General features: G+C 44.9%; 1 protein-coding gene across 1 annotated transcript; it reads left to right on the top strand.

Moving 5' to 3' along the window:
- The first annotated feature begins 36,727 nt into the window (after nucleotides 1–36,727).
- On the top strand, nucleotides 36,728–71,080 carry LOC120991449 (trichoplein keratin filament binding). The gene is made up of 13 exons (XM_040420263.1): nucleotides 36,728–36,852; nucleotides 45,492–45,682; nucleotides 47,467–47,677; nucleotides 47,765–47,821; nucleotides 49,687–49,755; nucleotides 50,267–50,440; nucleotides 57,031–57,143; nucleotides 59,663–59,729; nucleotides 60,867–61,039; nucleotides 64,705–64,786; nucleotides 67,958–68,143; nucleotides 68,584–68,727; nucleotides 70,700–71,080. The coding sequence occupies exons 2-13, from the start codon at nucleotides 45,492–45,494 to the stop codon at nucleotides 70,730–70,732; spliced, it is 1,500 nt and encodes a 499-aa protein (XP_040276197.1). The 5' UTR covers nucleotides 36,728–36,852; the 3' UTR covers nucleotides 70,733–71,080.
- The last annotated feature ends 1,009 nt before the right edge of the window (nucleotides 71,081–72,089 follow it).

Raw genomic sequence — 72,089 nt, 5'->3', positions numbered from 1 at the left:
TACAGCAGTATAGCACTCCACAATATACAGCCCCTACAGTATACAGGCCCCCACAGTATACAGGCCCCCACAGTATATTAGCATAACAGCCCCTGTCACCTTTTTCTGATGTAATCTTCACAAAAAAAGCTCCACAGTTAAGGCAAATTTTTACAGCAACACTCCTGGTAGGACCTTGATGACCTCATAGCCATGTGACCAGTAATATTGCTAGGTTACTGGTTACATGGTGATGATGTCATCTAAGGTCCTAGAGAATCACAGCTCTCACAGTACGCTGCCTGGAGTGCCGGCAGGCATGGCATGGCAGCACCCCCTGTGTAGCTGACAGCCTGACACCTGGGGCAGTGGCTAGCAGGGCTCAAGAGGCAGCTGCCTTGGGCTACCCAGGAGCAACTGGGCCTGGGGCAGCTGCCCCTTTTGCCCCTTGTTAAAGACGGCCCTGCACACATCTCAATCATTGAATTAAAGTGTTTCATTCAGTTCCATTTCATACTATGCCTGATGAAGAGACCTAAGATGTCTTGGAAGCCTGCTATGTGATATCATTGCTTCTATTTTTCTTAGTCGTTAATAGATATACTTGCAAGACTTTTATTTTGTTTCTTTTAAAGGGAACCAAGATCTTGGACAATTAATTACAGTACTCCGTGAATGGTACTGCAGTTAAGGAGTCATTGTCAGTGCTCAAATCTGCAAAGAAGTACTGTTGGGACTGCTGCATGTACGCTAGGGTGTTTCATTTTGTAAAGGAAAAAAATAAAATGTAAAATTTTTGCAGACTTTGCTTACTCCACGAGTCACAAATTTCAAGAAGATTGGATAATATTTAGAGGTTGCACACTTTGATCAGTTTTGTAAAATTAGGCAAAAAAGATTTTTCAATGTTAATTACTTTTATTGGGAAAACTAGAAATCACTAACTTAAAATAATATTAAGACTACACACTAAGATTAATATGTAGTATGATAGGCAAAACATGTATTATATTAATCAACTTTGAACGATGCAATCCCTTCTTTTGTTAGTTTGGTGACGACTTTTCTGTGATGCTCGACTACCCTCAACAAGAATTGTTTTTGTTGAATGTCCCTGACCGATTCGTTAAACTTTTTATCAGAGCAATTCCTCTTTCTGCGGTATCATTGACCACCTTAAGAGCATTCACATGGCTTCTTAGAGAATCACTGCAGTATTCTGTCACGTCGTGGATCCCAAACAATTCAAATGTCTTTGTTTTATTAGTAACGATTTTATTAGAACTCAGGTATTTTCCTTCAAAAACTAACTTTTTACCCTCTAATCATTTCATTTCCTTTTTCTTTGCAGGTTTGGTTTCAATTTTTTTTGTCATATTTTCCTTAAGGGGTTATACCATCTTAGACAATGGGGGCATATTGCTAGGATATGCCTCCATTGTCTGATAGGTGCGGGTCCCACCACTGGGACCCGCACCTACAAGTAGAACGGAGCGGAGAAAGTTAAGGAGGGCTCACTGCGCATGTGCAGCCGCCTTCCATTCATTTCTACGGAGCCGCCGAAAATAGCCGAGCGCTGGCTCGGCTATTTCCGTCGGCCCCATAGAAATGAATGGGAGCGGTGGCCGCGCATGTGCGGTGCGCTCCCATTTACTCCAATGGGAGGGGCGGGGAGCTGCGCCTGGTGGTGGACGAACCCCGGGAAACCCGAGGTCCTCCAGCCACAACTCTCCCCAGCTCAGTTCTCCTTGTAGGTGCGGGTCCCAGAGGTGGGACCCGCACCTATCAGACAATGGCGGCATATCCTAGCGATATGCCCCCATTGTCTAAGATGGGATAACCCCTTTAACAGCCCGAGAAATACGTTCATCCAAAAAAGCCAATCCTATGTTTGTTTCTGACAGATACCAAAGGTGTCTCTTAGCAACTGTGAGAGCACTTTTTTGACGACTGCAACTGGGTAAGTGCTCAGAAGCTGTAGCATATCCAAATCATTCTTTGGAACCAATCGACTTACAACTGCCTCATGCAAAAAGCGAACATATATGAGGCTGACAAAATGTGCAACCCGTTTCATTCCTTTCAATTTTTGTTGAGGAATATTCAACTGTTTAGTGAAGAGGACAATTTTAAGTGCATATATTGCCTTTGCCATCCACCTTGCTTGATACAGGAGCCCCTGGGATCCTGAAACTGAAGTCGTTTTTAGACCAACCTCCTAGGTACAGGAGTGAGAGTAGTAATAAAAGTGATCAATGTGACTTCCGGTTCCGGCGCTGTGATGCAGGGCACGGAGGGTTAGAGCTCCGGACACCGTTCACTGAAATCGAGCCCCTACTCCAACACCAAGGCATTTTTCAGGGGCTGGAATGTGAGAGGTCCAGTCTGCTGTACTCTGGCACACAGTGGTCCATGGACCGATATCTTTTACGGAGTGGGAGCAGAATAACGACCGGAGGCAAAGGCACACGTGAGGTGGCTAACGTGGACAAAATGGAGGATTCCCGCCCGGCCGCACCAGAGACCCTGCCGCACTCACAAGCGGAGGTGCAAACACCTATCTCATCTCAGCCGGATGTCTCAGCAATCGACTACCAGAAGCTGGCAATAGAAGTGGCAAGGTATTTGGCGCCGGACATTAGAGAGACTCTGGCAAAGACTTTAACGCAGTCCCTGCATGAATTCCGGGAGACATTGTCCCAGCATGAGTCCCGCATAGAAGAGGTGGAAAAGAGGTTAGTACAGGTGGAAGAGGCCCTTGAGAGGAATGATGGTGAGGCCCAAGAACTGTTCAGACAGAACATTATTTTAAAAGACCGCCTAGAAGACCTTGAGAATAGGTCTAGACGGAACAATGTTAGACTTCTGGGCCTACCTGAAAGCGTTAAACCTCAGGATCTGATGGCAATATGTGAGCGGGAGTTACCCGAGGCTCTAGGCCTGGTGGGCAAGCATAAAGTGGAAAGAGCTCACCGAATAGGCCCGATGCCAGATAACAACAATAACCACAGGGGAGGCAATAAAGCCAATGCGGATGGCAGGCCGCGACAAGTGATAATGCGGTACTTAGATTACTGTGATAAAGAGGCAATCCTACGTGCCTTTCGCACCCGCAAAAGACCACTTAAAATACGGGGCCAGACAATCCTCTTATTTGCGGATTATTCAGCGGCAGTTGCCCGCCAACGCAGGGATTTCAGCCGAATATGCTCGGAACTTTATAAGCGGGAGATACGCTTCCAATTGCAATACCCAGCCCGCTTGAAGGTGGCTATGCGAGATGGCTCAGTACGTTTCTTCAGGGATCCTCAGGAGGCAGAACAGATGCTATTAAGATCCAGGGAGAGTCGGGACTATCAACGGGAGATGGAATATCCTAGATCTAGATCGCCAAACGCTTCCTCGGGCAGACAGGAAGAAGACCCGTCCCGGGATCAGATCCGGGAGACGCAAGATAGAAGAAGCCCATCAAGGGATCAGAAATCCCAGGGAGGCCGCAAAATGGCGGCGAGCAAAAGCTGATCATGTCAACAAGTGTTACGCATGAGAAGCTATGTGTTGAGATATGTCATACTATCGCCTTGTTTAGAATGATAAGTTAAAATTGAGGGATTTGACAGTACAAAAAAAAAAAAAGGAAAAAAAAAATTTTTTTTTTTTTTTTTTTTTTTTTTTAAGTATACCATTGGGAATGTTATATGTTTGCTATGATTGCTGAGAGCAAAACGGCCTATTAGGGGAATATTGATAATTGAAATTGGATATATAAACATAATCTAAAGCCGAGGTGCTGTCGAGAAGTGGCGGTTGTGTCCCTGCAGCACAGAAAAAAGGGAGTTATAAGTTACTGTGGTAAGGGAAGGAGAAGTGTAGTTTTTAACGGGGACATACTTGTATGCCTAGGGCATTCGGTTACTCGGAAGGTTAGGGAGAGTTCATTATAAGTTTGGTTTAACGGAACAGCCTAGGAGGTGCTCAGTCTGGATTACTCTAATTATTTTATCTTAGTTAGTTAAAATGAAGGTGGTCACTTGGAACGTCAATGGCTTACGTTCACCGCAGAAGCGTTGGAGAATACTTAGACATCTTAAGAAGATCAAACCTGATGTAGCTCTAATTCAAGAGTCGCACTTAGGTCAGGAAGATTTTTTTAGGATGAAGAAATTGTGGGTCATGGAGGTGCTTGGTTCACCAGCTGTTAACAAGAAAGCGGGAGTGTTGATCCTTATCAATGGGCAGTTCAACTGTCAAATCCTGAATTCTGAGTCTGATAATCAGGGCAGATGGGTCCATGTAATGTTGAAGGTTCAGGAGACCCAGTATAGTCTGTACAATATATATGGCCCGAATCATAGCAACACACGATTTTACAGGGAACTAGAAGAACGAATTTTACGTGATAACTGCCCCAACAAGATAATAGGGGGGGACTTCAATACGGTCCTCAACACATTAGAGGACAGGAAGAGCAATGTTGGTGGGAGGATGGGCGTCGGTCATCGAGATGGAGTAATGTCAAAAATGATGCAAAATACTGGGATAGTGGACCCCTGGCGACAACTCCATCCTGATGAGAGATGTTATTCCTTCTACTCACACGCAAAGGATTCATGGTCTCGAATAGATTACATCCTAGTACATGGCTCACTAAGAGGGAAGGTAGAACAGGCAGAGATAGGAGACCTGGTAATAACGGACCATGCGCCTGTAGAACTAGTCTTGAGTGAGGATTATCCTAGGGGCCCGGATTACCTATGGAGATTCCCTTCCCAGCTATTGTCCCGAGAGGATTTTCAAAACAAGTTAGTAGGTTGGTGGGAGGAGTACCAGGAGGCTAATCAGGAACATATGGAAGATCCAGGGCTGTTCTGGCGCGCCTCTAAGGCAGTAATGAGAGGAAGAATAATGAATTATATGTTTGGGATTAAGAAGAAGGTAGCCAGTCAACAGGAGAAGGCTAGCGCAAAAGTAAGATCTTCATACACGTCTTTCTTAGGGAATCCCACTGAAGTAAATAAAAAAAATTGGGTGGAAGCGAGACATGACTTTGACGTGATCACTAGGGAGAGAGAAGCATTACGGTTTGTGGCTTTTGAAGCTATCCTACACAAGTTTGGTAACAAGTCAGGTCGTCTGTTGGCAAACTTGGCAAAGGGCAAGAGGCGCCCACAGTTCATCTCAGCCCTCAAAAATTCTGATAGTAAGGTGATCACTGATCCAGAAGAAATTAGCAAATTAGTAGGGGAATATTACAAGGAGCTATACGTGGACCAGACCAGACCTAACCTGGTTGATACCCTTTTAGATAAGGTACAACTACCATTAGTTACAAAAGAGCAGATAACACAGTTAAATGCTAAAATATCCAAAGAAGAGCTCCAAGCGGTTATTAGAAGTTTGAGTAACTCCAAAGCCCCTGGCCCTGATGGGTATACAGGGGAGTATTATAAAACGTTACTCACTCAAATATCTCCAGTCTTGCTAAGTTTATATAATAGGGTGCTAGAGGGAAAAGAGCTCCCCGATCAAGAAAATATGTCCTATATAAAATTATTACCAAAGGCAGGGAAAGATCCATTACATCCAGGGTCGTATAGGCCCATTTCCCTCATTAATGTGGACACAAAAATACTGTCAAAAGTAATGGCTGATCGTTTAGCGATAATATTGCCTACACTTATCGCCCCTGAACAAGTTGGATTCGTGCAGGGAAGGTCTGCAGTTACAAACCTGCGGACTGTGTTAACAGTATTAGATAAGGTGAATCAGGTTCAGGAAAGGGGAGAAACTCCAGCCATGCTCACTATTGACGCGGAAAAAGCTTTTGATAACGTTAGGTGGGCATGGCTGGAGGCGGTACTTGATAAAATGGGGTTTGTTGGCCATTTTAGGGATTTTATATCCAAATTATATATTAACCCCAAAGCTAGAGTATACACTCAGGGTTTTCTTTCAAATCCCTTCCCTTTACAGAAAGGCACACGCCAGGGCTGCCCCTTATCCCCTCTCCTTTTCAATTTGGCCTTAGAGCCGTTAGCCAGAAGATTGAGTCATTCAGACCTATTTGATGGGATTAGGGTGGGGAAAAAATGTATAAAGGCCGCCCTATTTGCGGACGACATCATTCTTTTCCTAAACAAGCCTAAGGAGCAGGTAATGAAAATTTTTGAGGAACTCAAAAGGTTTGGTACATACTCAGGGTACCGAGTCAACTTTGCAAAATGTGAATTGTTAATGTTATGTCCTGATACAAAGAAAACTCAGCACTGGATAGAAAAACTCCCGGTAACTAGGGCCAAATCACACATTACGTACTTGGGCATCAAGGTGGGAAAGCAGCCTCACTCGCTGTATCAGCTGAACTTTCCGACATTGATTGCTAAGATATTAGCAGATCTAGATAGATGGATCAACCTCCCGCTTTCTTTGATGGGAAGATGTCACCTTATAAAAATGATGGGGATGTCCAGGTTACTTTATCCGCTGCAGACCATTCCTCTTCTACTTAGGCATACAGATGTACAAAGATTGGAAAAGGGATTCACAAGGTTTCTGTGGAGAGGAAAAAGACCACGTATTTCCCTAGACAAATTAAAGCTGAGAAAAGAACACGGGGGACTAAATTTCCCTGATGTAAGGGGCTATAACTTGACCTGCTTGAGCCGCCATTTGCTTGATTGGGCTAACAAAACCTCCTACTATTCTAATCTAAAATTAGAAGAGCAATTGGCCTCACCTTGGGACCTCATGGCTTTGGTACACACGAGTATACCCAAGCTCCCAATATTTATTAAGAGATCACTCATATTAAGGGACACGATCCTTACATGGAAAATTCTGAGGAAACAGTTCCAATTGTGCTATCAATTTTCCAAGCATTTTCCGTTATCTCATAACCCAGGATTTCAGGCAGGGGACGGCAGCAGGTTAATAGATATGTGGATCCGGAAAGGGTTAACCAAGGCAGGGGACCTGTTCAGAGAAGGGGAGAATAGATGGGCCACCTTACAGGAACTAGAGGAGAAATGGGACCTACAGAAGTCAAATTTTCTGCCCTATGTACAGGTTAGGAGGTATAGTGAAAGCCTAGTGAAGGATTTGTCCAGGGAGTGGAATAAGAACGAGTTTGATATATTCCTCAAGACCACAGGCAGGCCCACAATTACTTCATTATATCATTCACTTAGGGACAAATGGAGAGCTAAGGATAGGAAAAAGATATTCGATAAATGGAAAGTTTGGTTAGGGGAGGAGGACATATATCCCCACATATGTGCAGGGTTAGCTGACTTGTATCGCTCGGTCACAAATGAGCATTGGCGTGAGACGCAGTTCAAAATACTTCATCATGCAACGTACGGTTTTAATATACCAGCTAGACAAGGAGATACAGATAGGTTGACAGCCTGCCCCAAATGTAAGCTAGCAGGGTCAGACTTATTTCATGGGCTTTGGACGTGCCCGCTGCTTGAGGATTTCTGGGCGCAGATGAGTAAAATTTTGAATGACATCAGCAGTTTCAAAGGGAAAATTTCTCCAGTGCTGGCCATCACCCACACAATCATTCAATCTAGCTCAACAACAGGGGAGGGCAGAGAGGGTGGGGCTTCACATCTAGCTCCACTAGGCCATAAACTTCTAATGGTGGCAAAACGTTGCATTTTAAAGGTATGGTTGGAACCAAAGATCCCATCAAGGGAAATGGTAGTTTCTCAATTGAAGCATGTATTTCATCTAGAATGGCTTGAAGCATTAAAAAATAAAGAGCTCCTGGGAAGAAAACTCTATCAGGGATGGAGAAAGTTTTTGATGGTTTTCATACCTAGTTCAGAATATATGCGTATTATGTCCCCATTCAAATTAACTACCTGGTATCTGAAGGAGGATCTGAAAGGGGGGTTAGGGCATCTGAAAGTGGACTGATCTAGGCTGAGCATTGAATTGGTTAGGCTTGTTCTATTTAGTTAGAGCTGAGTTATGGGGAGGATGGGAGGGAGGGATGCGTTGTAGGGAGGGCTAGAGGGAGAATGTGGGAGGGTAGGAGAGGGTAAATCTTTAATGACAACTGTTTTCATAACATATGTATGCTTGATATATGCCATTTACTGAGATTGTCAAATATTGATGTAAAATTGACATGAAAGTTGATATGTCAATGATGATATAGTAATGGATGATTTAAAGTAAAAACCAATAAAGAATTGTGAAAAAAAAAAAAAGTGATCAATGTGTGCAATCCCTAAATATTATCCAATCTTCTTGAAATTTGGCATATATATCTTTTACATCACTGAGACTCGGGGCGTAAGCAAAGTGATATGAAAATCGCATCTTTGGAAAAATTAAACACCCTAATGTACGCACAAGAGTCCTCTTCATTATGTTAGTGCAGCTCAGCAGTTCACACTATGTTATTTCCAATGCTAACAGCAGGGGAATGGGGGGCAGTAGGAAAAAAATAAATAAATAGTGCCCTGGACTCCTTATCTGCAGTACTACTCACTGCAGATAATAGTCCAAGATCCAGGTGACAGATTCCCTTTAATGAGAACGGTTAACCATTATTCATTCCCACTGCCAGAGGTATATAAATTCAAGCACCTTGCCATGCAGTCTGATTTTACAAACTTTTATGAAAGAAGGACTTGTTCTAAAGAGCTCACTGAATTCCACCCTGGTACTGTAATAGGATGCCACCATTGCAACAAGTCGGTTTATGAAATTTCTTCCCTCCGAAATATTCCCCAATCAACTGAGTGGTATTATTGAAAAGTGGAAGCACTCAGCCAGGATTTTCACATAGTGTCTGACGTACTGCAGTCATCCCTTCTCCTGTTCTTGATGTCAAGAGAGCAAGTCACATCAGACAAATCAATATCTATAATTTTTTGCAAAAAGTCACTTGTATCTTTCAGACAATTAGGTACTCTCTTGACTATCTCTTGTAAATAATTATCAACAAAAATCGCCAAAGGATGCAACTCAAGTTATTCCCTGAGACAATAGGATGTCTCGAGGGGTTCTCCAAACTCTTGTGCACCTTTGGCAATTAATACAAAATGGGGACTCAAGGGAATTGATTTAGAGACTTCCTTTCAGTTTCACTAATAATGCCACTAGAACATGCATCTAATAATAACAGATCGTTCTTACTTTTAAAGGCCAATGTAGGATCTCCCTTCAACTTACACAATAAACCCTCTGATCAGATAACTGAGAAGCGGCCTCTGCCACATATTGACTCATCCATAATGATGGTGACACTACCTATATTGGCTTTCTTAATTGAAATAGAGTCACCTTGGCTCCTAATCACATCCCTTTCATCCAGTGTAAAATTTTATTTTACCATAGTGACTGCTATGGACATGTGTACGGCAATGGTTGTGGAACCACTGTGCCAAGTAACTGTTTGATGTTGGGCCAAACACCAAGGGTGTTAAGCCTCATTTACACATGTGTTCGGTCAGTGATTTCCATCAGTGATTTTGAGCCAAAACCAGGTGTGGCTCTAAACACAGAACAGGTGCTGATCTTTCCCTTATACAGGGCTTGACAAATTTCCTTGGAATCTAGGAGCCAGCTAAAAAAGTTAGGAGCCAGACGGAGCCGCGTCATAAAGCCCCCAGTAGGTGCCCCCATAGTGCTCCCCCCCCCACTTTTCCATAGAGCCCCCCAATAATGCTGTATACCATGTTACATATACCGCCGCTCTGTCCCCGGACCCTATTGACTATAATGGGGACGGGGTGGAGCTCCGGCGCAGCACGGCAGTTCGCGGTGAGAGCCCGCCGGACTAAAAAGTTGGACATGCAGGACTTTTAGTCCGGCGGCCTTTCACCATGCACTGCCGTGCTGCGCCAGAGCACTGCCCCCATTATAGTCAATGGGGACAGAGCGGTGGTCCGGCGAAACAGCGGAAGGACGTATCCGACAGGGTGAACAGCCTGCCGGATCCGTCCTGCCGCAAGTGTGAAAGTACCCTTAATTATATAGCTACTGAATGAGACAGAAGAAGGGATGCCTTTAACATATATATCTCCTTGAGAAGCCAATTTGATCCTAAAGGGTTAATTCAAACTGTAATCTAAACTGTGTCCTGTCACTTTTATCTCTCTGCTCCTGTCCTTTAATCTTATCACTGCTGCAACAAAAGCATCCACAGCCTCAGTGTAACCTGTTCTAGAGTCTGACTCACAGTTCTTTTAACTCAAAGAATCGAATGAGTCTCTAACCAAGTCGGATCTTTAGATTCTTTTAACCTGAGACTCATTTGATTTTTTCTAGACTCCCTCCTGTACTTGTGTCAGTGACCCAGAGCTGCTAGTGCTTGCATTGCCTCAGCTCTGATTGGTTGGTGGGCGGGGAGGGGCTGGCAGAAGCAGCTTCCACTCTAGGATCAGATTACGCTCCTCCAGAGTCCCTCCCCTCCCTGCTGCCAGCATCTCACTCTGTGTGTGTGCTGTGACGGAGCTGACTCAGACTGAGGAGCCTCCGGACAGAACGGCAGCTCCGCACCCATCGCCCGGGCACCTTTGAAAACGGGCTGACAAATACCCAAGCGCCAGGACTAAATTCCTGGTCGTCATGGCGACCTGGTATTTGTCGAGCCCTGCCTTATACTATATGTCTGTGGAGGCTCCAATCCTGGTTTTAGCTCACAATGACTGATGGAAATCACTGACCAAAACACTTACGTGTGAATGAGGCATAACTCCTGTACTGGGATGTGGACTTCACTGCAGGTTAGCGACCAGCCCGCTAACTCCTGGGATGGCCCCGGTGTGCTTGCGAGCTGACCTAGTGAGGTCAGAGACACTGGTGAAAACACCAGAGATGCGGGCATAACACAATACAGAACCAGGCATAATATAGGCAGATCCAGGGCAAACACACATTACAGGCATGAGACAAAACACGGGGCTCTGGATCATGAACCCAGACATACGGACTTCATTCACACAGAACTTCAGTATCAGACTTCAGGAAATTGGACACTGTTCAGACACCGCAGAACTTGGCAAGAAGGACTTCAGGAACTTGGACATTGTTCAGACACAACAGATACATACAGAAACTAGGCAAGAACTAGGATGGAATCCAGACAACACACGGAACAGACTTTAGCAAATTAACTAAAACAGGATTCAGAATGACACAGATCAGACTATGGCAGGGTATGAGACAGAATTCAGACTGACATAACCAGAACAATCCAGACACAAAGTACAAACTCGGACTATGACTAGGGCACAGACAGACTCCAAACGGAACAAAGCAAGATATGGCAAGACAGACATGAGAAACAAGAAAGTTGCTCAACGAGGGCAGGTAATATCACTCAAGAGACATCCAAAAGTGACGTAGAACTCAGGAACATATATAGCAGACATAACAAACCAATTAGGCTACATGCACTTGACAGTTAAAAATGGCCGTGTGATGGCCGTTTAAGTAACAGTCGCCATTTTTAGCACCAATGAAAGTTTATGGGGCTATTCACATGGCTTTTTTTAACGGCCAAACAGACGACACTGAAATCATTGGGATAGTTTTTAATGGCCGCTTAGACAGGAGTGTACCAGTCTAACGGCTGTTAAAAACGTGCATACTAGGACAATATGGCCTTTTAGGGGTTAAAAAAAAAACATCATCCACTTGCACGCGCACAGCGCCAGTCACTCCTCTCTTGATTGAAAAGGACCTGCCAAAGGACCAGCGCTCAGCATAATGACGTCAACTAGGTCTTATGCTGGAAGCGTGCAGTGACATCATCACGCTGAGTGCAGCTCATTCGGCCTGTCCTTTTCAATCAAGAGAAGGGTGACTGCCGCTGCCCGTGCAAGTGGATGAGGTGAGTAGTTTTTTCTACAGCAAAACATTACAGCTGGGGGCCTTCATGGGGGACATTACAAATTACTGGAGCCACTATGGGAGACAACTATAGGAGACAATATAAATGTTGGGGGCACTATGGGAGACATTACTAATGCTGGGAGCCACTATGGGAGACATTATTACTGCTGAGGCAACTATGGGGGACATTATGTGTACTGAGGGCACTGCAGGGCTTAGCCAATGAAATTCGTCAACGACCAGACGGACAGAAAACGGATGCACAAGTGGCGGAAAAATGGTCATGAAAAACTGACAGTGTGTCCGTTTTTAAATTACTTTACTTTTACTTAAATTACATGTAGCCTTAGTCGAATAGATGCAGACACACACAGCAAGGGAAGGAGTACAAGTACGTTGGCACAATTCACACCACATGTAACCAGGACCAGGATACACGGAGCAGTGGCAACAAGAACAGCCATTGAACACAACAGCACTAATCCAAAACCACAAGCAACAGACGCGTGCATGGACAGCACAATGGTACAAGCGAAAGGCCAATATAACAGCAAAACATCTGATTTTTCCATAACATCATTAGTCACAGATTGATTTGCAATTTTTTTAGCAATCAACATCAGGGTCAAAACGACTATGGGTTTGTGACTTCAGAGGAATGTGAGTTGTATGGTGACATCTATTTACTTATAAGTTGGACTTTGAGTCCAAAGGGGTTAAATGAATGCAATTTTAGTTTAAATATTTTTTATTGAAGGTTTAAAACTCAAAGATCATGTACAGAAGCTATATAATCGAGAGATGTTTTACATTATTCACTTTGACAATAATACTTAATAAGTTCAAGTTACTTTCAAACAGCATTTGATTGTCAGTAGTGAGTATGTAAGAATGGTTTCATTACACTCAGTAAAATCTAAGCACTGCCTGAAGCTGTAAAAAAAAAGAAAAGATAATAATAAGTAGTAAATAATCAAACAACCTCTCTGTCTCAAAAACTGGGATATCCTTAAGCAAACATCCTTTGTAATGTATGTTAGAAGGTGTGGTAAAATAAGTACAATGCAATGCTTGCCAGTTTGTCCTGTGTCTCCATTCATCTACACCAGGGGTGGCCAACCTTACAGACACAAAGAGCCCAAAAAAATAATAATGTATGAATACCAGGAGCCACAAGCTATACATTTACACATAAGTCACCGTATTTTTCGCCCTACAAGATGCACCTAGGTTTTAACAAAGAAAAATAAGAGAGGTCTGATAAAACAATTTTTTTCTTATTTTTCATTAGCATAGAAAAAAAGAAAATATATATTTTTCATCAGACCTTAGATCAGACTCCTAAATCAGATCCCCAATCCTCATCTGTCCTAAAATAAAATCCTCAGACCTCCAAATAAGACCACCAATACTCGGATCAGACAACACAAATCAGACTCCCAGTGTCAGACCCTCAGTGCTCAGATCTCCTCCTCATGCTCAGATCCCCCCCTTCTCAGAAATGCCCCCCCCCATGCTCAAACAAGACCCCCCCATGTTCAGATCTGCCCCATGCTCAAATCTGAACCCCCATGCTCAGATCTCCCCCCCCATGCTCAAATCTGACCCCCATTACCCAGATCAGGACCCCCCATGCTCAGATCTGAACCTCCTATGCTTAGATCAGAGCCACATGCTCAGTTCTATAATTTAAAAAAAATCTCTTCCCTCTCCTGATCAGGCACTGGACTCCTACTCGGGCACCTGCTACTCTGCAGGTCTGACACGCTCTCCACTCTGACCTGATGAGCACAACGTCAGGTCATAGTCCGTGTCTCCACGTACTACATTCTCACACTGTGTGCCTCAGGACGTAGTGGAGAGTGAGCTGGAGCTACAGTGCCCGATCAGGAAAAGAGATCTGAGCATGGGATGGAGATTGAGCCGCCTGACTGCTTCCCGGCTCCACAGCTAGAGCCACACTTGAAGAAGCAACGGCTCGAGAGCCACGGGTTGGCCACCCCTGGCATAGACAATTATCTTAGCACATCGCTTTCTGTTGTAACCACTAAAGCTGTACCTTCCTTTATTTCTGATTTTGCTGATGTATTCTCTGAAAGTGGAGACAAGGAGTTACCCCCACATCGAGAGTATGATTGCCCTATCAACCTTATTCCCGTAGCTAAATTGCCCAAATCTCGGTTGTATAATCTTTCTGAACCCTAAAGAGCAGCCATTCGAGAGTATATCACCGAGCGTTTGGCTAAGGGACATATTAGACCGTCTAAATCCACAGTTGCTGCAGGGTTTTTCTTTGTTAAGAAAAAGGACGGAACTCTTAGGCCATGTCTGGATTTCCGTGAGCTTAATCGCATTACTGTCTGTGATTCCTATCCCCTTCCTTTGATCCCAGATTTGTTCAATCAGATTGTCGGTGCCAAGGTGTTCTCTGAGTTGGATTTGAGGGGGGCATATAATCTGGTAAGGGTCAAGGAGGGGGATGAATGGATGACAGCCTTTCAATACCCCTGAAGGTCATTTTGAAAATGTGGTCATGCCTTTTGGGTTGATTAATGCTCCTGCTGTTTTTCAACATTTCATCAATGACATCTTTCATCATCTGGTAGGCAGCTTTGTGGTGGAGTATCTGGATGATATTTTAATTTATTCCCCTGACATGAAGAAGCATCAGGATCACGTGAGACAGGTCTTACAGATCCTAAGGGAGAATAAATTGTATGCTAAGATGGAGAAGTGTGTATTTGTGGTTCTGGAAGTGTAATTCCTGGGTTACCTACTCTCATCTTCTGTTTTTTCGTATAGATCCGGAAAAAGTCCGTGCTGTGTTGGACTGGGATCGACCCAAAAATCTGAAAGCGCTCATGTGATTTTTGGGGTTCACCAACTACTACCGTAAATTTATCTTGAATTACTCGACTGTTGTTAAACCATTAACAGATATGGCTAAGAAAGGTGTGGATTTCTCAGTCTGGTCTGATGAGGCATTACATGCCTTTTCAGTGGTAAAGGAATGTTTTGCTTCTGCTCCTATACTGGTGCAGCCGGATGTGTCACAGCCATTTATTGTGGAGGTTGACACATCCAATGTAGGGGTAAGAGCAGTCTTGTCGCAGGGTCCTTCACCTAGTAAATGGCGCCCATGTGCTTTCTTCTTTAAGAAGCTCTCGGCTGCTGAAAGAAATTATGACGTAGGCAATAGAGAATTGCTGGCAATTAAGTTGGCTTATGAGGAATGGCGTCATTGGTTGGAAGGAGCGGTTCATCCCATTACGGTAATTTCCGATCACAAAAATCTGCCCTATCTGGAGTCGGCTAAACGTCTAACCTCAAGGAATGCCAGATGGTCGTTGTTTCTTACCAGATTTGATTTCATTGTCACCTATCGCCCTGGGATTAGGAACACCAAGGCGGATGCCTTGTCGCGTAGCTTTCCTGGGGGGAAGGGGGGGGGGGATACAGAAGATTCTGGTCCTATCTTCTCTGAAGGGGTAGTAATATCTGATCTTTATCTTGATCTTGAGGCAGAGGTGTTGGAGGCCCAGGGAGATGCACCGGATTCTTGTCCTCCGGTAAAATTGTTTGTTCCTTCAGAATTACAGCACAAGGTGTTCGAGGAACATCACTGTACAGTTCTTACAGGACACCCTGGGAGCAGATCCGTCGATCTCATCTCTCATAGATTCTGGTGGCCGGGGTTGTATCAGCCTGTAGTACTTGTGCACGTGCTAAGGTGACACATACTCGGCCTTCAGGATCTCTACTTCAGTTGTCCATCCCGTCCAGACCTTGGACTCATTTGTCTATGGACTTTATCACAGATTTGCCGAATTCCTCGGGAAAAAACTGTGTTTCTGGTGGTTGTTGCTTCAGTAAGGTGTCGCACTTTATAGCATTACCAGGGCTACCTAATGCTAAAACTCTTGCACAAGTGTTTGTTGACAACATCGTGAAGCTACATGGTATTCCCTCTGATGTGGTGTCTGATATGGGGACTTAGTTTGTTTCCAGATTCTGGAAGGCGTTTTGCACCTGCTTGGGGGTACAATTGTCCTTCCCTTCGGCCTTTCACACTCAGTCGAACAGACAGACTGAGCACACTACCCAGAATCTGGAGACTTCTGAGAAGTTTTGTCTCAGAAAATCAGGAGGAGTGGTCTTTTTTGTCTTTGGCCAAGTTTGCCATAAATAACCGTAGGCAGGAGTCCAATGATAAGTCGCCATTTTCGGGGGCATATTGTCACGAGGGTGTCAAGAGCCACGTCTGACTCCGTTATACCCGCGGTCAGGAAGTCGCAGCGGGTAGCTACGTGCTCTATGTCTAAAGATTGCGCTGTTTCTTAATGGTAGCTTTCTGTGTTTGCCTTGCAATCCTTTTTGTCTCAGTCAGGGATCCGTAGCTTCTTCTCCTCAGCTGTTTCTTGTCCGTCACTCCCAACCTTCTTATATTCTCCCTCCCACTTCTCTGGTTGCCAGATATAGAGCTTCCTGCCTGGACTTCTATACTGACCCACTGGAGCCGTGTAGCTGTGATTCCTGGTTGTCGTTCCAGAGCGTTACCCTCCGGATCCCTGTTGGGCTTTTGTTGTCCGTTGTTGTCTTCCCTGGTTGGTAGCGCACAATCCAGTGGTGGATTGGCAGGCCAGGGAGATATTGGAGTGGAGTGAGCATTGCAGAGAAAATTGCTTAAATATTGTTTAGTCGCCTCCATAGCTACTCTACCTACATTTGTTTCGGACTTTGAGGACGTTTTCTCTGAAAAGGGTTGTCAGAAGTTACCACCTCACCGTTCTTATGATTGCCCGGTTAACCTGATTCCCGGTGCAAAATTACCCAAGACCAGGTTATATAATCTTTCGGGTCCCGAGAGACAAGCCATGAAAGATTATATCTCCGAGAGTCTGGCTAAGGGACACATCAGACCCTCTTCATCACCCGTGGCTGCAGGGTTTTTCTTTGTTAAAAAGAAAGATGGGGGCCTGCGTCCTTGCCTAGATTTCCGCGAACTAAACCGGATAACCATCCGAGACCCATACCCTCTTCCTCTCATTCCTGACCTGTTTAATCAGATTGCGGGTGCTAAGTGGTTCTCCAAACTTGATCTTAGGGGGGCCTATAATCTGATTCGTATCAAGGAAAGACAGCTTTTAACACCCCTGAGGGGCATTATGAAAATCTAGTCATGCCTTTAGGTCTGACCAATGCTCCTGTTGTCTTCCAACATTTCGTTAATGATATTTTTTGTCATCTTAAGGGCAGGTTTGTGGTGATATACCTAGATGATATTTTAATTTATTCGTCTGATCTGAAAACACATGAGGTACATGTCAGACAGGTACTGCAGGTCCTACGGACGAATAAATTATATGCGAAAATTGAAAAGTGTGTCTTCGCCGTTCAGGAGATACAGTTCCTGGGATATCTTTTATCTGCTTCAGGTTTCCGTATGGATCCTAGGAAGGTCCAGGCAATTTTAGATTGGGATCTTCCTGAGAACCTTAAAGCACTGCAACGGTTCTTGGGTTTCGCAAATTTCTATAGAAAGTTCATTAAAAATTATTCTGTGATTCTCAAACCCCTTACTGACATGACTAGGAAGGGGACTGCTTTTTCTAAATGGTCTGACGCCGCTAAAATTGCATTTTCTTCTCTAAAAGAGAGGTTTACCTCGGCACCTGTACTAATCCAACCTGATGTCTCCCAGCCTTTTATTGTTGAAGTAGATGCGTCAGAGGTGGGAGTGGGGGCTGTACTGTCTCAGGGTCCGTCTCCTGACAAATGGCGTCCTTGCGCTTTCTTTTCTAAAAAACTATCTGCAGCGGAGAAGAACTATGATATTGGCAATAGGGAACTATTACCGTATTTTTCGCCCTATACAACGCACCTGCCCATAAGACGCACCTAGGTTTTTGAGGAGGAAAATAAGAAAAAAAATATTTTGAACAAAAAGTTGTGCTTTTGAACTAATGGTCTGTGGGTGACACTGTTATGGGGGATCTGTGGGTGACATGGGGGATCTGTGGGTGACATGGGGGATCTGTGGGTGACATGGGGGATCTGTGGGTGACACTGTTATGGGGAATCTGTGGGTGACACTGTTATGGGGGATCTGTGGGTGACACTGTTATGGGAATCTGTGGATGACACATATATGTGTCATCCACAGATCCCCTCCATAACAGTGTCCCTGTAGTGTGAATGACCCCCAATACAGGGGGTGGGGGTCGCATCTGGTTTTATAATGACAGCGTGGCCCGTGCAGATATTTCGTAATCTTATCTATAATTGTAGGCATTGTTAATATATACAAATTCAGGGTAATCAGCGCCTGTATTACTTACAACAAGCGCTCGGTAGCAGAGAGGAGGCAGGCCAGGAGGACGGGCGCTGGCAGCGTGAGTCACTACGTCATGCGCCCACGCCGCCTGCTTCATTCATGTGGGCGTCGCAGGCGCGTGACGTAGTGACTCACGCTGCCAGCGCCCGTCCTCCCGGCCTGCCTCCTCCCTCCTCTCTGCTACCGAGCACTTGTTGTAAGTAATACAGGCGCTGATTACCCTGAATTTGTATATATTAACAATGCCTACAATTATAGATAAGATTACGGTATATACAGTGAGCGGGGCCAGTGTAGTAGAATACAGTCACTGCACGGGCCCCGCTGTCATTATAAAACCAGATGCCGGCCCCCAGCCCCTCCTCCCTCTCAGCTGATACACCCACCGTGCGGCGTATCATTGACAGTTCGGCAAAATGCAGCATTCGCCCCATAAGACGCACTGCTATTTTCCCCCCACTTTTTGGGGGGGGGGGGGGTGCGTCTAATAGGGTGAAAAATACGGTAGCTATTAAACACGTCCAGCAGGGTCTTTATTGCCACTTGTCATTCCCAATAGGCCATGGACACATCTATCAATAGATTTCATCACTGACTTACCTTTGTCTGCGGGTAAAACAGTTATCTTGGTAGTAGTAGACAGGTTTAGCAAAATGGTACACTTTATTGCGTTACCCGCACTACCTAATGCTAAGACTCTTGCTCAGGTGTTCATCAGTGAAATCTTGAAGCTTCACGGGTCCCTTCCGATGTTGTTTCGGATCAGGGGACCCAGTTTTGGAAAACTTTTTGTTCCCGTTTGGGGGTACACTTGTCCTTTTCCTCAGCTTTCCATCCTCAGTCTAATGGACCGACTGAGCGTACCAACCAAAACCTTGAGACATACCTAAGGTGTTTTGTGTCTGAAAACCAAGAGGTGTGGTCATCATATTTACCGTTAGCTGAGTTTGCTATAAATAATCGCCGTCAAGAATCCACTGGCAAGTCACCATTTCTCTGTGCATATGGTTTTCATCCCCAATTCTGTAATTTCAAATAAGGGGGGTCATCAGGGGTTCCTGAAGAGGAACGGTTTTCGTCATCTTTCATCTGTATGGCAGAAGGTGCAAGCTAACTTGAGAAATATGGGAGGTAAATATAAATGCATGGCTGATAAGAAACGGTCGCCAGGTCCGGACCTAGGAGTGAATGACTATGAGTGGTTATCTACTAGGAATATTAAGTTAAAGGTTCCCTCTTGGAAACTGGGTCCTGGGTTCATTGGTCCTTACAAAATAGTAGCCATCATTAACCCCGTCGCTTTTCACCTGGAGCTACCTCAGACTTTTAAAATCCATAACGTCTTCCATAAGTCGTTACTCAAAAAGTATGTTCCACCTCTAGAACCGTCACCGCTGACACCCCCTCCTGTTATTGTTGATGGTAATCTGGAGTTTCAAATATCTAAAATTGTTGATTCTCGTCGGGTCCGCCGCTCTCCTCAATATCTGGTGCATTGGAGGGGTTACGGTCCCGATGAAAGAATGTGTGTTCCAGCGTCAGAGGTAAACGCCAACAGGTTAGTTCAGGCTTTCCATGCCTCTCATCCTGAGAGACCTGGTCCTGAGGCCCCTTGTGGAAAGGGGGGGTACTGTCACAAGAGTGTCAAGAGCCACGTCTGACTCTGTTATACCCGCGGTCAGGAAGTCACAGCGGGTGGCTGCGCGCTCTATGTCTAAAGATCACACTGTTTCTTAATGGTAGCTTTCTGTGTTTGCCTTGCAATCCTTTTTGTCTCAGTCAGGGATCCGTAGCTTCTTCTCCTCAGCTGTTTCTTGTCCATCACCCCCAACCTCATTATATTCTCCCTCCCACTTCTCTGGTTGCCAGATATAGAGCTTCCTGCCTGGACTTCTATACTGACCCACTAGAGCTGTGTAGCTGTGATTCCTGGTTGTCGTTCCAGAGCGTTACCCTCCGGATCCCTGTTGGGCTTTTGTTGTCCGCTGTTGTCGCCCACCTGGGATTATCTGTATTGTCTGTCCTCTCCTTGGTGTTTTCCTTTAGTGTTAGTGGTGAGGACTAGTGTCCCCACTGCCCTATTCACTACTTAGGGCTCATCTTAGGGAAAGCCAGGGTTTAGGCACGTGATCGGTGTACGGGTGAGAAACCCGTCTAGGGACGTCAGGTGCAGCCTCAAGGTGAGTTAGGGGTCACCACCTTTCCCTCTCTCTTGGGAAGGGCCTTCCCTTTTCCCTCCCTTTGCGTTATGTATGTGATCGGCATGCCGGTCATGATACATATGGGTTACATCCGCAGTTTGGCACATTTTCTGGTACTGAGACTACTTGTATACCTGAAGAGTAAAGATTTTCCTCTTCTTTGTCATCTATTTGGCGTAAAATTCAAAATAATCTGTAAAAGATGGGCAAGAAGTATAAACGAATGGCTGACAATAGACGTATGAGTGGTCCGGACCTAAGAGTGGGTGATTCTGTGTGGCCGTCCACAAGAAACATTAAGTTGAAAGTATCTTCTTGGAAGTTGGGCCCAAGGTTTATTGGTCCATATAAGATCTCTGCCATTATTAACCCGGTAGCCTTTCATCTTGACCTTCCGCAGGCTTTAAAGATTCATGTTTTCCACAAATCATTACTGAAGAGATATTTCGAACCTGCTGAACTGTCCTCCTTGCCTCCCGTGCCTGTCATGGTGGACGGTAATCTTGAATTTCAGATCGCCAGAATAGTGGACTCCCGAATTCTCTGTAGATCCCTCCAGTATCTAGTTCACTGTAAGGGTTACGGTCCAGAGGAGAGAATGTGGGTTCCATCAGCCGACGTTAATGCCAGTTGCCTTGTGAAAGCCTTTCACAGTGCTAATCCGGATAAGGTCGGTCCTGGGTGTCCGGAGGTCACCTGTAGAAGGCGGGGGTACCGTCATGGTACCTTCTGTGACAGAGGTTAGAAGATCGGAGAGAATGACAGTCAGTTAACCTCACTTGCAGTCTCTTGATTCTCAGTGTTGTGGTTTGGTAATGACCACACCTCTTGTCAGGTGCAGCCCATGGTCATTACTGCATTCACTACTTAGTTTGGTCTCACACTTTATACCATGCGGTTGATATTCTCTGCTTGGATTTGGAAGAGTTGGTGTGTGAACCTTACCCGTGTTCCTGCTCATCCATTTTCTATAAGATACGTTGTACTGCTCTTTGTATTTGGTTGTTCCCCTGTGCTTGTTGTTACTAAGCCTCATGGAGACGCTGGTTCGTTCACCTGGGAAGGAACCAGCAGTCTCATTCCCTGCCACTACCTAGGTTATTTCAGGGCTCCTAGGGTCTAACTTCCAGCGTATGTATTTTCCCGTCTTCAGGGTCTATACATTCTGAAAGGAGTCAGGGCCAGGTTTAGGGGTTTCCTAGGAGGTGATCTTTTGCCTCTCGCTAGCCTTGAGGCTTAGGCTGGGTTCACACCTGAGCCTTTTACAGCGCGTACGAACGCGCTGTAAAACACCCTACGCCCCAAGAAGTACAGGAGCTTCTTTGGGGCGTATTGTCGTGTGTTCCCTGGGAGTGGTCTGTTGTCATGCGTTTCTCACATGACAACAGACCACTCCCAGGTGACCAGCCACATTTCTCGGCCGACATCATGGAGGATTGTGCCATAGACAGCGAGACCCTGTATAGAAAGGTTATTGAATATTATGTTAGTTATGTTAGGACAATCGGAAAACTTTTTGTCGCCCTAATGATATTGATCTAGGTGTGCAGGTCCACCCAAGCCATCCAACAGATGCAAAATAACTTTGAGGTTTACTGGTTCTCAGTCAGATGAGAGCTGGTTTGGAATATCTCATAGTGCAGAAGGCTGCCATTGTAAGGTATGCTGACTAAGCCTGTCATCTGTCTCATGGATAGATTGATGGTTGCACATACCTGGCTTTTGGAATACAGCCTTTGTGTGGTTGTCTACTGTATGTTGTACATAATAGGAATCTAAGACGCATCCAGCTATCCTCTTATTGCTGTTTCCAAACCATTTTGATGGCGTTTCCATTTCTAAAAAAAAATTATGAACCAGACACCCTCTTCTCTTCCGAGCAAGTGAACTCGGGTGCTCGGCCGAGCACACGAAAATAGCAATGTGTTCGGGCCGAACACCCGAATACTTTGGTGCTCGCTCATCACTAATTCTGAGCACTTCATGTATGGACTAAACTGAATAATGTGCAAGGTGAACCTCAAAGAGGACAGTACATTCTAGGCACTTCAGTATTGAACAGGCTACAATATATGGTCTACAGGCAGTGTTCCCTCTAAGCTGCGCGGGTGAGCGGCCGCGCAGCAATTATTGTACCCCTGCTCACAAGTTTAATAAGTCCGCTCAGAGGCCGCTTACCCTGCTTGCAAAAAATGCCCACAGTTGCCCACACTCATGATTAGTCTCACTTCTTCAAAACTTCCTCCTGTGCGGCTCAGCAGGGCGTCGCCTACCACATATTCCTGCGCTACTACTGCCTCCTCCTTTTTTTGACCGAAGGAGGAGCAGCAGTGCACAGGGAGAGGTAACATGGAGTCGTCGTTGGCGCCATCTTAGAAGCTAGACTCCGAGACTGAGAGCTGCCTGCTGCGCCTCCTACATAAGTATGCTGGGGACAGACCTGGAGGGCATGCTGCTGCAGAACACAAGGGGTGAAACCACTGGCAGGAACACACCATCTCATCCCAGTGATAGACTATCACTGGGATGGTGTGTTCCTGCCAATGGTTTCACCCCTTGTGTTCTGCAGCAGCATGCCCTCCACCTATGTACAGCCTATACCTATGTACAGCCCATACCTATATACTGCCTATATCTATATACAGTCTACACCTATATAATGTACAGTCTTGTACCTATATACAGCCTATACACAGTATACACCTATGTACAGCCTATACCTATATACAGCCTATACCTATTGTAGGAAGGCGCAAGGGACCATCATTGACGGAAGGTATGTGTCACCAAGGTTCCAGGCCTCGGTGGAGTAAGAGCCAGTTTTCATGTGTCAGCAGCATTTGCTGTTTGACACCTTGCTATTTAGTATAGCTGTAATAGCTGATCTGGGACGGCTCTTACTGGGAGTAGTCAAAGTGATGGGTGGGTGACTACTCCCCACGTTCCAGGCCGGGTCTTGACTGGCCTGTATTAAAAACCCAGCCAGCAGTGTGAGCTGGTGGTAATTACCTCTCTCTCTGACAGGAGCTCTGGCAATCGCTGTACTGGGATCTGAGCTGTGTGCTAGGCTGGAGGCCTGAGTTTGGGAGGTCTGCTCTGTCCTGAGCAAAGCCAATCGGGTGTGAACTAACACCTAGGATAACAGGTGACTCTTTCTGTATGAACTGTCTAGGTGTGAACGAACACCAAAACTGCAAATGGACTGTCGTACTGTTTTGTTGCCATAAGTGTGAATAAAACACTGAAGTTTTTGAGTTACAAACTGGTCTTTGCTTCTTTACTGCATCCGCTTGTTCTGTCTACCAGAGCGAATCCCCACAAATGGTGGAGAATGCGGTCCAGAGCTGTGAGGCTGGTGTGACCGCCGAAAAAGTTTTTGGTTTGCATTTTTGGGCACGGTTGTATGTCATACATCAAACCAGCGGTATTACAACCCGTGTCCCACGACAAAATGGAGGCTGTTGTGAAGACCCTCATAGAGGCCAACCTGCAGCAGCGAGAGACAAACCTGCAACAGAGGGAGGCTAACAAGCAGCAGCAAGAGACCAACCAGTTGCTTCTATAGCACGTGATGGCTTTGCAGACAGCAGGAGCAACTCTGAGCATCCACGATGCCCGGAAGGCAGTCCGTGCAGCAATTCCTAAGATGACACCCGCAGACGACATCGAAACCTACCTGACGATGTACAAGAAAGTGGCCACAAGGGAGAAGCTACCCCGAGACCAGTGGGCTGAGGTCGTCGCTCCGTTTCTGGCATCTGATTCCTAGTGGGTGTATTTCGACTTGCCGGACAATCAAGGGTGAGATTATGGCAAGACTGGGGGTGAATGTGTTGGTCCAGGCCCAGAGGGTACATCAGTGGGGGTTTAAGCCAGCTGAGCCCGCGAGACCCCTGTATTATAACTTACATTACCTTTTGAAAAAGTGGCTACAGCCTGATGTGCTGAGTCCCATAGCTATGCTGGACAGAATATTGTCTGATATGTTCTGGAGGGCTTTGCCACCCCCTCTCCAGCAATGGATCGGCCAGGTCTCTCCAGGTAATGTCCTTGAGATGGTCGAATTAGTGGAACGCTATGAGGCTACCCGGAATCTCCAGGGGGGTTCTTTTGGGAGGGGGCAGTCAAATCACGTAAATCTCCACCCCAGACTCGGCGACTTGTGCCAACCAAACCCGCCTGGGGTGTACCCCCTGTGGACCCGGCTCCAATAGTCTGCTGAGAGAGAGAGCCTGGCCATGTACGAGCTGACTGTCCACATCAGGTGGAACCCATGGACATGAACTATGGCTTCCGTCAGTCGTTATATGCCAGGGAGCTGTGTGCAGCAGGTACCCCAGAAAATCTAAATCACTTGTGCCAGGTGGAAGTGGGGGACACTCCAGCGGAGGCCCTGCTGGACTAAGGGAATCTGGTGTCCCTAGTAAAGGCTTCCCTGGTATGGTCTGCTGAAAATACTGGCCGGAAAGTCGGGGTCATGTGAATTCATGGGGACTTAAAAGACTATCCCACTGCCCTGGTGTCTCTAAACACGGGGGCCAGCAGGTGGACTCATGAAGTGGCAGTTGCCACAAACTTACACTACGAACTTATAATCAGGAGTTTCCCGGCACTGTTGTCTGCTACGAAAGTGACTGATACCCATGAGACAGGGGTAACCCCAGCAGAGTGGCCTTGCTCCGGGGGTAGGCCAGAACCCTGGGAACCCAAGGCCGAAGCGCCAGCAGTAGGGGTGACCGGCACTTCAGTGGAAGAGGGGGAGACACCCCCACTGAGTATAATGGTGGGAGACGTGGAGGACTTGCCGCCGGGGCCTGAGCTGGCAGACCTCAATGTCTCCGGGGATAATTTTGGTACTGCACAACACCGGGACCCAACCCTATCCCAAGCCTGGGAAAATGTATTAATAGTAGATGGTGAACCACAACAAGCTGGGGCAGAGTCGGTGTTCCCCCATTTTGTGGTTCATCAGGATATGTTGTATCGGGTAAACCAGCTGCGGGGTGAACCCATTGAACAGTTGGTGGTGCCCCAGGCTTATCGCAAACTCGTCTTAGAGTTAGCCCACCAATATGTTCTCGGGGGTCATCTGGGAATGCAGAAAACACAGGACCAGATACTACAACGGTTTTACTGGCCCAGTGTGTTTAGGGAGGTGGACGAATTCTGTAAGTCTTGCCTGACCTGCCAGGCAACTAGCCCCCAGCACCTTTTCCGCAGTCCTTTAGTACCTCTCCCGATCATCGAGATACTGTTTGAGCGAATCGCTATGGACCTCGTAGGCCCAGTACTGAAGTCCACTAGATGACACCACACATCTTGGTCGTCCTAGACTATGCCACTCTGTACCCGTAGGCGATGCCACTGCGACATACATCGGCTAAACTTATAGCTAAGGAGCTAATGGAGATGTTTTCCAGAGTGGGGCTACCTAAAGAGGCTCTGACTGACCAGGGGGACCCTTTTATGTCCAAGGTCTTGAGGGAACTCTGTAAGTTGCTGTATATCAAACAGTTACGGACGTCCGTGTACCATCTGCAAACGGACGGTTTGGTTGAAAGGTTTAACAAAACACTAAAAACTATGTTAAAAAGGGTGGTGGCTAAAGATGGGAAGGACTGGGACCTTCTTCTGCCCTATCTCATGCTCACTGTGCGAGAGGTACCCCAGGCCTCTACTGGGTTCTCACCCTTTGAATTGCCTATATGGCAGACATCCTCGTGGCTTGTTGGACGTAGCCAAAGAGACATGGGAACAGCAACCCACTCCGCATAAAAGTGTCCTTGAGTATGCTACCAAGATGCAAAAGCGGATAGAGACCGTTTTGCCTCTTGTCAGAGAGCATATGGAGGCCACTCCGCGAGCCCAGAGTCGGATCTATAATAGGCAGGCACGGGTCTGGATCTTTAACCCGTGTGATCGGGTTTTAGTTCTGGTGCTGACCGTGGACAGTAAGTTCATGGCCAGGTGGCAGGGGCCCTACAAGGTACTTGAAAAAATTGGAGAGGTAAATTACAAGGTACACCAGCCAGGGAGGCAAAAGCCGGAGCAGGTGTACCATGTGAATCTACTCAAACTGTGGAAAGATAGGGAAACCTGTACTGAAGACAGCCGCCGGCCAAGTTTTCTAGGGTAAGCGGTTTCGGCCCCTCTGTCTGAAGCAAGGGAAGCGGCTGCCACAGTAAGAATTGCTGAGAGCCTCTCCTCTAAGCAGGCTCAGGAGGCCAGGGAGTTTATTAGCCAGAACACGGATGTGTTTTTGGATCTCCTTGGACGCACTTCCACAATTCGGCATGACATTATCACTGAGCCTCAGGCGAAAGTCCAGCTAAAACCATACCGGGTACCCGAGGCTCAGAAACAAGCCATCTCAGAGGAAGTCCAGATGATGCTGAGGCTAGATGTCATTGAGGAGTCTAAAAGTGAGTGGGCTAGTCCTATAGGGCTAATACCCAAGCCGGACGGGACACCTGGTTTTGTAACTATTTCAGAAAACTAAACGAGATCTCTAAGTTTGATGCATATCCCATGTCTCGGGTGGATGAGCTTATTGAGAGGTTAGGTCAAGCCCCGTATTTTTCTGTTTTGGCAGGTTCCCTTTGATGGAGGTTGCCAAAGAGAAAACTGCCTTCACCACACCAGAGGGGCTGTACCAATATAAGGTGTTGCCCTTTGGTCTGCATGGCGACCCTGCCACTTTTCAACGGCTAATGGACATTGTGCTGCGTCCACATCGTTGGTACGCTTCCGCTTACCTGGATGATATTGTCATCCACAGTACCGACTGGGAAAGTCATCTACCCAAAGTGCAGGCTGTAGTGGACTCCCTTAGGAAGGCTGGACTGACCGCTAACCCAAAAAAATGTGTGATAGGGTTAGAGGAGACTAAGTACCTGGGGTACGTCATTGGACGTGGAGTTATCAAACCCCAAGTGAATAAAATAGAGGCGATTCGGAATTGGCCCCGACCTGTCACCACCAGGCAAGTAAAGTCGTTCCTGGGAATGGAGGGCTATTATATGAGATTTGTTTCCCATTTTGGCACTTTAGCGGCTCCGTTGACAGGGCTCTTGAAGAGACGGAAGTCCGTGATGGTCCACTGGAATGACCAGGCGGAAGAGGCTTTTTCTGCGTTGAAGTCGGTCCTGTGCGGGTCACCGGTTTTGGTGACGCCCAACTTCAAGAGGGAGTTTGTGGAACAGACCGATGCCTCTGAAGTAGGCCTCGGAGCTGTACTCTCAGGAAATCAATGGGGAGGAACATCCCGTTTTCCTGAGCTGCAAACTCATCCCACCTAGGATAACAGGTGACTCTTTTTCTGTATGAACTGTCTAGGTGTGAACGAACACCAAAACTACAAATGGACTGTTGTACTGTTTTGTTGCCATAAGTGTGAATAAAACACTGAAGTTTTTGACTTACAAACTGGTCTTTGCCTCTATACTGCGTCCGCTTGTCCTGCCTACCAGAGCAAATCCCCACACTATATATAGCCAACACTGAGCAAAAATATAAACGCAACACTTTCAGTTTTGCTCCCATTTTGCATGAGCTGAACTCAAAGATCTGAAACATTTTCTACATACACAAAAGACCCATTACTCTCAAATATTGTTCACAAATCTGTCTAAATCTTTGTTAATGAGCACTTCTCCTTTGCCGAGATAATCCATCCCACCTCACAGGTGTGGCATATCAATGTGCTGATTAGACAGCATGAATATTGCACAGGTGTACCTTAGACTGACCACAATAAAAGGCCACTCTTAAATGTGCACAGTTTTGCCTTACTGGGGGGAGGGGGGGGGGGGGGTCAGAAAACCAGTCAGTATCTGGTGTGGCCACCATCTGCCTCACGCAGTGCAACACATCTCCGTCGCATAGAGTTGATCAGGTTGTTGATTGTGGCCTGTGGAATGTTGGTCCACTCCTCTTCAATAACTGTGCGAAGTTGCAGAATATTGGCAGGAACTGGAACACGCTGTCGTATACGCCGATCCAGAGCATCCCAAACATGCTCAATGGGTGACATGTCTGGTGAGTATGCTGGCCATGCAAGAACTGGGATGTTTTCAGCTTCAAGGAATTGTGTACAGATCCTTGCAATATGGGGTTGTGCATTATCATGCTGCAACATGAGGTGATGGTCGTGGATGAATGGCACAACAATGGGCCTCAGGATCTCATCACGGTATCTCTGTCCATTCAAAATGCCATCAATAAAATGCACCTATTGTTCGTTGTCCATGACATACGCCCGCCCATACCATAACCCCACTGCCACCATGGGCCACTCAATCCACAACGTTGACGTCAGCAAACCGCTCACCCACACAACGCCACACACGCGGTCTGCCATCTGTCCTGAACAGTGGAAATTGGGACTCATCCGTGAACAGAACGCCTCTCCAACGTGCCAGACGCCATCGAATGTAAGCATTTGCCCACTCAAGTCGGTTACGACGACAAACTGCAGTCAGGTCCAGACCCCGATGAGGCCGACGAGTATGCAGATGAGCTTCCCTGAGAGGGTTTCTGACAGTTTGTGCAGAAAATTCTTTGGTTATGCAAACCGATTGATGCAAACAGATTTGTGAACAATATTTGAGAGTAATGGGTCTTTTGTGTATGTAGAAAAATTTTCAGATCTTTGAGTTCAGCTCATGCAAAATGGGAGCAAGACCGAAAGTGTTGTGTTTATATTTGTTCAGTGTATATACTGCCTATACCTATATACAGCCTATACCTATGTACAGTCTACACGGTGTAGACTGTATATAGGTTTAGGCTGTATATAGGTATAGGCTGTACATAGGTGTATCTATCTATCCCACAGGGGTTATATTGTCTGTCATGGTGTAACCACCATACATTTGCTGTACAGTTTACATTATAATTGCTGTACCATGCCGTACAATATACATTATAATCCCTGCACCATGCTATACAATATACATTATAATCCATACACCATGCCGTTCAATATAAAGTATAGGTAAGAGCAGTGAGACTATGGAACTCTCTGCCTGAGGAGGTGGTGATGGTGAGTACAATAAAAGAATTCAAAAGGGGCCTGGATGTATTTCTGAAGTGTAATAATATTACAGGCTATAGCTACTAGAGAGGGGTCGTTGATCCAGGGAGTTATTCTGATTGCCTGATTGTAGTCGGGAAGGAATTTTTTGTTCTACCTCACAGTTTTTTTTGTTTGTCTTCCTCTGGATCAACTTGCAGGATAACAGGCCGAACTGGATGGACAAATGTCTTTTTTTGGCCTTATATACTATGTTACCTACACTGTGGGATTATACTGTGTGGTATTATACTGTATGGGATTATAATGTATATTGTATGGCATAGTGCAGGGATTATAATGCATTCTGTACAGCATACCGGATGGTGCAGGGGTTACACTGTATGCTCTTTAATGTGACAATTATCTTAGATTTTTCTATCGCCCACCTTTGATGATGCTGTGCCCAGCTCTGAGCCATCTCCGCTGAGCAGCTGCCAAGGCTTAGAGGGAACACTGTCTACAGGGAGAACCTGAAGAGTCCATATGGTCTGCAGGAACGACTAATACATTCTGAGAACTAGACTAAATACTGTGCAGGGAGAATCACAAAGCATCTGCAGCGTCCGTACATGCGTCTAGGGTTGTTTTTAAGTAAGTTTGTCGTGACGCCAGTTGCATTTCAGCAACGAGGGACAGAGTCCCCCTAAGTAGATGGTGATGATGAGACCCAGGTGTAGGAATGCCAAAGTGGTGTAAGGGTTGCCTATAGTGTCCCTTTAGGTGTCTCATGGTCCGTGTTCCACGGACGTGTGCATGAGGCTTAACTATTTCCCCCCTTAGGCCTCTTTCACACGACCGTTTTTTCTTTTTCCCTTTATGGGCCGTTTTTTGCGTTCCGTACACGGAACCATTCATTTCAATGGTTCCGCCAAAAAAAACGGAATGTACTCCATATGCATTCCGTTTCCGTTGAAAGATAGAACATGTCCTATTATTACCAGCAAATCACGTTTCGTGGCTTTATTAAAGTCAATGGGTCCGCAAAAAAATGGAACACATACGGAAATGCATCCGTATGTCTTCCGTATCCGTTCAGTTTTTGCGGAACCATCTATTAAACATTTTATGCCCAGCCCAATTTTTATATGTAATTACTGTATACTGTATATGCCATACAGAAAAACTGAACGGAAACAAAAAACGGAACAACGGATCCGTGAAAAACGGACCGCAAAACACTGAAAAAGCCATACGGTCGTGTGCAGGAGGCCCTAGGGGCTAGAACCTGGGATTTTTTAAACCCCTTGTCTATTCACCCTAAAAGAGTTCTATTAGGGTAAAGAGGACTTTACACTCTTCCTGCTGCCCTGTGCATAGTACACACAGCAGCAGGGAGCGGACCATGGCAGCCAGAGCTTCAGTAGGTCAACAAAGACCTGTGAAAACACATTATGGATCTTCCAGGCCTGCGGAAGTTCCAGACAAAACGCAACCGGATTAACAATGGCCGAGATTTTGTAAGGACCAATAAATCTTGGGCCTAACTTCCAAGAAGGTACTTTCAACTTAATGCAGTGGCGTAACTACCGGGGAAGCGGCTGCTTCGGGGCCCGGCACCCCGGCAGCATGTGTGACAGTTTATTTTCAAGTTAGTTAAATATGATCGATTTTTGTTGTTCAGGGCCCCTTCACAACAGCAGCGGACCAGGCCCCCTCGCTAATGCGATCTTAATCTTAATGTCTCCTGATGTGTCTGGGATTCAAACCCACAACCTTCATGTATCAGAGGCAAAGCATTTACCCACACAGCCATAAAGGCTGCATTGCCACTGATTGAAAAAAATATGAGACTTCTACTGTTGTAGCTGGCTAAGTGTACATCTATACACATGAAAGCTGCCCTAACACACCCAGCACTGCTATATATCTCTCTCTCTCTATATATATATATATATCTACTGTATAGCAATACTTAGAGATATATAGATGTAGCAGAGCTGGGTGTGCTGGGGCAGCTGTCATGTGTATTAGATGTAGCAGAGCTGGGTGTGCTGGGGCAGCTATCATATATAGAGATATAGCAGAGCTGAGTGTGCTGGGACAGCTGTCATATAGAGATATAGCAGTGCTGGGTGTGTTGGGACAGCTGTCATGTGTATAGATGTACACTTAGCCAGCTATAACAGTAGAAGTCTCATATTTTTTCAGTCATTGGCAAGGCAGCTCTTATGGCTGTGTGGGTAAGTGCTTTGCCTCTGATACAGAAGGTTGTGGGTTCGAATCCCAGCAGAAACTTTTCTGAAATACAAGCACTGACTCCATATATGGACATACAGGGCGGGACACAGGAAGAGGCTGCATCTCATCGCTGACATGGAGGTAAGTATAAGTGTTTATTTGTTTTTTTTAATACCCGACTGTTACTGCCATGGGGGGAGCGGGAGGCACTTGATACTGGCACATGGGGGGAGTGATGAAGTCCATGGAAAAATGCATCCAAGGATGAGACGGGATGGACAAAGGAAGAAAAGATCCTGAAGGTCGAGTGTGAGCCACATTAGCATGTGCACAGGACTCACAAGCTGCTACATAGCCCTCAACACATTTACGCAAACCTGGCCACCAGAATCTCTGGGAAATAAGATCCACCGTGGATCTACTCCCAGGGTGTCCCGCAAGGACAGTATCATGATGTTCCTTAAACACCTTGTGTCGAAGTTCAGAAGGAACAAACAACTTCCCTGAAGGACAGGAATCAGGTGCCTCAACTTAAGCCCCGAACACTTCCGCCTCCAGTTCGGGATAAAGAGCGGATACAACCACCCCATCAGCCAAAATCAGAGCGGGATCCTCCGAATTGTCCCCCCCCCCCCAGGAAAGCTATGTGACAAAGCATCCGCTTTGACATTTTTGACCCCAGGGCGATAGGTGACCACAAAATTAAATCTGGTAAAAAACAATGACCATCTGGTCTGCCTAGGGTTCAGACGCTTTGCTGATTGCAGGTAAGCCAGATTCTTATGGTCAGTAATTACCGTAATCGCATGAATCGCTTCTTCTAGCCAATGACGCCATTCCTCAAAGGCCAATTTAATGGCCAGCAACTCTCTACTCCCAACATCATAATTTCTTTTGGCAGCAGAAAGTTTCTTTGAGAAAAAAGCACACGGGCGCCATTTGCTAGGAGAGGGACCCTGCGACAAAACTGCTCCTACTCCCACAATGAAGGGTTGAGACACCTTGGGTTGCATCCGAATGGGAGCGGAAGCAAAACATTCCTTTATAGCAGAAAAATCCTGTAATACTTCTTCCGACCAGACTGAGAAGTCCACACCCTTCCTAGTCATATCAGTCAAAGGCTTGACAATAGTGGAATAATTCATAATTAAAATTTTCGGTAGTAATTAGTAAAACCCAAAAACCGCATCAGAGCTTTCTGATTCTCCAGCCGATCATATTCCAGTACCGCACGAACCTTTTCAGGATCCATGCAAAAACCTGAGGCAGAAAGTATGTAACCCAGAAACTGCAGCTCCTGGACAGCAAACACACATTTCTCCAACTTAGCATACAATTTATTCTCCAGTAGGATCGATAATACTTGTCTTAAATGATTCTGATGAGTCTCCATATCGGGTGAGTAAATTAGTATGTCATCGAAGTAAACAACAACAAAACTCCCCACCAAATGATTAAAAATGTCATTGATAAAGTGCTGGAAGACTGCCGGGGCATTAGTAAAACCAGGCTCTCGAAGTGGCCCTCAGGGGTATTGAAGGCCGTCTTCCATTCATCCCCTTCCCTGATTCTTATCAGATTATAAGCCCCTCTCAAATCCAACTTAGAATACACCTTGGCTCCGACAATCTGATCAAATAATTCCGGGATCAAGGGAAGAGGATAAGGATCGCGAACAGTAATGAGATTCAGTTCCCGGAAAGGGTCCAGTCTTTTTAACAAAAAAGAAGCCAGCTGCCATAGGTGACTTAGATGGCCTAATATGCCCTTTTATCAAACTCTCGGCAATATACTCCTGCATAGCTACTCTTTTGGGTTGGGAAAGATTATATAGCCGAGATTTTGGCAATTTAGCTCCGGGAATAAGATTGATCGGACAATCATACTCTCGGTGAGGGGGCAACTCCTGATCTCCACTCTTAGCAAAATTAGAAAGAAACGAAGGTAACGCCTTAGTGGAAACCACAGAAATAGATGTCCATACAAAAATCACTAAAATTACTGATTTGTCTAGTTTGCCAATCAATGGTAGGGTTATGTTTAATCAACCATGATAAACCCAGTACCAGAGGAGCAGGCAAACCTTTTAGAACAAAACAAGAAATGGACTTAACATGAGAATCACCCACCCTCAAATTAATATCCTGCACAATATGAGTTAGATACTTTTGCGAGAGAGGAGCGGAATCAATAGCAAATACTGATATCCCTTTGCTTAATGCGCATATTATAAAACCATGACTGTGAACAAATTGATAATCAACAAGGTTAACCCCTGCACCACTGTCCACAAATACTTCTAGCTCAATATTTTCAGAGTCTAGCGCCACCATGGCAGGAAGGAGAAATCGGGTACTGCAGGTAGAATACAAATATACCTTTTCTGACTCCCCATTCACGCTACCAAGGGTAATGGAACAAATTTTTTTGGAAAGAACCCCCTTTTTTTCCCCACTTTGAGGCTTCCTAAAAGGAAACACATTAATGAAATGTCCTTCTTTACCACAGAAGAAACAGAATCTTCTCTGACCTCTAGAGCTCCTATTACCAGGGCAAGAAGAGACCTCACCTAACTGCATAGGTTCATCCTCAGGAACTGGTTCAAGTGTCACTGTGCCCTGAGGGACAGGAGGAACAATTTTCCCACATCCTTGCACCTCTCCCTCAGGCATCTATAAATCCGTACGGCTAGGGACATGGCCGCCTCCAAAGAATCAGGGTTTTCATGAAATGCAAGGGCGTCTTTTAGTCTCTCGGACAGCCCCTGACAGAACTGACTACAGAGAGCTGGGTCATTCCACTACGAGTCAGTCGCCCATCTAAATTCAGCACAATATGACTCAGCAGAACGTTCTCCCTGACTCAAGCTACGCCGAATACAGCAGCACAGGGCGCAGGCGCAAGTATGCTGTCAATCTAGAGGAGAGGGGCGGGCTGGAGCGGGCTGGAGCGCGCTGGGCGGCGGAAATAGTGAGTGGACGGAGCCTCTAGGTGCTGAAAAGACGCCCCCATAGCACCTAGAGGCTCATTTGCATACCAATAAAAGTTTGTTTTTTAGGGTAACCGCTGCAGAGAAAAGTATTACAATAGCATGGTTAGGTAGAGCAGACACTAGCAGATCGCTAGTGTCAGACAGCTAATTAGGTCAAAATGTGGTGGTAGAAACCCTTTAAATGAGGTCCGGGTTCGGGTAGAAGTTCTGGCCCTGAACCCGAACTTTGACCTGCAGCGAACCTGAACTTCCACGGGTTCTCTCAACCCTAGTAATGAGCTTTCCTATTAAGACTTGTTCCCAGTAATTGTCCCGAATATCGTGTTGCAGCATGGCCCATGAAACTGAAGATTCATACTTACCTGCTCCCCAACGCTCTGGTCCTCCGTGCTGCCGCCGCTGCCTCCATCTTCCAGTCCCACTGCTGCTTACACCTGGCAGTGCATGGCCATGGTCACATGCACCTCTCCAGCCAATGACTAGCTTCAGAGGTAATATGGCCACAAGCAGCGTTTCACCGCTGAAGCCGATCACTCACTGCAGCGATGTATGACAATGTCCATGCACTGCCAGGTGCAAACAGCGCAGGGACCGGAAGACGGAGGCAGCGGGGGCAGTGCGGAGACACAGAGCGGTGGGGAGCAGGTAAATATAGCTCTTTGGTTTCAGGGGCCATGCTGCAGGAACCTGTTAAGAAATCATGTTACCGGAAAAACCCAGAAAAGTGGCGACATTTCCTTCCATTCTGCTTCCTATTCATAAATCCTTCAGTGCAGAGGACGGCGTTCCCTGGTTATTACCACCTCCTGCCCCCAGTTACAGGCGCCATGCAATAACCAGTAAGCACTTTCCCTTACTAGCTGTTCACCCTGTCGGATCCGTCCTGCCGCCTCTCCGTCCCCATTGACTATAATGGGGACGGGGGCGGAGTTCCGGCGCAGCGCGGCGAGAGGCCGTCGGACATGCAGTACTTTTAGTCCGGCGGCCTCTTGCCGTGCACTGCCGTGCTGCGTGGGAGCTCCGCCCCCATTATAGTCAATAGGGACGGAGCGGCGGTCCGGCGAAATAGCGGCAGGACGGATTTGACAGGGTGAACAGCCTGTCGGTCCGTCCTGCCGCTAGTGTGAAAGTAGCCTTAATGACCAGGCCTGAAAAGGCCTTAATGATACTTTTTTGTGATTTACCGCAAGTGGTACACTATTTTATTTGTTGGACTACCAAAATAATTTTCGCAACAGTTTTTTACGAGACACATAGGTCCTTATAATTATTTTTTTTTTTTTATTTGGGCAAACTGTACAAAACATTTTTTTAAAGTATTTTTTTTTCAAACTATAGCTCCTTATTTTTTAAATATGCAAACTGACACCAAAATAAATTATTATAATTAGTTCTCTATTTTGTGTTTGGTCGTTTTGTTATATAATATGTATGGTTTTCACGTGAATGGGGCGATAATGGCATTGGTGTTGGTTGGTGTATTTTCTTTTGTTTTATTATTTTTTATCTTTTTTAACTTAATTTTTTATATATTTCTTCTACATAATATGTCCCCCAAGAGGTCATAAAAAGACTGTTGGGGAACAGTGAACACTTTTTTCCTTTTTATTTGTATTTTATTTTTTATAGTTTTCTATTTTTTTTGGCACATATTTTATTTTTTTATTTAGTTTCAATTTTTTTAAAAAAAAATTGTTTAACTTTTTTTATATATATTTTTTCCTCGTAATTTGTCCTCAGTAGGTCACTGGAAGACCTTAGGGAGACAATGGGAGACTTTTTCCCCCCACTATTTCCACTGTAATGCATCCAAAGGAGCCCGTTACAGGGGAACCAGCCTGCTGTGGGGGCTTTGTACCAGGCAGAGCTGATCATGGTTTACTGACTCTGCTGCCCTCTGCCCCCAAGATGCCCGGATCTAAACGACACCCATCTGAGGAGAAGGCAGAAGCGCTGATACACTGAGTCTGCCTTCTCCTGGGCTCCCGGCTGTCACTTACAGGGGAGTTCTAGACACTTCACTGCTGACCTGGCTAAAATGTATGGGCTGCTGCGAGAAACTCAACAAAGCCTGTACAATCCGGGAACAACCAGACGCTAAAGAACGTTTCCATCTCCCGCCTCAAACTGCAGAGCCCCGCCACAGCCATCTCCATGGCGACCGGAAACACCGGAAGAGGAAGTCAGCGCTGCAGAAGACGTGCTGGCCGTTACTGTACATAGGACGGGAGAGGAGGTAAGCGGTGGAAATGAGCCGTAGTAGCGGACTGACTGCGCTGTGCAGAGTATAGCCCTGTATACACCTGTCCTATGGGGTGCACTGCTCTGTGTACAGCTCTCTGACGTGCTGTATACTATATACCTGTCCTATGGGGTGCACTGCTCTGTGTACAGCTCTCTGACGTGCTGTATGCTATACACCTGTCCTATGGGGTGCACTGCTCTCTGACGTGCTGTATGCTATATACCTGTCCTATGGGGTGCACTGCTCTGTGTACAGCTCTCTGACGTGCTGTATGCTATATACCTGTCCTATGGGGTGCACTGCTCTGTGTACAGCTCTCTGACGTGCTGTATACTATATACCTGTCCTATGGGGTGCACTGCTCTGTGTACAGCTCTCTGACGTGCTGTATGCTATATACCTGTCCTATGTGGTGCACTTCTCTGTGTACATCCCTCTGACGTGCTGTATACTATATACCTGTCCTATGTGGTGCACTGCTCTCTGACGTGCTGTATACTATATACCTGTCCTATATGGTGCACTGCTCTGTGTACAGCTCTCTGACGTGCTGTATGCTATACACCTGTCCTATGGGGTGCACTGCTCTGTGTACATCTCTCTGACGTGCTGTATGCTATATACCTGCCCTATATGGTGCACTGCTCTGTGTACAGCTCTCTGACGTGCTGTATGCTATATACCTGTCCTATGTGGTGCACTGTTCTGTGTACATCCCTCTGACGTGCTGTATGCTATATACCTGCCCTATATGGTGCACTGTTCTGTGTACATCCCTCTGACGTGCTGTATGCTATATACCTGCCCTATATGGTGCACTGCTCTGTGTACAGCTCTCTGACGTGCTGTATGCTATACACCTGTCCTATGGGGTGCACTGCTCTGTGTACATCCCTCTGACGTGCTGTATACTATATACCTGTCCTATGTGGTGCACTGCTCTCTGACGTGCTGTATGCTATACACCTGTCCTATGGGGTGCACTGCTCTGTGTACATCTCTCTGACGTGCTGTATGCTATATACCTGCCCTATATGGTGCACTGCTCTGTGTACAGCTCTCTGACGTGCTGTATGCTATATACCTGTCCTATGTGGTGCACTGTTCTGTGTACATCCCTCTGACGTGCTGTATGCTATATACCTGCCCTATATGGTGCACTGCTCTGTGTACAGCTCTCTGACGTGCTGTATGCTATATACCTGTCCTATGTGGTGCACTGCTCTGTGTACATCCCTCTGACGTGCTGTATACTATATACCTGTCCTATGTGGTGCACTGCTCTCTGACGTGCTGTATGCTATACACCTGTCCTATGGGGTGCACTGCTCTGTGTACAGCTCTCTGACGTGCTGTATGCTATACACCTGTCCTATGTGGTGCACTGCTTTGTGTACAGCTCTCTGACGTGCTGTATGCTATATACCTGTCCTATGGGGTGCACTGCTCTGTGTACATCCCTCTGACGCGCTGTATACTGTACACCTGTCCTATGTGGTGCACTGTTCTGTGTACAGCTCTCTGACGTGCTGTATACTATATACCTGTCCTATGTGGTGCACTGCTCTCTGACGTGCTGTATGCTATACACCTGTCCTATGGGGTGCACTGCTCTGTGTACAGCTCTCTGACGTGCTGTATGCTATACACCTGTCCTATGTGGTGCACTGCTCTGTGTACATCCCTCTGACGTGCTGTATGCTATATACCTGTCCTATGGGGTGCACTGCTCTGTGTACATCCCTCTGACGCGCTGTATACTGTACACCTGTCCTATGTGGTGCACTGTTCTGTGTACAGCTCTCTGACGTGCTGTATGCTATATACCTGCCCTATGTGGTGCACTGCTCTGTGTACAGCTCTCTGACGTGCTGTATGCTATATACCTGTCCTATGTGGTGCACTGCTCTGTGTACATCCCTCTGACGTGCTGTATGCTATATACCTGCCCTATGTGGTGCACTGCTCTGTGTACAGCTCTCTGACGTGCTGTATGCTATATACCTGTCCTATGTGGTGCACTGCTCTGTGTACATCCCTCTGACGTGCTGTATGCTATATACCTGTCCTATGTGGTGCACTGCTCTGTGTACATCTCTCTGACGTGCTGTATACTATATACCTGTCCTATGTGGTGCACTGCTCTCTGACGTGCTGTATGCTATACACCTGTCCTATGGGGTGCACTGCTCTGTGTACATCTCTCTGACGTGCTGTATGCTATATACCTGCCCTATATGGTGCACTGCTCTGTGTACAGCTCTCTGACGTGCTGTATGCTATATACCTGCCCTATGTGGTGCACTGCTCTGTGTACAGCTCTCTGACGTGCTGTATGCTATATACCTGTCCTATGTGGTGCACTGCTCTGTGTACATCCCTCTGACGTGCTGTATACTATATACCTGTCCTATGTGGTGCACTGCTCTCTGACGTGCTGTATGCTATACACCTGTCCTATGGGGTGCACTGCTCTGTGTACAGCTCTCTGACGTGCTGTATGCTATACACCTGTCCTATGTGGTGCACTGCTTTGTGTACAGCTCTCTGACGTGCTGTATGATATATACCTGTCCTATGTGGTGCACTGCTCTGTGTACATCCCTCTGACGTGCTGTATGCTATATACCTGTCCTATGGGGTGCACTGCTCTGTGTACATCTCTCTGACATGCTGTATGCTATATACCTGCCCTATGGGGTGCACTTCTCTGTGTACATCCCTCTGACGTGCTGTATACTGTACACCTGTCCTATGTGGTGCACTGTTCTGTGTACAGCTCTCTGACGTGCTGTATGCTATACACCTGTCCTATGGGGTGCACTGCTCTGTGTACATCCCTCTGACGTGCTGTATACTATATACCTGTCCTATGTGGTGCACTGCTCTCTGACGTGCTGTATGCTATACACCTGTCCTATGGGGTGCACTGCTCTGTGTACAGCTCTCTGACGTGCTGTATGCTATACACCTGTCCTATGGGGTGCACTGCTCTGTGTACAGCTCTCTGACGTGCTGTATGCTATACACCTGTCCTATGTGGTGCACTGCTCTGTGTACAGCTCTCTGACGTGCTGTATGCTATACACCTGTCCTATGTGGTGCACTGCTCTGTGTACATCTCTCTGACGTTCTGTATGCTATACACCTGTCCTATGGGGTGCACTGCTCTGTGTACATCTCTCTGACGTTCTGTATGCTATATACCTGCCCTATATGGTGCATAGAAACATAGAAACATAGAAACATAGAACATAGAAACATAGAATGTGTCGGCAGATAAGAACCATTCGGCCCATCTAGTCTGCCCAATATACTGAATACTATGGATAGCCCCCGGCCCTATCTTATATGAAGGATGGCCTTATGCCTATCCCATGCATGCTTAAACCCCTTCACTGTATTTGCAGCTACCACTTCTGCAGGAAGGCTATTCCATGCATCCACTACTCTCTCAGTAAAGTAATACTTCCTTATATTACTGTTAAACCTTTGCCCCTCTAATTTAAAACTGTGTCCTCTTGTGGTAGTTTTTCTTCTTTTAAATATGCTCTCTTCCTTTACCGAGTTGATTCCCTTTATGTATTTAAAAGTTTCTATCATATCCCCTCTGTCTCTTCTTTCTTCCAAGCTATACATATTAAGGTCCTTTAACCTTTCCTGGTAAGTTTTATCCTGCAATCCATGTACTAGTTTAGTAGCTCTTCTCTGAACTCTCTCTAGAGTATCTATATCCTTCTGGAGATATGGCCTCCAGTACTGCGCACAATACTCCAAGTGAGGTCTCACCAGTGTTCTGTACAGCGGCATAAGCACTTCACTCTTTCTACTGCTTATACCGCTCCCTATACATCCAAGCATTCTGCTGGCATTTCGTGCTGCTCTATTACATTGTCTTCCCACCTTTAAGTCTTCTGAAATAATTACTCCTAAATCCCTTTCCTCAGATACTGAGGTCAGGACTGTGTCAAATATTCTATATTCTGCCCTTGGGTTTTTACGCCCCAGGTGCATTATCTTGCACTTATCCACATTAAATTTCAGTTTCCAGAGTTCTGACCATTCTTCTAGTTTTCCTAAATCCTTTTCCATTTGGCGTTTCCCTCCAGGAACATCAACCCTGTTACATATCTGCTCTGTGTACATCTCTCTGACGTGCTGTATGCTGTGTACATCTCTCTGACGTGCTGTATGCTATATACCTGTCCTATGTGGTGCACTGCTCTGTGTACATCCCTCTGACGTGCTGTATGCTATATACCTGTCCTATGTGGTGCACTGCTCTGTGTACATCCCTCTGACGTGCTGTATACTATATACCTGTCCTATGTGGTGCACTGCTCTCTGACGTGCTGTATGCTATACACCTGTCCTATGGGGTGCACTGCTCTGTGTACAGCTCTCTGACGTGCTGTATGCTATACACCTGTCCTATGTGGTGCACTGCTTTGTGTACAGCTCTCTGACGTGCTGTATGCTATATACCTGCCCTATGGGGTGCACTGCTCTGTGTACATCCCTCTGACGTGCTGTATGCTATATACCTGTCCTATGGGGTGCACTGCTCTGTGTACATCCCTCTGACGCGCTGTATACTGTACACCTGTCTTATGTGGTGCACTGTTCTGTGTACAGCTCTCTGACGTGCTGTATGCTATATACCTGCCCTATGTGGTGCACTGTTCTGTGTACATCCCTCTGACGTGCTGTATGCTATATACCTGCCCTATGTGGTGCACTGCTCTGTGTACAGCTCTCTGACGTGCTGTATGCTATATACCTGCCCTATGTGGTGCACTGTTCTGTGTACATCCCTCTGACGTGCTGTATGCTATATACCTGCCCTATGTGGTGCACTGCTCTGTGTACAGCTCTCTGACGTGCTGTATGCTATATACCTGTCCTATGTGGTGCACTGCTCTGTGTACATCCCTCTGACGTGCTGTATGCTATATACCTGCCCTATGTGGTGCACTGCTCTGTGTACAGCTCTCTGACGTGCTGTATGCTATATACCTGTCCTATGTGGTGCACTGCTCTGTGTACATCCCTCTGACGTGCTGTATGCTATATACCTGCCCTATGTGGTGCACTGCTCTGTGTACAGCTCTCTGACGTGTTGTATGCTATATACCTGTCCTATGTGGTGCACTGCTCTGTGTACATCCCTCTGACGTGCTGTATGCTATATACCTGTCCTATGTGGTGCACTGCTCTGTGTACATCCCTCTGACGTGCTGTATACTATATACCTGTCCTATGTGGTGCACTGCTCTCTGACGTGCTGTATGCTATACACCTGTCCTATGGGGTGCACTGCTCTGTGTACAGCTCTCTGACGTGCTGTATGCTATACACCTGTCCTATGTGGTGCACTGCTTTGTGTACAGCTCTCTGACGTGCTGTATGCTATATACCTGTCCTATGTGGTGCACTGCTCTGTGTACAGCTCTCTGACGTGCTGTATGCTATATACCTGTCCTATATGGTGCACTGCTCTGTGTACAGCTCTCTGACGTGCTGTATGCTATATACCTGTCCTATATGGTGCACTGCTCTGTGTACAGCTCTCTGACGTGCTGTATGCTATATACCTGTCCTATGTGGTGCACTGTTCTGTGTACATCCCTCTGACGTGCTGTATGCTATATACCTGTCCTATGGGGTGCACTGCTTTGTGTACATCCCTCTGACGTGCTGTATACTGTACACCTGTCCTATGTGGTGCACTGTTCTGTGTACAGCTCTCTGACGTGCTGTATGCTATATACCTGCTCTATGTGGTGCACTGCTCTGTGTACAGCTCTCTGACGTGCTGTATGCTATACACCTGTCCTATGTGGTGCACTGCTCTGTGTACATCCCTCTGACGTGCTGTATGCTATATACCTGTCCTATATGGTGCACTGCTCTGTGTACATCCCTCTGACGTGCTGTATGCTATATACCTGTCCTATATGGTGCACTGCTCTGTGTACAGCTCTCTGACGTGCTGTATACTATATACTGTCCTATGTGGTGCACTGCTCTGTGTACAGCTCTCTGACGTGCTGTATGATATATACCTGTCCTATGTGGTGCACTGCTCTGTGTACATCCCTCTGACGTGCTGTATGATATATACCTGTCCTATGTGGTGCACTGCTCTGTGTACATCCCTCTGACGTGCTGTATGCTATATACCTGTCCTATGTGGTGCACTGCTCTGTGTACAGCTCTCTGACGTGCTGTATGATATATACCTGTCCTATGTGGTGCACTGCTCTTTGTACAGCTCTCTGACGTGCTGTATGATATATACCTGTCCTATGTGGTGCACTGCTCTGTGTACATCCCTCTGACGTGCTGTATGCTATATACCTGTCCTATGTGGTGCACTGCTCTGTGTACATCCCTCTGACGTGTTGTATGATATATACCTGCCCTATATGGTGCACTGCTCTGTGTACAGCTCTCTGACGTGCTGTATGCTATATACCTGTCCTATATGGTGCACTGCTCTGTGTACAGCTCTCTGACGTGCTGTATGATATATACCTGTCCTATGTGGTGCACTGCTCTTTGTACAGCTCTCTGACGTGCTGTATGATATATACCTGTCCTATGTGGTGCACTGCTCTGTGTACATCTCTCTGACGTGCTGCATGCTATATACCTGTCCTATGGGGTGCACTGCTCTGTGTACAGCTCTCTGACGTGCTGTATGATATATACCTGTCCTATGTGGTGCACTGCTCTGTGTACAGCTCTCTGACGTGCTGTATGATATATACCTGTCCTATGGGGTGCACTGCTCTGTGTACAGCTCTCTGACGTGCTGTATGATATATACCTGTCCTATGTGGTGCACTGCTCTGTGTACAGCTCTCTGACGTGCTGTATGCTATATGATGTGTTATATGCTATATGTTAGGGTCTATCATTCTGGTAAAATGATAGCTTTCTTTTGTCAGCATGCTGTGCACACAAAGGCATGGGGGGGGGGGGGGGGGGGGGTTACAGAAGCAGTGTATCACATGATGGTTTCCAAACCATCCCTAGGGTACCACAAAAATTCTGCCACTTTATCATATTTCCAAAAAATTACGGGGCATAGTTAGCTAATTTAATCATGTTTAGTCCAAATTTATCAACTGTGACAAAAAGGCACAGTCTTAGGCCTCATGCACAATGACGTGTGCCAGCCGGGCCCGTATTGGCAGACCACCAATTGCTGTCCACAATACACAGGCACCGACCGCAGGGACGGTGTATGCAGACGCGGGCCCATTCACTTGAATGGGGTCCGCGATCCGCATCAGACGGTCCGCACCACAAAAAAGTAGTGCATACACTACATTTTTGCGGTGCAGAGGCACGGACAGAAAACAAGTGAATGGGTCCGCATCCGTGATGCAGTTCAGAAACGGGCAAGGCCCAATATTGCAGGCCACAATACGGTCCCGACCGGCACACGTTTGCGTGCATGAGCCCTTACTCCAGTGGGGTGGGTGGTGGGTTAGAAACTGGAGGAACATCTTTACACAAAATTATGTTAAAAGGTGCTCCAAATAGATCAAACAACGTGCAATTCTTTTCAGACCCCTTGATAAAGGTCATTATCTGACCGAAACGTTGGGACTATTGATGTATATTCTGGATGGAAACTAAGTACAAAATGTTGTGAAACTGCACATTATGTATTAAAGCATCACTTGAAAAGAATTCCTTGGTGTGCCATAGGTTTCTCCATTGATACAGACTGACATTTGTCCTCTATGAGCACCCACCATTGAAGGGTGTGCAGGTCTCATCTTCTCCAACTACCTGTGATGAAAAATCCAAATCTGATCAACGGTTGGGTGCAATTCACAGCCGAGTCTCCCAGCATCGAGTTTAATGCAGGTTGTAGGCAAATGGCAGACATTTCATTTAGCTTTCTAAGAGTAAAGTTGATGACTGATCTTCAGGATAGGTCATCAGTATCAGATTAGAGCAGGTCGGACCCTCAGCACGCCAACAGATCAGCTGTTTGAAGAGGCCACGGTGCTCCTTTGAGCGCCGTGGCCCCTGCTTAGGTCAGCGACATCACGGTCTTTGGCCTATGTGCAGCTCAGTCCCGTTCAAGTGAATAGGCCTGAGCTGCAATACCGAGCACAGCCGCTATACAATGTGTGGCAATATGCTTGGGGTGTTGTAAGGAGGCCACAGCGCTCATGTGATCACTGTGACCCTTTCAAATAGCTAATCGAAGTGGGTGCCTGGAGTTGGACCTTCACCTATCTGATATTGATGACCTACCATGAGGATAGGTCATAAATATTGTTCCTCTGAAAAACCCCTTTAAAAGGAGTCTGTCAGCTTGATTTTGCCCACTAGACAAATGCCTACAGACTGCGGCGCACTTAAATGTAACTTAAAACATACTTTTGCTTCTATTTTGGCTGTTTCTATCCCCCGAAATAAAAAAAAACAACCCTTTCTTTATATGTTAATGAGGCACCAAGTGCCCATGCCAATCACCGTTACCCCATCCCAGCTGCCCCTACACCTCTCCCAGGCTTGTGGTGACGTAGTTTCACCTGAGGCTTAGGTTCTCCTGTTCATTGACTTGTCAAGTCTAGAAATAACTGCTTGCTTTTTGTTCCCAGATGGCATTACCTACGCTCCCATCACCCTGGCACAGTCGTAGCAGATTGCTAGAGAAGCAGATTGTGCGTCACAGAGAACAAGAGGCCCGATTCCGGAATGAGTGGGATATGACCAACCGGTATTTCAGGCAGTCAGATGTCTGCAGCAGTAAACAGGCCCAGTGGAGTTCACGGGTTTCATATGAGCAGAGGTAATAGTTTACGCTGGTTTCCATTCATAGCATATCTAAAGGAGATATCTGTGAGTGATGAAACAAACTATAGAATAAGCTGTAAAAACTGGTGTTCAGAAATGCAATATCATTGTTATATCTTACACGATACCTGAAAAGTGCAATTCAGTAGGTAGTGCAGGTTTCTGAATGTTAATATAATCATAAATAAAGTCCCCTTTACTGTTGTGGCCGCGTCTGAATCTGGAGTAAATTGTGCCAAAATTTGTTGGTGTGATTCGGTGCATCTCATAGTATACATATTTATACAGCAAAGGGTGTATTAGACACCCCAATCACACAGACGATTGTCGGGAGGAAAGCGTTCCCTCCCCACAATTGCCTGTTTGCTTGCTGAGAAGACTCCTGCTATTACATGCAGCGATCTCCTCCGCAGCATGGGTAGGAGCGATCTCTATGCCATCGCTCGTCCCCATGCTCTACAGTGGTTTGCCAGCGGCAGATCGTGATTCTGCTCCACGATCTGCCGCTGGCAAATCCTCATCTTTCAACATGCTGAAAGATCTAGTTTGCCTGATGAACGAGCGCTTGTGGGAAAATCGTGCGATATTATTATTTTTTGCCTGCGTGTGGGGTGAGTTTTGTATGCGACTGCGTTAGGTGTTCTGTAGATTTTAATATTTTCCCTTATAACATGGTTATAAGGGAAAATAATAGCATTCTTAATACAGACTGCTTAGTAAAATGTAGATTGAGGGGTTAAAAAGTAAAAAAATTATTAACTTACCTGTTCCAATTGATCACGCAGCCGGCATCGTCTTCTTTCTTCTTCTTTGAGGACCTGCAAAAGGACCTTTGGTGACGTCAGTGCAGGTTCTGCTGAATGAAGATAGAAGATTACGTCACCAAAGGTCCTTTTGCAGGTCCTGAAAGAAGAAGCTAGAAGAGGATACCGGCTGGGTGATCAATTGGAACAGGTAAGTAAATTTATTTATTTTTTTAACCCCTCAATCTACATTTTAGTAAGCATTCTGTATTAAGAATGCTATTATTACCCCTTATAACAATGTAATAAGGGAAAATAATACAGTGAATACACTTTAATGGGGTCCGGGGTTGCTTTCATCCCTATCATCTCCTAGCAACCATGTGTGAAAATCGCACTGCATCCGCACTTGCTTGTGGATGCTTGCAATTTTCACGCATACCCATTGATTTCTATGGGGCCTGCAGAATATAGAACCTGCTGCGATTTTCATGCAACGCACAAATGATGCGTGAAAATCACTGCTCATGTGCACAGCCGCATTGAAGTGAATTGGTCCGGATTCAGTGCAGGTGCAATGCGTTCATCTCGCGCAATGCACCCGCGCGGAATTCTCGCTCGTGTGAAAGGGGCCTTACACTGCAAGATGATCGCTAACGAGCGTTACTACGAACACTCATTGGCAATCATCGGGCTGAAAATCCGCTCGTCTAATATACCTATTTAGAGAATAATCAACTGCACCTTGCTCACTGATAAACTGGCTTAGTGGTCAATGGGTGTAATTATTATTATTATTATTATTATTATTATTATTATATTTTTATTTTTAATTTTATTTTTTTAAAGAGGAGTGGCTTATGATGCAAAATTTTGGCACAAAATTCTGTTGCAAAGTAAGCCAACGAAGAGGTAGTATAAAAGCTAAAGCTGGACAAAAGTGTCTATCCCTCACCACATTTGTCATCCAGCAACTTTAGGCTGCCCAGTCTATGTTTAAGATAGGATTAGTCAATCTGCCCCAATGTGTTTCTAGTATGAATGCTTACCACCGGGAGAAGCAGAGAGAGGAGAAAAGAAGGAACTTGGAGCGACGGAGAGAAGAGCTACGCAAACTGTTACAGGAAGAACGAGATCTACTTGAGGCGGAACTCCAGGAGCTCTCTCGAAACAGGGATCCTGATATCGCTAGCATGAGAGAGAAAGCTGAGGGGCTGAAGTCAGCACGGGAGGAAAGGAGGAAAAAGGTTTCCTAAATGGATCACCTCTATTTCAATCAGTTTGCAGTTATTAACAGGTCTAATAATGAATTAATGCTTAACTTTTGTGTCTAGCTCGCAGAGGAGTTACTGTACGAGCAGTGGAAGACGAGCAATATGAAGCTTCGTGAGGTAGAGGCCTTCCATCTTCTTCATTATTTCTAGTGGAAAAGATACACTAAATGTTTGTGCTTGCTTTGCAAAAATACAATTTGGTTGTCCTGTTTAGTCACATTGTTACAGTGATTATGTAAAAAAAAAAAAAAAAAATCCAAAATGAAGACATTTGAAGTGACGAGTGAAGTACCCCATGGGTGCTGAAGGATTTCCTACTTTCTTTGTAAATGACGATGCCCCTCCAGTAGCTGTTAGTCGTTCCTCTGGCCGCTATTTTTCCTCATTTCTGCATATACATACAGTACAGACCAAAAGTTTGGACACATTTTCTCATTCAAAGAGTTTTCTTTATTTTCATGACTATGAAAATAGTAGATTCACACTGAAGGCATCAAAACTATGAATTAACACATGTGGAATTATATACATAACAAACAAGTGTGAAACAACTGAAAATGTCATATTCTAGGTTCTTCAAAATAGCCACCTTTTGCTTTGATTACTGCTTTGCACATTCTTGGCATTCTCTTGATGAGCTTCAAGAGGTAGACCCCTGAAATGGTTTTCACTTCACAGGTGTGCCCTGTCAGGTTTAATAAGTGGGATTTCTTGCCTTATAAATGGGTTTGGGACCATCAGTGGCGTTGAGGAGAAGTCAGGTGGATACACAGCTGATAGTCCTACTGAATAGACTGTTAGAATTTGTATTATGGCAAGAAAAAAGCAGCTAAGTAGAGAAAAACGAGTGGCCATCATTACTTTAAGAAATGAAGGTCAGTCAGTCAGCCGAAAAATTGGGAAAACTTTGAAAGTAAGGGCTATTTGACCATGAAGGAGAGTGATGGGGTGCTGCGCCAGATGACCTGGCCTCCACAGACACCGGACCTGAACCCAATCGAGATGGTTTGGGGTGAGCTGGACCGCAGAGTGAAGGCAAAAGGGCCAACAAGTGCTGAGCATCTCTGTGAACTCCTTCAAGACTGTTGGAAGACCATTTCAGGGGACTACCTCTTGAAGCTCATCAAGAGAATGCCAAGAGTGTGCAAAGCAGTAATCAAAGCAAAAGGTGGCTACTTTGAAGAACCTAGAATATGACATATTTTCAGTTGTTTCACACTTGTTTGTTATGTATATAATTCCACACATGGTAATTCATAGTTTTGATGCCTTCATAGTCATGAAAATAAAGAAAACTCTTTGAATGAGAAGGTGTGTCCAAACTTTCGGTCTGTACTATACATTTTTGGTTAGACTGAGCGTGAAAGCGTTTTGAGTGGCAAAAGCCTCTAACAGACAACTTTGGAAGCAACTTATCTCCCAGAACAAAAGGATTGGGTGAAAAAATGTAATCCCCCGACATCATCTGTGAAGAGCGAGTCAGCTGGTTCCACTGAAAATGGCAGGTTTGGCTGACAGTACACTAATATGTATGGGACCTATCACCAAAAAGATGAACTGTCTGAACAGTCTTCTTGTGGTTCTGCAGATATATGCAAACATACTTGAATCTGGGTACCAGCAAGGAGCCGTTATACTGCTTATCGTTGGCAAGGACGTCTCAGACATTCATTTTATTTAACATATAGCATAGTTCTTTTTTTTCGGGGGCCTATTACATATGTCCTGATGTGCTCAGAGATCCCTCTCTGATTTCAGCAATTCACCTGCCATTAGGAGTCAGAAATCTGTAATAACAGCCGTGAGAGATGGTGGTAGTCCATATAGAACTAGGCCTAGTTACCACACAGGACTGAGAGAGAATTCTGATTCCTGTTGTAATTGTTGGGACAGAGGTAGGATGAGGAAAAAAAATGGATGTACCATAACCAATACATGGCCTATTTGTGTTGATAACTACATAGCCTTGTCTTATTCATTAGGTGGAGTCCAGTTTACATAAAAAGCATGTGGTTGATGCCTGGGCTGAGCAAGTCACAGAGAAGGATCAGGTAAGTGTTTGGCCTTATGCTACGTCTACCCAGGGGAGGGCTGGGAACTTATAGTGGTCCTGGGAAAAAAACGAAAAGTGACCCAATTTTGTATTTGGGTCCAAATTGACAGAAGGCAGGGACAACACATATAGGTGGGGCCAGCAATACCATAATGTGGCACATTATACCACCCCAGCAGAGGCAAATACCACAGTGCATCACAAAATACCTACAGCGCCAGCTACTATGTTCGGTTCTCCTACTTCAGTTGTCTCAGGATGGCAGTACAGTTGGAGTCAGGAGGGGAATGTCACATAATTACTTGGCTGACAGCAGTGAGGAGAGCTTAGGTGGTCCTACTGGGCGCCCGCCCACCGGGAAGTTTCCCTGTAGGGTCTTTAGCTAGAGAGACATTTTTTACTAGGTTAATGTCATTTCTGTCTTGTAATTACAGATTATGTAAGGTTTTACTTCATAGTCAATTGTGAAAATCAAGGTGCATTCAAGTTATTTTTTTATTTTTTTGAAGGAAAAATTAGCTGAGGAAGAAGAGAAGAAGAGGTTTGAAAACCAGTATGAGCTTGCCAGAAAAGAGGCCTTGGAGAATATGAAGAAGCAGGAAGAGAGGCGTCGTCAAGCAGAAAAGGAACGTGCTGAGGTCCTACAACAGCAAATGGAGGAGCTTCAGTTGAGGGACCTGGAGGTGAGATGATCAGTCATTTTTATCTCTTTGAGGTGCATGTACAGACTGAAATTTTCTTATACTTTGAATATGAGGAAGGAAATCTCATGCATTTTTAAATGCATAAGACTCATTGGTTAGCACTGTTATCAAACAGGACTGAGTCTAGGGGTTTGACTCCAACTAGGACAACATCTGTATGGAATGTTCATGTTTACTCTGTGCTGTGTGGGTTGTCTATGGGTACTTCAATTTCCTTCCACACCATTCAGCCAACACAGAAATGATTGTTGGCGGTATCTGACAAACGGCATGGGTAGTTTAAAGGGCTTATAACATGGATAAATTATTGTGTGCATTTTCTAATGATCAAATTTGAGAACTTATTGCAACATGTAATAGTGTGCAGCGATCGAACAATGAGCGATAAAGCACTTGATTTCCGAGGATCGGACAAATCTTCTGACTAATTATAGTTAGTCGCTGTGACATTACCTCGTCTAATCACAACTCTGCCAGTCGTTAACTGTGTAAATGTTGTAGAGGCGAATGAGCAGTGATTGCAATAATCGGCAAACAGTGGAGAACATTTAGTGATTATTGTGCCATTTAATTGAACACAAACAAATCACTAAATTATGGCTTGCTGTTTGTTAATGAAGAAAATATCTTCTTGTCTAATAGGACATGTGGTCATCACGAGAAATAAAAATGACATTATGTTTACATCGATTGTAATTAGAAATGTGTACGTTGTTAGTTCTGCACCAACTTTGCAAATGGTCTTGCTTAAAGGTGTTATCCCATGATTAATGAAAGAATGAAAATCGGACATCATACTGTACGTGACAATCTCTAACGAAGCTAGAACCAGCCCTGTACCTCACATGAATCCAGAGATCTCCCCATTCATTGCTCTGCTAGATTTATATCAAGCTGACAGCTCAAGGGGAGTGTCTTTTCTGCTGAGTTAAGGCGGCGTGTCCATTCTGGTGGGGCTCTCCCTATCACAGCTCAGGAGGCAGATGAAGGATGAAACTGAGCATGTGCGACCATCTCAGTGAGGTGGACAGTGAAATAAGAAAAATAACAAAAAGCAGGTGGCGCTATACAGATACATTTTATTGAATAACTCAGTGGCTATACAATTTTTTTTTATTACATGCAATTATAAAAGTATTTAGATCCAGATGCTGGTTTGGAAACTAGAATATTTTTTGTGGGACAGCCTCTTTAAGAATGTTCTACTTAGGGGGCGTGGCTATCAGCCAAGATGGCTAGACGCATCTGAGTGGAGCTCCGAGGCTGGCACGGCACTATCGGGACAAATCCTGCAGATCTCAAGAGATGTAAGGTCCCCAACAGCTCATTGCGATTCCTGAGGGTGCGATATACTGACCTGCCAGCAAGAAATCCCGAGAAATATTCTAAGCGGGCACCAGAGCGTGCAGAGCCGGGACCAGTGTGACGAGGGAAAGAAGGAGGCTGAGCTGCGGGCATACAGAGTGCTGCGGCGCACGAGACAAGGTGAGAGGAGCGGGGAAAAGCAGAAGGAGCATCGAAAAGAAGGAGAAAAAGTAGGGATTGCGAAGCGAATATTATTCAGAGCTCTGCTGCAGTAGATGACGGGGCGCGATTGAAGCTGCGCTCCAGCAATAGTTTTCACGCCAAACGTCCATATTGGGAGCTCCACCTTGTTGCTGGGAGAAAGAAAGAACCCCGGTCAGCACAAAGCTTACCTACAGTGAAGTACAGCTAGGCTCCCTTACACAAGCAGTGGAAAGAGCTCATAGAGTATCGGCAAAACCACCTCCACCTGGAGCCCCTCCTAGACCTATGCTTGCAAGATTCCTCAATTGCAAAGAGAGAGATAAGATATTGGCTCTCCCCAGGAGAAAACAAGAAATCAAATAGAAAAATCTGTGAATATGGATACTCTGGTGTTGTATGGAACTGCAGAAACAACGAGCCACTTTTTATGGATGTCAACGGACGCCTGAGAGAAGCCAACATGCCATACTCCATGGGCTATCCTGCAAAACTACGAGTGGTGGATGGCGACCGAGCGGTATGTTTTACCTCCCCTGGAGAAGCCACTGAATAGCTAGCTATGAGGCGGAGATCACCAAGATGCTGAGACTCCTGACAGAGCCTAAGGGTGGATCATCAATCGGCGCCAATGGACTGGCTGGCATAAGTTGAATGGTTTCAGCTATAGTTAATTACAGTTTCTGGTTGCACCTATAAGCTAACACTCTTGAGAGACACCATACATGCTTATACGGTTTATCGTAGTAGTGGCCACAGCCGGCATGTCAATGTCAAAACATCAATACAGAGGCATCGGTTCACTGGCCTATAGTCTGGTTAGAGACAGGTTATACCAGACGTAATATATAAGTTTACAATATTTTAAATGTTTGCGAACATGGGTTGTTCAATTTGTTCAGTTGTTTTGGTTACCCATTGTTACCACATTACTATATATGCCACTACAGCCATTGCAGAAAGTGCAGTCCCTGATATTATAGGCTTACCCCGGGCACCATGGCCAACTTGAAAATACTATCATGGAATGTCAGAGGATTGGGTACCCCACAAAAAAGATCAATGGTGTTCGCTTTCATTAGACATTCCAGCCCGCAAATTCTGTGCCTCCAGGAGACACATCTACTACCTAACACCTCTGGGGCCCTGAAGAGGCCATGGGTACAATGGGCCACACACTCATATCATACCCCCTCTTCAAGAGGGGTGTCTCTGCTAATACATAAACAACTACCCTGGGAGGTAAAAGAACTAGTCACAGATACAGAAGGCAGATATGTCTTTGTTCATGCTCTTATTGATAATGTACAGTACGTCTTACTAGGTATTTATAATCCTCCCCCAGGTTCTATGCAAGTCCTACACCTAACGGCTACCTTTGAGGCAACATAATCCAATGCAAAAGTAATATGTATGGGAGATTTAAACATGATGTTAGACTTCTCGTTGGACTGACTCCTAGATGCGGCAGACCATTCAAATACAGGAAATATCTCGAAACTCAATAGATTCTTAGCTGAATTCAGATGGTTTGATCTATGAAGAACTAAACATCCTGATTCTAGGGTGTATTCATGTCATAGCGGGGGTTGAGACTCCTTAACTCCTCATACCAACTGCAGAAATTCTTGAATGCACATGTTGATGAACCCAATCTGGCTCTGGTGTGGGGCACTCTAAACGCGTTTCTGCGTGGGACATTACACTCTAACATAACATACAAAAAAGACACTAAATGCTCAAAAATGGAGCATCGGTGCACCTCTTTGGATCAACAATACATTAGTCACCAGACTGATGCCAATAGGACAGCTTGGCTCCAGGCTGGCAGACAATATCTCGCGGTACTTAAAGACAAAGCTGACCGGAAATTTATTTTTCCTGAAACAAACAGCTTTTGAATTAGTCAACCAATCAGCTAAGCTACTTGCTCAACTGATCGGACATGACTCGCCCTCCTCAGCGATTCTAGCAATTAGAGACCATATGGTGCAGGAATCCAATACTCAGGAGGCAATTATTCGAATCGTCACACGTTTGTACCAAAATCTATGTAGATCCAGTATAACAGTATCTGAATCGGAGATAGATTCATACTTAGACGGCATCCCATTCCCTAAACTTACTGCAACACAAAGGGACCAACTAGATCATCCTATTAGCTTAGAAGAAGTGTTATAAGCCATAACAGACCTTAACAATGGGAAATCTCCAGTCCCAGATGGGATTCCTAAGGAGGTTTATGCCAGATATGCAGAGGTATTGGCTCCCCAATTGTTGGCCACATACCATTCTGCCCTGGGGACAGGGAAATTACCGGACTCTTTTATGGAGGCCACTGTAATTCTATTACCAAAACCTGATAAAGATCCCCTTGAGTGTGGATCTTATCGGCCCATAGCTCTGTTGAACGTGGATTACAAAATCCTCACCAGAATATTGGCGACTCGCCTTAACCAGGTAATCCTGTCATTAGTTCATCAAGACCAAACAGGTTTTTTGCTGGAAAAATCCACCACTGAGAATATAAGAAGGGTCCAGGTGGTCACAGAGATGGGCTACTCCCTGAATGTGGACTGGGCCTTGGCATCACTTGATACTGCTAAGGCATTCGACTCAATAGAGTGGCCATATATAATTGGATGCTTATGGGGGTTTGGATTTGGCCCACAATTCCTTAGGTAGATTAGTATCCTTTTATAGCAATCCGGTAAGCAGGTTACTAATAAACTGAGAATTGTCAGAAATCTTCCCTCTCTATAGATGGACAAGACAGGGATGTCCCCTGTCGCCACTCTTATTTGCCCTGGCAGTTGAGACTCTGGCCATTAGAGTGAGAAATAGTAACGCTATACATGGAGTGACCATGGGAGAGAGGGAAGTCTGGATTGGACTATATGCAGATTACATGATCCTATACATGTAATCACCTGATTCGTCTCTCAGAGGCGTGGTGGCCCTGATTGATGAGTTTGGGGACTATTCTGGTCTGAGAATCAACTGGGAAAAATCTATTTACATGCCTCTGGGTAAGTCAGATTGGAAAGGTCCGTCCCATGTTGCCCAATTAAAAGTAATGGACACATTTAAATACTTAGGAATCAAGATCACTAAACAATACTCCCGGGCTATATCACTCAATATCTGCCCCTTAATTGATCACATATGGAATAAATGTAAAAGTTGGAAACCGCTACCATATCAGTGGCAGGGAGCATCAACCTAATTAAAATTATAATACTCCCTAAAGTCCTGTATGCAGTTCAGCATTCAAACACACACACATACCCAAATCGATATTCAAAGAATTAGATTCTATGACTAGAACCTTCATTTGGGGCAGGTCACAGGCTAAACTCAGTTTGAATACACTGAAACGTCCCAAAACAGGAGGAGGTATGGCTTTACCAGACTTTCTTATATATTTAGCTGGTCAGTTAAAGCTTATTAATACATGGTATACAACAGAAGACCTGCCTACCTCAGAGTACTTTTTATCACTATACCTAAACTGTAGCACTTTGTGGTCGGTGTTGGAGGGGTCCCAAAAATTCCAGAGACCATTGTTGCCTATACACAAACTGGGCCAGACGGTGTGGAAGAAGGCTAAAACATTGGCCAATTTCACTGAAGTAGTTTCGGACATACCTTTCTGGAATAATCCATCTTTACCGCAGGTACAGGTGCTAATGGGAGCAGATAGATGGAAAACAGCGGGGGCAAATACCCTTGGAGATGTATATGATCAAGGAGCAAGAATGATGTTTGAGACTTTGTCACAAAAGTACAATATTCCTCACACTCTTTTCTTTTCATATTTACAACTTAGGGCAGCCTTGCAGAGTAAGTATCCAACCAACAGCACTAGAATCTCCAAATATCCACTTAAAGGAGTTGTCAAAACCCAGGGTCCCAGGGGATTAGTATCGGCAATCTACTCACACCTAGTATGCACAAAGATCAACACAAATACCCCTTCCAGCAATAGATAAATGGAAAAGATTGATACCCACACACTCACAGAAGAGTCCATAACGACTTTATTAGAATCACACTTGCATGTGTCTCCAGCTGGTAACAACAAAATATCCCAACTTTATATCATGCATCAGACATATTTAACAGCAACTAGGATGTTCAGAATGGGCAGAGCCGCATCCACGGCATGCCGCAATGTGATGAACTGGAAGCAGATTTCTGGTATAGGATGTGGAGCTAAATTTTGGAAGGAAGTTACTGATTTATTTTCTTCTTTGTTGCCGGCACGGGTGGATTGTTTCCCTGAGATCTGCCTGCTAGGGGTATTGAACGAAGAAAATTGGGTTCACTATATGACAATAATCCTAAGAAAAGCACTGTTTATGGCAAGGAAATGTATTGCTTTAAGATGGTATAGTCCCAATACACCAACTCTGACCATGTGGAAATCGCAAATTAACTAGATCTTACCATATTTAGTACTAGTGTTTAAACACCATAATAAGCCACAAAAATTTGATAGAGTCTGGGGTCTTTGGTGCGAGTCACCACACACTATGTACACAACCTTGACAATGCGACAAGGCCTATTGTCGGCTCGGGGTACCTTGGGTCTGATGGATTAAAGGGGCTGTCTGATTATACTACCTGATACCACGCTAGACAGAGTACTTAGGGGTTAGGGAAAATGCATTGGCTGATTGGAAATAATTGTAAAATGTATCTGTTTTAAGTTTATTATGTACTAATGAACAAAAGAAACTGAGAAAATAGAAATGAAATGCAAGATTACTGTATTTCATAATAAGAGTATGCGATATTGTTAATTTTACTTTTGTCAATAAAAAAATAAAAAATTCCTACTTTTTGCTAACGTATATTCCGTAGTTTAGCAAGAAGTAAGGGGCAGAGAGAAGAAAGTATGACTGCACGATCATACACAGGGCTTGTCTGTAGTTTGTAATTGGGAGGACACAGAGGTCAGAACCTTTCGCAAAGCTGCTCTTGGCAATGGAAGAATAGATTTCCTTTTGCTAAATACATAATTAAACAGGTTTAACTGGATAAATATCTTTGCCATTCAGGCTCAGAAATTAAAGAAGGAACAGGAAGACTTATTGAGACAACAGTGGGAAGTGGAGGAGCTTCAGGAAGAGAGGAAGAAAATTGAGGATCGTAGGAAGAAAATAGAGCTTGGGTAAGTGCTGGCTGAATTGCTGGCTGTTCTGATGTGTTAAATACATTTGACATAGCCAAAACCAGCAGTGGCCATTTTGCTTTGATTCTAAATTAAAGGGGCTTTGTCAAGGTATTAACTTATCCCCTATCCACAGTATAAAGGATAAGCATCCCGATTGGTGGGGGTCTGACCACAAAAGACCTGCACAGATCACAATAACAGGGTAACCATTTGCCTGAATGAATGCAGTGGCAAGTTACTCATGACTGCTGCTGCACTAATTCTCTAAGGGACCACAAAAATGGCCAGTACGGTGCTCGGCTAACTCAATCAGTCCCCTAGAGAATGAATGGATCAGACGCTTATCCCCTATCTTGTCAATAGGGGATAGTTGGCACAACCCTTTTACTATAAAATGGCCACCATAACCGCATCAAGAATCACTCCTGATTTGTAAGGCTACTTTCACATTAGCGTTTTTATTTTCTGGTATTGAGATCCGTCATAGGGGCTCAATACCGGAAAAAAAAAACGTTTGTTTTGTCCCCATTCATTTTCAACGGGGACAAAACGTAACTGAACAGGACTAAATGCTCCAAAATACATTCCGTTCCGTTTGGTTGCAAGCTGCGGTTTTCTTTCCATCATAGGATGCAGAGAAAGACAGATCCATCATGACCCACAATGCAAGTCAATGGGGACGGATCCGTTTAACTCTGACACAATAGAAAACAGATCTGCCCCTCATTGACTTTCAATGGAGTTCATGACTAATCTGTATTGGCAATGTTAAAAATAATACAACCGGATCTGTTTATAACGGATGCAGATGGTTGTATTATCAGTAACTGAAGCGTTTTTGCTGAACCCTGCCGGATCCTGCAAAAACGTTAGTGTGAAAGTAGCCTAATCCCCATTATTAGAGCCTGTAATGTAAACATATGGATACATTGTATAGCGGGTCCAACATTTAATAATGAGTGATCAGTGTGGTCAGAGACCCCCATTATCAGCAGAATAAGGCTGGGTTCACACTTGAACGTTTTACAGCGCGTTCAACCGCGCTGTAAAACGCTCAACACATGAAAACCAATGCTTCCCTATGGCCCTGGTTCTCACTTGAGCGTTTTACAGCGCGTTTGAACGCGCTGAAAAACGCCCTACACTCAAACAAGTTCTTGAGCTTCTTTGGGGCGTTTTGACGCGCGTTTGTGGCCATAGGACACTGCAGTCAATAACACAAACGCGCGTCAAACGCGCGTTTACTATTGCAAAAAACGTGCATAAAAACGCGCAACAAAAACGCGCATATAAAATGCGCTCAAGTGTGAACCCAGCCTAAAGGCCTCTTCACTGCAGCACTGGCACAGCGACACTCTTCTTCATGAGGTTGTGTCTTCACTTGAATGGGGCTGAGCTGTAGATAGTCCCATACCCTAGGACTCCATTGATCAGCAGAACACTACCATTTTACAAGTACGGGTCCATTCACACTTCCGCAAAATGGGTCCGCATCCGTTCCGCAATTTTGCAGAACGGGTGCAGACCATTCATTTTCAATGGGGCCGGAATGTGCTGTGTGCTATCCGCATTTGCAGATCCGCACTTCCGCATCCGTGCTTTCGTTTCCGCAAAAAAAATAGAACAGGTCCTATTCTTGTCCGCAATTGCGGACAAGATTAGGCATTTTCTGTTATAGTGCCTGTGATGTGCGGTCCGCAAATTGCGGAATGCACATTGCCAGTGTCCGTGTTTTGCGGATCCGCAGAACACTTAGGAATGTTTGAATGGACCCTCATGGTTTCTTTGTCTGCTGATTGGTGGGGTCCTGGAGTTTGGACCACCACTAATCATACAGTGGTGGTCTGTTCTAAGTGTCTCCACTTTGGAAGGAGAGTTCAGCTTTATTGTGGGCGACTGAGGCTAAGGCTAGTTTTACATATGCGGCATGGCCTTCGCTGGGCTGTTCCAGTAGAGAACAGCCTGCCAGAGTTCTCCGGATCCGGCATATGCCTGAAAATCGTCAAGATAAAAACTGCTTCACGGAACAGTTTTTGTCCGGTCGTTTCCTGACATTCTCTGCTAGAACTCCTGGCCGCATATGTGAAACTAGCCTTAGTTGTAATATTGTGCATTTTGGTAAAATACAGGAAGAAGCTGGTGGCGAGTGATGGGACAGATTAAATCTGCCATAAAATATTGGTAAACTGTTGGCAAAATGTGATCATTAAATCAATATGAGCAAATCCCTGTATTAAAGATAAGCTTGTAATAATTTGTACATCTGGCCCCATTCAACATTTATTCAGCCACCCTTTTGCCTCAAAAAACTCACAACACTTGTATACTGTTGGTAAACTGACAGGATGTTTTATTTCAGGGGGAAACATATATATGAAAGCCATTTCCAGAAATAGAGCGAAGCTATTTACCACTATTTAGCTGAGAATTACTGCAATGCATTTAAATAGGAGCTGCTCACAGTTAATCAAGTATAATAAGCAGTTATGTGTTTAACATTTTTATGATCTTTTTAGTCACTTCCTGAGTCGTCAGTACACCGCACAGATGAAGAGAAGAGCCCGCATGGTACAGGAAGAACTGGTAAGAGTTGTGTCACATACTGTACGTCATTCATGCAGAATTTTTTTCCCTTGATTTGTCAAGGAAGATTACTATCATTGTCCCTAGAATGCTTATGTTGTTTGACCTTATGCTAAAGTCATGAGGTCACCACGTACTGCTAATTTAAAGTAAAGTAGATCACAGGATGAAGAGTTCTCCAGTGACATTCTATTCCAATGATATCAGCTTAAAGGGGTTGTCCGGGTTCAGAGCTCTCCTTTGCCCTGCGCTGAATTGTGTAGGGCAAAGGATTTTATTTTATTTTTTAGATCCGGTGATGTATCAGGCTCTCTATGGGTAAAGCTTGGTGGAGAATTTAGCGCTGCTCTATCCTGTAAAACGGCTAGGTCAATGCTAAAGCCGGCCCATCAGTGCCTGTGACATCACCTGGAACACTGCTAGGCGGAAGCCTCCACCTAGCAATGTAAAAAATATAAACAAAACAGCCCTTTTTAAGGTCATCAGTACCTGATCGGTGGGACCCCTGCCAATCAGCTGTTTGAGAAGGCAGTGGCGCTCCTGTGAGTGCTGCAGCCTTCTCTTGTGAGTGCTGCAGCCTTCTCTCTGCTTTTGCTAGGCTGAGTGACGACACGTTCATGTGTCCTGTGGTCTAGGAGCAGCTCCACTCCAATCAAGTGAATGGGATTGAGTGCAATACCAGGCACAGCCACTATACAATGTACGGCGCTGTGCTTGGTGAGCAGGAACAAGCCCATGGCTCTCACAGTAGCCCTGCTGCCTTCTCAAAACAGCTGGTCGGACCCCCACCAATTAGTTACTGATGTCCTATCTAGAGGATAGGTCATCAGTTAAAAAATCCTGGAAAACCCTTTTATGTGTGGTCCTGAAGGCCAGAAATGGCTTGGTTTTGTAAGGGGTTAATATCAGCACCCACTATGAATGCTGCAACAATCTCTTCCTCCAGTGCAGTGGGCACCAGATTCATCAGCAGGACATAGGCTAAAACCAGTGCTTGGTTAGCAAGCTCTACTCAAACTAGTCGTGCTGAGCCCAACTGAGGTCCCATCAATTATCAGATGCATATAAAAACTGCTGTAAATGCATTGATAATTCACAATCTTCTATGTAATGTTAATCCCTTCTATCTTGTTTCAGGAAACGGACATGAAGATACTAGCAGCACTGATCAGTAAAGAAGATGAGGAGCAAAGCTTGCGTTCCGCTAGAAGGGAGCAGGCAGCTGCTGATGCAGCCTGGATGAAACGCGTCATTGAGGAGCAGCTTCATCTGGAGAGGCAGAGAGAAGCAGAGCTCGATACTCTCTTCAGGTGACTGGCCAATATTGGGCACTAAGGGTGAACAAGAAGTCTCTGTGCAGCTAGGCTACACATGTAGGCATCATGCCTAAAAGCTGTTCTAACAAGAATTGTCAGTTTGTGTAACTGTGTCTAGAATGTGTATTGTCACTGGTTGCTGCATTTATTATTTTCTTCTTTGTTTACGCCACTATTGTGGCATAAAAAGTCACAAATTATTGCGCACACTATAATTTACCAATAATTTGCTAGTTTTCACTAGTCTCATCACTTTTAAAAAGTGGTAAGAAAGTGAGTGGGGCTTAGTAGGAGGGGGCATGACCTCCTGGTGTCTGCCAGATTTACTGTCATTTATGCCAGAAAATGGCGTAAATGATAATTCAAATCTACGCCAACTCATAACTTTCATAGATTTGAAAGTCTGGCACACGGACAGCCTTTGCCTCTTAATAAATTTTGTATATTTTAATGGATTTACACTAGTGTTTGGAACACCCGCTATAGTATATGTCCCCCATTGTTTTTCGATCCAGATTACATTCTAGTACAATCGCGACTTGCAAAACCCCTTTTAGTAATGCACTGAAATGAATGGTGTGCATATGTACTTGTCCATATATGCTAGTTCTGTATAATAACCAAGGATGACAGCTTAACATAATTTCTAGAGTAATCTTCTTATGTGCTAGTCAGCAGTCTGCTCACAGATAAAAATAGCTCTTAGAGCATGTAAGTGTCACAGATGAATACACGTTAGGGCTGAAACGATTACTCGAATTAATCGATTAACTCGACATAAAAAAATCCTCGAATCAATGATTTGTTTGTGCCATGTGACCACAGAGTGTGAGTGAAGAGCTTGCTATTACTCATGCTCTGTTGTCACCCGAAGAAAAAAATGGATTAAAATGGAAAATCTGCTAAAATAATGAAAGTTAGAAATTTCATTTCCATTTTCCTTTAATTCTTGTGGAACACCTAAAGGGTTAACAAAGTTTGTAAAATCAGTTATGAGTAGCTTATGGGGTTTAGTTTCTACAATGGGGTCGTTTATGGGGGGTTTCCACTATGTAAGCACCACAAAGTGACTTCAGACCTGAACTGGTCCTTAAAAAGTGGGTTTTGGAAATTTTCTTAAAAGAATTGCTTCTAAAATTCTAAGCCTTCTAACGTCCTAAAAAAATTAAATGACATTTCCAAAATGATGCCGACATAAAGTAAACATATGGGGAATGTTAAGTAATAAATATTTTATCAGGTATCACTTTCTGTTTTAAAAACAGAGAAAATTGCGAATTTTTCAAAATATTTGGTAAATTTGGAATTTTTTCATAATTAACGGTGAAATATATTGACACAAATTTCTGACTATCATGAAGTACAATGTGTCACGAGAAAACTGTCTCAGACTGGCTTGGATAAGTAAGTGTTCCAAAGCTATTACCACATAAAGTGACACATGTCGGATTTGCAAAAAATGGCCTGGGCAGGAAGGTGAAAACTGGCCCGGGGTAGAAAGGGTTAATAATACTCTCTAATAGTTATCGACAGTGTCGCTTTGACTGTGTAAAAATGCTCCAGATTTATGACGATGCTGGGTGACAAGTCTGGTCTAGTCTAAGGTTACACCACCTATTAGTTGACCCTTACTTTGTGGCACATTTTTGGCACCTGGTATGCATAAGGCCACTGTGAGCCCACCAATAAAAAGGAAGGAAATGTCCAGATACTACTGAAAAATACAGACAGGACTGGTCAAAGAAGTAAGCAATGTAGCACAAGAATAGCTATACTGTAACACTAGTATATATGCGGCTATTTGGTCTCTTATAGCATGAGATTCACACAGTGTATATGTCAACAGTTTCTGAACTGGTAACTTCCCCCGCAATGTGTCTTCTGCTTCTTGTTTTGAAGTTCTCCAGCCTTTGGAACTTCTGTAACTGTGGGCAGCAGCCCGGTGAGAAAATACAATCCTGCTCCTCTGTTCTCTGCCCTTCCATTCTGGCTCTTTCACCCAGCCTGTAAACAAACTTCCAGGTGCCTGGCCTCGGTGGGACATGACAAAATGGTCACTGCCCAGGCCAGCCATTGACCGCAGTGGGGCACGTGACCCTGTCTGTCCGGAAGTTTACAGGGCCCAGAAGATCACTGAATAGAGCTAGGGAACCGAAATGGGGTGGCGAGGAGCGGGTATGATTGTGTTGTTTTTTTTTAACCTGGACAACACTCTGCACTCCTCTACTGTGTGTGAAGTTGCTGTCACCTCCACATTCAGGTGGACTCATACCCGCGGCTCCACACAGCTGCTGGGAGGATGGAAAGGTAAGTATTCTCTTGTTACCCGGTCAGCGCTCTCTCTGCATTCCTAGTGGAATTCTGGAGAAGGGTCGTTGAACCAGGGAGTTATTCTGATTACCTGATTGGAGTCGGGAAGGAATTTTTTCCCCTAAATTGGAAGACAAGTGGGTTCCACCTCTTGTTTTTTTTTTTTTTTTTTTTTTGCCTTTCTCTGGATTAACTTGCAGGATAACAGGCTGAACTGGATGGACAAATGTCTTTTTTTTCAGCCTTATAAACGATGTGACTATGATTTTGTAATACACTCAAACGGGTGACTGGATATAGCATATTTATGCTGGACCACCAATGATTGTAAGTCACAATGCAGGCACCAGTAGACAGGTCTATTAGTCCTGTCAATTAAAGGGGAGGGGGAGAGTATACTGCGCACCGAGGGGCATAGTAGTAGTAGCAGTGCCCTGAGAGCTACGCCGGCCCCTGCAGCAGTTGATCCTATAGCCATAAGACGGATATCAATTTAATCAGCACAATGAACCCTATGGAGCAGTATGCCTGGTATAATAGAGTTGATTATGCTGACGGTGCCTCTTCAAAAGGTTATTCCAGTTCGGAGAGATTTTTCGCTCATCACCATAATCCATAGATACGTATGGAAGAGGTTCAAACGTAATGTCAGCCTCTCAGCATGTTTACATCAGGGACCGGATCACCAGCAATAGTGTTTGTATGTCCTGTGCGCAGCTGTACCTGCTCTACCTCCTGCTGTACAGACTGACGTTTCTTAGTGCCAGTGGGAAGCAGGAGCACGGTATTCCTGCCTCAGTGTTACTGTCTCACACTCTCCCCTCAGTCTGTCGAGGCATAAAATGAAACCCTCTTAAATATGAGCATAATATAGATGCATATTAGCATCCATATTAAGGCTGCAGTACCCCAAGCTCCCATGGGTATATTTAACTGGGCATAGATCACCATATGATGATCCTTACCGTGAGCCACAGATTTATTACTTTCAATTAGTGACATTTCTCTTTCCAAATACCCTAATAAATGCCAGTATATTGTAGTTCAAAGCATTGCTGTATTAAATACACATCGCATCGTAAAATAACATCTACATACCGTATCTGGAACCCCCATAATTGTAACAGCTTGTACAAGAAAGTTGATACATGTTTGCTCTTTTTTTTTTGTGTTTCCTTAATAATTAAAGTCAATGTAAAGAAACTCTCTCTTAGGCGACTTTCACGCAGTCAGTGTTTGATAATTGATTTCCATTAGTGATTGTGAATAAAAACCGGAAGCGGAGCCTATACTCTGTACTTTATACTTTTATAATGCTGTAATTTATATAATTACTATTTTCCTACTAGGGAAGAAGCCAGACAGGTGTGGGAGAAAAGAGAGGCGGAATGGGACAGAGAGAGGAATGCACGGAATCGCTTGATGAAAGAGGTAACGCTGCATAATGTTAGGGGCTATTCGCACGTCCATGCTCAGGACGTATTATATATTTCCATATTACTCATCTGTGTCATGGCTGTGGGGATCTATGATGCTGCGAGTTCGGGTCAGTTAAACCCGCAGTTGGGCCATGATACACATCAGACGTTTAATACACGTTCATATAAATAGCCCCTAGGTTTAAGATTACTTTAACCTGACTTCATCTAGAGTTGTTCCATTAATACCAATTTAGTTGGCCACGCACAAGTTGTTCTACTTTTATACTATATCATAATTATCATGGGAGTGGGCACTTTGAATCATGGGAAGACTATCCTATTAGAATGCACTGAGATTTTGCAACATGTTGGAATATTTTTTGTAATATTCCTAAGCCTTTTGCTGTATAAGTCTACTTTCACACTGGCGTTTTGGCTTTCTGTTTGTGAGATCCGTTCAGGACTCTCACAAGCGGTCCAAAACGGATCAGTTTAGCCCCAATGCATTCTGAATGGAAAAGGATCTGCTTAGAATGCATCATTTTGCCTCCGTTCAGTATCCATTCCGTCTGATGAAACTGAGCCAACCAGATCCGCTTTGACACACAATGTAAGTCAATGGGGACAGATACGTTTTCTATGATACAATCTGGCACAATAGAAAACGGATCCGTCCTCCATTGACTTTCAATGGTGTTCAAGACGGATCCGTCTTGGCTATGTTAAAGATAATACAGACGGATCCGTTCTGAACGGATGCAGATGGTTGTATTATATGAACGGATCTGTCTGTGCATATCCATGACGCAGGGCTCCAGATGGCGACCAAAACGGTCGCCAATGCGCCTTAAAATTTGCAGATGGCGACAAGACTTTTTAGTCTTGTCGCCATTTGCGACTGTACCGCCGCGATCCTGCGCAGCCTAAGTTCCCTTCACTAGCACACTGCACAGTGGAGAAGGAAGGAGTCCCTCCCTCTCCACTGTGACGCGGCCGCCACTACCACCAATGGGGATATAGCAGGGGAGGAGCTGTCGCCACTGCGCCACCAATGAATGTAAAACATAAGTATAGGCAGCGGTATCACAGACCCGGCACCCGGCCTCAATAACAGGGCATGCGATCCGCGGCCATTAACCCCTCAGGTGCCCCAGATCGCATGCCCTGTTATTGAGGCCAGGTGCCGGGTCTGTGATACCGCTGCAGACAATTATAGGAAGGAGTCAAAGAGGACCTTTCGTGGGTCCAAAGAATATTAACTTATCAGCAGGCTGCATAGAGCGGCGCCCAGGGATCTAAGTGCACTTACTATTATTCCTGGGCGCCGCTCCGTTCGTCCGCTGTGGCCCCCGGTATTTTCAGCATTCAGAGGAAGAAGGAGGAGGAGGCGCCAGTGTCTCTCCTTCTCCCTGACAGCAGCGCTGTCCAATCAGAGCGCAGAGCTCAGAGCCAGGGAGGAAAAAACCTCCCTGGCTCTGAGCTCTGCGCTGTGATTGGACAGCGCTGCTGTCAGGGAGAAGGAGAGACACTGGCGTCTCCTCCTCCTTCCTCTGAATGCTGAAAATACGGGGGGCCACAGCGGACGAACGGAGCGGCGCCCAGGAATAATAGTAAGTGCACTTAGATCCCTGGGCGCCGCTCTATGCAGCCTGCTGATAAGTTCATATTCTTTGGACCCACGAAAGGTCCTCTTTAAACATTCATTGGTGGTGCAGTGCGCTCTCCCAAAGCCTCCCCCCCCCCCCCCCCCCATTATCACTGGCCACAAGTCGTCGTGTCCCCCCCCCCCCAGTTATATGGTGGCCACAGGGTCCCATCCCGTTCATTGGTGGCAGTGGCAGATTACAGAGCTCTATCAGGGTGAATAGCACAAGGGATGAAAAAAATCAAGGTTCTAGTCCCTAAGGGAAATAATGGTTATTAAATAAAAAGTAAAAAAAAAAAAAAAAAAAAGAAACTCCAAAATACTAAAAGTTTAAATGGCCCCCTTCCCAGTTTTACATATAAAATTTACAAACAATAAAGAATAAACATATTACATATCGCCACGTCCCAAAAAGTGTGAGCTATTAAAATATAAAAAAATATTTCCGCTCGGTGAAGGCCGTAACAGAAAAAAAAACTCTAAACCACACAATTCGCCATTTTTAGTCACCTTGTCCCCCAGAAAATGTCCCTGGATGTGAGAGGTATGTGGTGCTGTTTTCTCCTATATGTAGTGCTGGCTCACTACTGTCACCTGCGTCTCATCTTCTCAAAGTCCTTTTTTAAAAATTATATGCATTTTAAATTTGGCGACTAAAAAATTGAATTTGGCTCCTAAATTTTTTAGTTTAGGAGCCAATGGCTCCTGGTCATTTTTTTTTGTCTGGAGCACTGTGACGGATGCGCACCAAATGCGAGTGTGAAAGTAGCCTAAAAGAGACGGACCATCTAGTCATGGAACATAATTTATTGTCTAGCACAGGGATCAGCAGCCATCGGCACTCCAGCTGCTGTGAAACTACAGCTCGCAGCATGAAAACATGCTTGGCTGTTCTTCTACCTCCCATAGAAGTGAATGAAGCATTCTGGGAGTTGTAGTTTGTGAACAGCTGGAGTGCCAGAGGTTCCTGATCCATGGTCCAGCATGTCAGATCATAGGGTCTTGTGCACTTGGAGTGGACTAAGGGACAATAAAATGCATGGAAAGGGAAGACAACAAAGCCTCATACCCATGCCCAATTTAATGCTGCAGATTTTTAAATCTGCTCAAGCCACGTACTGTATGTCATGAATAGTTTTTCCTGGAACACATTTTGCCATAGGTTTCTGCTGTGTGTGCATGTAACTTCAAAGGAACTTAAAACCTACAAGTGAATGATAAAATTAAATTGGAGATAGTCTTGTCCTTACTGTTATCAGTGTGCAGGATTTTCTACATGTTCCTAGAACAAATAGTCTTGTATAAATCCTGTAGAGAACACGCAGTGGTTAACCCGTTCCATTTTCATTTGAGGAGCTGGGGTTAAAAGGTTTTTCCAGCAGCGGTTTTATATATGTCTCTCATTTTTATTTCCATGTTGGGTATATGCAGAGCATTACAGTATATATATTCCATAGTCTGTTTCTAGCGATTGTTAGAAACATTAATATTTTGCTTCGGAAATACTGGAACATGTTTTGCGGTCTCCTTATGCAGGTGCTGACAGGAAGGCAGCTTCAGATTCAGGAGAAAATAGAACAGAATAAACGGGCACAGAGGGAATCGTTAAAGTCTCGTGAACAGCTCATCCGAGAGCTTGAAGAGTTCAAGCAACTGACTTCTAGAGAGAAAAAAGAGGAGGAAGAACTGAAGACGGCTCGAAAGCTGGAACTGGAGGCACAGGTACTAGGTTTCAGTCCATACAAAACAAAGAGGTGTTCTCCTCATTGTGCAGCTGCAACCCAGAAACTTTCTTTTCTGCAGTCTTTGAGATCTGTATTCTTAGGCCTAATGCACACGACCGTTGTTTTGGTCCGCATCCGAGCCGCAGTCTTTGCGGCTTGGATGCGGACCCATTCACTTCAATGGGGCCGCAAAAGGTGCGGACAGCACATGGAGTTGCTCCGTTCCGTGGTCCGAAAAAAATAAAATAACCTGTCCTATTCTTGTCCTTTTTGCGGACAAGAATAGGCAGTTATATCAATGGCTGTCCGTGCCGTTCCGCAAATTGCGGAACGCACACGGGCGCCATCTGTGTTTTGCGGACCCGCAAAACACACAACGGTTGTGTGCATGAGGCCTTAGGTGTATACTATTCTAATACCAAAAAATGTATCTCTTAGATTTCTGAGCGGCGCTTGCAAGAGAGAGAGGCCATGATGCGCCTGGAAGAGGAGGAAAGAGAAGAGAAATTGGCTGAGGAAGAAGACGAGTATTTGGCAGAACAAGAGGCAGAGATCATGACAGAGAGGGGTTATCAGGACAAGGTATAGATTTACCAAAAATAATTATGGGAGCAAATGACGCAGCATGAGCCATGCTTGGATTTGTACAGCCCTTTTAACCTTTTGCTGACAGATTTTCACTATATCCTCTTCAATAACTTTTGTATTCTACCCACTGAAGAGGATTTATTTTCATTCTCATGTGTTCATTGATTCCTTCCCATCCCATTTACTTTTGTGGATATAGTTGAGACATGTTTGACAAGTGGTTTTTTCTTTCTTCACTTAATCTATTGTAAAGCACGTTATATAATGATGTAAAAGGCATCCAGGTAAACACATGCGGCAGCAATATGGCTGCTGTAGCAGATTTCTGCTTGATAAACGTCAATCATCTTCCATAAGTTAACTATAGACATGAGATAAAAACCATACATGCTGGCCATTAAAGGGGACATGCCTAGTTCTGGTGCCGCCCCATTCATTCTCCATGGGAGTCCTCCCATAGAGAATGAATGGAGCGTCAATTTGCATGCACGACCATACGATCCATGAGAACGGGGCAACATTATGATGGAGCGTGGATTGAGGGGGTACTTAAAAACTTGGCATAACCACTTTAAATATCCCTCTTCTTGTATGCAAATTACTAGTTTCCAACCATTTGTGAGAATTTCTGACAACCCGATTGCAAAGGTTTGTGCTGGTAGACAACTGTTTGCTTGTCTATCTCTTAGCCCAGGAATGTTCAACCTGCAGCCCTCCAGCTGTTGTAAAACTACAACTCCCACCATGCCCTTCTGTAGGCTGATAGCTGTAGGCTGTCCAGGAATTATGGGAGTTGTAGTTTTGCAACAGCTGGAGGGCCGCAGGTTGAGCATGCCTGTCTTAGCCAATTAAAATTGCTATCTTTACACAGAAAGCTCCATCAATGACTGGGCAAACCTACAGGCTTGCTTGTATGGGTTTGCCCCTCTGCTAAGACTTGGGGTCCATTCACACATCCGTGTGTGTTTTGCGGATCCGTGGATCTGCAAAACACGGACAGCGGCAATGTGCGTTCCGCATTTTGCGGACCGCACATTGCCGGCACTAAGAGAATATGCCTATTCTTGTCCGCTATTGCGGCCCTATAGAAATGTACGGGTCCGCAATTCCGTTCTGCAAAATGCGGAATGGAATTGCAGATGTGTGAATGGACCCTTAGTGTAACTCCATCTTTTGAATCACTAAAAAGGCAGCTAGTGACCATCCTGGTAAGGCCACAAAGTCATCAGTTCTTATGCATTTAAATGTTAAAGGGAATGTGTCATCAGAAAATGACCTATTGCTTAAATCGTTAAACATAAAAACTTTTTTTTTTTTAACAGAATCAAATAATTTTTGATGATATGTATAATTTTTTTTCTATGTCAGAATCTATATTTAGACAAAAAACATGAAATCCTGCAGTTTTCGCACTGGTCACTAAGCCTAATAATAGGTGCCACTTCTTGGTCTGTACAGATCACTTTACTGCAGTTATATATTATTCTAATCCTGCCTGTAATAAGGTGATATCACCTCTCTGTATAGATAAGACGTGATAAACCATTCACAATAGGTGATTATCAAATCACAGGTCACAGAGCATGCCTAGAAAACTCTCCCATAGAAGTCAATAGGGTCTCCTCCTGACCATGTGTCTATGGCCCATAGGGCTGCCATAAAGCTATTTTCTTGATGCTTTCTAAATGCTGTTAAGAACAGCTCAGGCAAGATATCAGCCCATCTTCAGGAAATAGAATTAAAGGAAATGATTCACCAAAAATGCTTTATTCTATGTGGAACCGGAAAATACAATCCACTGAACTTGGTGTGGTTGAAGGAGCTGCAGCTGCTGTCCTGGTGATGTCAGCAGAATACCAGTTACCATCCACACCTTTACCCATGCATGGATTTCAGAAATAACAGATGCTTGCTTGTAAAATACCAATAATGCTTTTCAACAGCTTTTTTTTTTGTGTGTCTGCAGGTGTTTAGTCGCCCCCGGCCCGCCTGGTCATGACAGATTGAAGTACTCGGACTGTCGACAGTACTGTAGTTATGGCTTACAACTTGAAGTATACTTTGTTTCTCATTCCTAAGTACACAACTTTTACGTGTAAATACTTTTAATCTTGAGTGCTTGCGTGTGTAGATATACTTTGTATTATACAAAATTATGGACATATTTATAAGACTATTTAAAACTAGCTCCATGCTGACCCCTTGTGGAGGAAAGTAATTTTGACCTTCTAATACGGTGATCTATACGGTGATCGGACATACGGTGGATATAAAAAGTCTACACACCCCTGTTAAAATGTCAGGTTTCTGTGATGTAAAAAATAAATAAAAATGAGACAAAGATAAATCATTTCAGAACTTTTTCCACCTTTAATGTGACCTATAAACTGCACAACTCAATTGAAAAACAAACTGAAATCTTTTAGGTTGAGGGAAGAAAAAATATAAAAAATATATAATATGGTTGCATAAGTGTGCACACCCTTAAACTAATACTTTGTTGAAGCACCTGTTGATTTTATTTCAGCACTCAGTCCTTTTGGGTATGAGTCTATCAGCATGGCACATTTTGACTTGGCAAGATTTGCCCACTCTTCTTTGCAAAAACACTCCAAATCTGTCAGATTGCGAGGGCATCTCCTGTGCACAGCCCTCTTTAGATCACCCCACAGATTTTCAATCGGATTTAGGTCTGGGCTCTGGCTGGGCCATTCCAAAAACTTTAATCTTCTTTTGGTGAAGCCATTCCTTTGATGATTTGGATGTATGCTTTGGGTCGTTGTGATGCTGAAAGATGAAGTTCCTCTTCATGTTCAGCTTTCTAGAAGAAGCCTGAAGGTTTTGTGCCAATATTGACTGGTATGTGGAACTGTTCATAATTCCCTCTAGCTTAACTAAGGCCCCAGTTCCAGCTGAAGAAAAACAGCCCCACAGCATGATGCTGCCACCACCATGCTTCACTGTGGGTATGGTGTCCTTTTGGTGATGTGCAGTGTTGTTTTTGCGCCAAACATATCTTTTGGAATTATGGCCAAAAAGTTCAACCTTTTCCCACATACTTTTGGGAGACTTCAGATGTGTTTTTGCAAAATGTAGCCTGACTTTCTTCGTAAGAAAAGGCTTTCGTCTTCCCACTCTCCCCATAGCCCAGACATATGAAGAATACGGGAGATTGTTGTCACATGTACCACACAGCCAGTACTTGTCAGATATTCCTACAGCTCCTTTAATGTTGCTGTAGGCCTCTTGGTAGCCTCCCAGACCAGTTTTCTTCTCGTCATTTCATCAATTTTAGAGGGACGTCCAGTTCTTGGTAATGTCACTGTTGTGCCATATTTTCTCCACTTGATGATGAC

The sequence above is a fragment of the Bufo bufo genome, chromosome 2 (assembly GCF_905171765.1).
Source record: "Bufo bufo chromosome 2, aBufBuf1.1, whole genome shotgun sequence".
Lineage (NCBI taxonomy): Eukaryota > Metazoa > Chordata > Amphibia > Anura > Bufonidae > Bufo > Bufo bufo.
The sequence above is the reverse complement of the archived record's forward strand: the minus strand, read 5'-3'. Positions and strand labels throughout refer to the sequence as shown.

What these genes read in the sequence shown, in the direction of transcription:
- LOC120991449 (XM_040420263.1), top strand. Translation starts at nt 45,492, where the DNA reads ATGGCATTACCTACGCTCCCATCACCCTGGCACAGTCGTAGCAGATTG. An exon ending in AAGTCACAGAGAAGGATCAG is followed by an intron (nt 49,756 to 50,266) that starts GTAAGTGTTTGG and finishes ATTTTTTTGAAG; the next exon opens with GAAAAATTAGCTGAGGAAGA. An exon ending in GAGCTCGATACTCTCTTCAG is followed by an intron (nt 61,040 to 64,704) that starts GTGACTGGCCAA and finishes TTTTCCTACTAG; the next exon opens with GGAAGAAGCCAGACAGGTGT.